Genomic DNA, 63169 nt, shown 5'->3' on the forward strand with positions numbered 1-63169 from the left:
ATCCAATTGAGTGATTAAACAGCTCTTCATTTTCTGGCTTTATTTTTATGCTAACAAATTTGTTCTCTGAAAAGTGTCCACAAAGCCAAGTCTCTGATTAACATCTTTGTAGGGATGGTTTTTCACCTATTACTAAATTAAACTTGCTTCATTGGAAAGGCAGCAAGATGCATCCTCATTTCAATGTCTACTGAAATAATACAGGTTGACACCAGGAAACATTAACGCCACTGCATCCTTGCTGCTTTCGCATGTGGAAGTCTGTTTAATGTGAAAACAAGGTGATATCTAATTAGCACACAGGTAAGGAATTAAGAAAATCTTTATTTAAGGGTGAAGGTGTTTCTCACAAAATCGTTGCCCCAATGCATCATTGAAATTCAAGCTGGAAAGATGATTTTAATATATCACTTGTACATTTTGTATTGCTCTTCTGGTGACAATGTAGTTTGTTTTTGTCAATTACCATTATAATAATAGGGTAAAGAAAATTAAGTGGATTTTTGAAAGAAAACAATACTGTCAATATACTATTAAAACAAATTAAAATGGTAAAAGTTATTGTACTTTAAGTAAAAATAAAAGAGCAAAAATATCAATCCCAGTTTTGGATTACTTTAATTAACAATAAAAAATGCATATAGCAGAGGATAGTTTCAATCTGCCTACCTCTGGGTTATGGGCCCAGCATGTTTCCAATGCAGTACTCTGCTGAACATGTAAGTGCAAGAGATCCTGAAGCACTCACTCATCATGGGAAAGTACCAATGTGTTTCTTCGTTGGTTGATGGAAGAAACATCTTACAAAAACTCTCCAGATTATTGACTTTTTAAAGTTTTTCTAGGAAACGTTCTAGATGAATGCTTATTAGCCTTTGTCAGTATGTAAGTTTGCAAAGTGTCTCTGTGGCGCAATCGGTTAGTGTGTTTGGTTATTAATCAAAGGGTTGGTGGTTCAATACCACCCAGGGATGTAATTGACCTTGTTATCAGATTTTGGTGATCTTTAAGTAGACAAGTCAAAATTTCAAACCCCCTCTTATGGTGTAGGGTACCTGGCCTTCTCTGATGTAATCAGAGTTAGATTTGATTAAGTGATTTTATAAAAAAACAGCTAGGAAGCACAATTTAGCAGTGGGTTGCAGAGAAAAAGAAATATGCTGGCAGAAAAATCCAATTGAGTGATTAAACAGCTCTTCATTTTCTGGCTTTATTTTTATGCTAACTAATTTGTTCTCTGAAAAGTGTCCACAAAGCCAAGTGTCTGATTAACATCTTTGTAGGGATGGTTTTTAACCTATTACTAAATTAAACTTGCTTCATTGGAAAGGCAGCAAGATGCATCCTCATTTCAATATCTACGGAAATAATACAGGTTGACACCAGGAAACATTAACGCCACTGCATCTTTGCTGTTTTCTCATGTGGAAGTCTGTTTAATGTGAAAACAAGGTGATATCTAATTAGCACACAGGTAAGGAATTAAGAAAATCTTTATTTAAGGGTGAAGATGTTTCTCACAAAATCGTTGCCCCAATGCATCATTGAAATTCAAGCTGGAAAGATGATTTTAATATATCACTTGTACATTTTGTATTGCTCTTCTGGTGACAATGTAGTTTGTTTTTGTCAATTACCATTATAATAATAGGGTAAAGAAAATTAAGTGGATTTTTGAAAGAAAACAATACTGTCAATATACTATTAAAACAAATTAAAATGGTAAAAGTTATTGTACTTTAAGTAAAAATAAAAGAGCAAAAATATCAATCCCAGTTTTGGATTACTTTAATTAACAATAAAAAATGCATATAGCAGAGGATAGTTTCATTCTGCCTACCTCTGGGTTATGGGCCCAGCATGTTTCCAATGCAGTACTCTGCTGCACATGTAAGTGCAAGAGATCCTGAAGCACTCACTCATCATGGGAAAGTACCAATGTGTTTCTTCGTTGGTTGATGGAAGAAACATCTTACAAAAACTCTCCAGATTATTGACTTTTTAAAGTTTTTCTAGGAAACATTCTAGATGAATGCTTATTAGCCTTTGTCAGTAAGTACTTTTGCAAAGTGTCGCTGTGGCGCAATCAGTTAGTGTGTACGGCTATTAACCAAAAGGTTGGTGGTTCAATCCCACCCAGGGACGTAATTGACCTTGTTATCAGATTTTGTTGATCTTTAAGTAGACAAGTCAAAATTTCGAAAACCCCTGTTATGGTGTAGGGTACCTGGCCTTCTCTGATGTAATCAGAGTTAGATTTGATTCAGTGATTTTATAAAAACAGCTAGGAAGCACAATTTAGCAGTGGGTTGCAGAGAAAAAGAAATATGCTGGCAAAAAAATCCAATTGAGTGATTAAACAGCTCTTCATTTTCTGGCTTTATTTTTATGCTAACAAATTTGTTCTCTGAAAAGTGTCCACAAAGCCAAGTATCTAATTAACATCTTTGTAGGGATGGTTTTTCACCTATTACTAAATTAAACTTGCTTCATTGGAAAGGCAGCAAGATGCATCCTCATTTCAATATCTACTGAAATAATACAGGTTGACACCAGGAAACATTAACGCCACTGCATCCTTGCTGCTTTCTCATGTGGAAGTCTGTTTAATGTGAAAACAAGGTGATATCTAATTAGCACACAGGTAAGGAATTAAGAAAATCTTTATTTAAGGGTGAAGATGTTTCTCACAAAATCGTTGCCCCAATGCATCATTGAAATTCAAGCTGGAAAGATGATTTTAATATATCACTTGTACATTTTGTATTGCTCTTCTGGTGACAATGTAGTTTGCTTTTGTCAATTACCATTTTAATAATCGGGTAAAGAAAATTAATTGGATTTTTGAAAGAAAACAATACTGTCAATATACTATTAAAACAAATTAAAATGGTAAAAGTTAATGTACTTTAAGTAAAAATAAAAGAGCAAAAATATCAATCCCAGTTTTGGATTACTTTAATTAACAAAAAAAAATGCATATAGCAGAGGATAGTTTCAATCTGCCTACCTCTGGGTTATGGACCCAGCATGCTTCCATTACAGTACTCTGCTGCACATGTAAGTGCAAGAGATCCTGAAGCACTCACTCATCATGGGAAAGTACCAATGTGTTTCTTCATTGGTTGATGGAAGAAACATCTTACAAAAACTCTCCACATTATTGACTTTTTAAAATGTTTCTAGGAATCGTTCTAGATGAATGCTTATTAGCCTTTGTCAGTAAGTACTTTTGCAAAGTGTCACTGTGGCGCAATCAGTTAGTGTGTAAGGCTATTAACCAAAAGGTTGGTGGTTCAATCCCACCCAGGGACTTAATTGACCTTGTTATCAGATTTTGGTGATCTTTAAGTAGACAAGTCAAAATTTCAAACCCCCTGTTATGGTGTAGGGTACCTGGCCTTCTCTGATGTAGTTAGATTTGATTCAGTGATTTTATAAAAACAGCTAGGAAGCACAATTTAGCAGTGGGTTGCAGAGAAAAAGAAATATGCTGGCAGAAAAATCCAATTGAGTGATTAAACAGCTCTTCATTTTCTGGCTTTATTTTTATGCTAACTAATTTGTTCTCTGAAAAGTGTCCACAAAGCCAAGTATCTGATTAACATATTTGTAGGGATGGTTTTTCATCTATTACTAAATTAAACTTGCTTCATTGGAAAGGCAGCAAGATGCATCCTCATTTCAATATCTACTGAAATAGTACAGGTTGACACCAGGAAACATTAACGCCACTGCATCCTTGCTGCTTTCTCATGTGGAAGTCTGTTTAATGTGAAAACAAGGTGATATCTAATTAGCACACAGGTAAGGAATTAAGAAAATCTTTATTTAAGGGTGAAGATGTTTCTCACATAATCGTTGCCCCAATGCATCATTGAAATTCAAGCTGGAAAGATGATTTTAATGTATCACTTGTACATTTTGTATTGCTCTTCTGGTGACAATGTAGTTTGTTTTTGTCAATTACCATTTTAATAATCGGGTAAAGAAAATTAATTGGATTTTTTAAAGAAAACAATACTGTCAATATACTATTAAAACAAATTAAAATGGTAAAAGTTATTGTACTTTAAGTAAAAATAAAAGCTAAAATATCAATCCCAGTTTTGGATTACTTTTATGAACAAAAAAAAATGCATATAGCAAAGGATAGTTTCAATCTGCCTACCTCTGGGTTATGGGCCCAGCATGCTTCCATTGCAGTACTCTGCTGCACATGTAAGTGCAAGAGATCCTGAAGCACTCACTCATCATGCGAAAGTACCAATGTGTTTCTTCGTTGGTTGCTGGAAGAAACATCTTACAAAAACTCTCCAGATTATTGACTTTTTAAAGTTTTTTTAGGAAACGTTCTAGATGAATGCTTATTAGTCTTTGTCAGTATGTACTTTTTGCAAAGTGTCTCTGTGGCGCAATTGGTTAGTGTGTTCAGCTATTAATCAAAAAGTTGGTGGTTCAATCCCACCCAGGGACATAATTGACCTTGTGATCAGATTTTGGTGATATTTAAGTAGACAAGTCAAAATTGCAAACCCCCTCTTATGGTGTAGGGTACCTGGCCTTCTCTGATGTAATCAGAGTTAGATTTGATTAAGTGATTTTATAAAAAAAACAGCTAGGAAGCACAATTTAGCAGTGGGTTGCAGAGAAAAAGAAAAATGCTGGCAGAAAAATCCAATTGAGTGATTAAACAGCTCTTCATTTTCTGGCTTTATTTTTATGATAACAAATTTGTTCTCTGAAAAGTGTCCACAAAGCCAAGTATCTGATTAACATTTTTGTAGGGATGGTTTTTCACCTATTACTAAATTAAACTTGCTTCATTGGAAAGGCAGCAAGATGCATCCTCATTTCAATATCTACGGAAATAATACAGGTTGACACCAGGAAACATTAACGCCACTGCATCTTTGCTGTTTTCTCATGTGGAAGTCTGTTTAATGTGAAAACAAGGTGATATCTAATTAGCACACAGGTAAGGAATTAAGAAAATCTTTATTTAAGGGTGAAGATGTTTCTCACAAAATCGTTGCCCCAATGCATCATTGAAATTCAAGCTGGAAAGATGATTTTAATATATCACTTGTACATTTTGTATTGCTCTTCTGGTGACAATGTAGTTTGTTTTTGTCAATTACCATTTTAAAAATCGGGTAAAGAAAATTAATTGGATTTTTGAAAGAAAACAATACTGTCAATATACTATTAAAACAAATTAAAATGGTAAAAGTTATTGTACTTTAAGTAAAAATAAAAGCTAAAATATCAATCCCAGTTTTGGATTACTTTAATGAACAAAAAAAAAATGCATATAGCAAAGGATAGTTTCAATCTGCCTACCTCTGGGTTATGGGCCCAGCATGCTTCCAGTGCAGTACTCTGCTGCACATGTAAGTGCAAGAGATCCTGAAGCACTCACTCATCATGCGAAAGTACCAATGTGTTTCTTCATTGGTTGCTGGAAGAAACATCTTACAAAAACTCTCCAGATTATTGACTTTTTAAAGTTTTTCTAGGAAACGTTCTAGATGAATGCTTATTAGTCTTTGTCAGTATGTACTTTTTGCAAAGTGTCTCTGTGGCGCAATCGGTTAGTGTGTTCAGCTATTAATCAGAAGGTTGGTGGTTCAATCCCACCCAGGGACGTAATTGACCTTGTGATCAGATTTTGGTAATATTTAAGTAGACAAGTCAAAATTGCAAAACCCCTCTTATGGTGTAGGGTACCTGGCCTTCTCTGATGTAATCAGAGTTAGATTTGATTAAGTGATTTTATAAAAAAAACAGCTTGGAAGCACAATTTAGCAGTGGGTTGCAGAGAAAAAGAAAAATGCTGGCAGAAAAATCCAATTGAGTGATTAAACAGCTCTTCATTTTCTGGCTTTATTTTTATGATAACAAATTTGTTCTCTGAAAAGTGTCCACAAAGCCAAGTATCTGATTAACATCTTTGTAGGGATGGTTTTTCACCTATTACTAAATTAAACTTGCTTCATTGGAAAGGCAGCAAGATGCATCCTCATTTCAATATCTACGGAAATAATACAGGTTGACACCAGGAAACATTAACGCCACTGCATCTTTGCTGTTTTCTCATGTGGAAGTCTGTTTAATGTGAAAACAAAGTGATATCTAATTAGCACACAGGTAAGGAATTAAGAAAATCTTTATTTAAGGGTGAAGATGTTTCTCACAAAATCGTTGCCCCAATGCATCATTGAAATTCAAGCTGGAAAGATGATTTTAATATATCACTTGTACATTTTGTATTGCTCTTCTGGTGACAATGTAGTTTGTTTTTGTCAATTACCATTTTAATAATCGGGTAAAGAAAAGTAATTGGATTTTTGAAAGAAAACAATACTGTCAATATACTATTAAAACAAATTAAAATGGTAAAAGTTATTGTACTTTAAGTAAAAATAAAAGAGCAAAAATATCAATCCCAGTTTTGGATTACTTTAATTAACAAAAAAAAATGCATATAGCAGAGGATAGTTTCAATCTGCCTACCTCTGGGTTATGGACCCAGCATGCTTTCATAACAGTACTCTGCTGCACATGTAAGTGCAAGAGATCCTGAAGCACTCACTCATCATGGGAAAGTACCAATGTGTTTCTTCATTGGTTGATGGAAGAAACATCTTACAAAAACTCTCCAGATTATTGACTATTTAAAGTTTTTATAGGAAACGTTCTAGATGAATGCTTATTAGCCTTTGTCAGTATGCACTTTTGCAAAGTGTCGCTGTGGCGCAATCAGTTAGTGTGTACAGCTATTAACCAAAAGGTTGGTGGTTCAATCCCACCCAGGGACATAATTGACCTTGTTATCAGATTTTGTTGATCTTTAAGTAGACAAGTCAAAATTTCGAAAACCCCTGTTATGGTGTAGGGTACCTGGCCTTCTCTGATGTAATCAGAGTTAGATTTGATTCAGTGATTTTATAAAAACAGCTAGGAAGCACAATTTAGCAGTGGGTTGCAGAGAAAAAGAAATATGCTATCAAAAAAATCCAATTGAGTGATTAAACAGCTCTTCATTTTCTGGCTTTATTTTTATGCTAACAAATTTGTTCTCTGAAAAGTGTCCACAAAGCCAAGTCTCTGATTAACACCTTTGTAGGGATGGTTTTTCACCTATTACTAAATTAAACTTGCTTCATTGGAAAGGCAGCAAGATGCATCCTCATTTCAATATCTACTGAAATAATAAAGGTTGACACCAGGAAACATTAACGCCACTGCATCCTTGCTGCTTTCTCATGTGGAAGTCTGTTTAATGTGAAAACAAGGTGATATCTAATTAGCACACAGGTAAGGAATTAAGAAAATATTTATTTAAGGGTGAAGATGTTTCTCACAAAATCGTTGCCCCAATGCATCATTGAAATTCAAGCTGGAAAGATGATTTTAATATATCACTTGTACATTTTGTATTGCTCTTCTGGTGACAATGTAGTTTGTTTTTGTCAGTTACCATTTTAATAATCGGGTAAAGAAAATTAATTGGATTTTTGAAAGAAAACAATACTGTCAATATACTATTAAAACAAATTAAAATGGTAAAAGTTATTGTACTTTAAGTAAAAATAAAAGCTAAAATATCAATCCCAGTTTTGGATTACTTTAATGAACAAAAAAAAATGCATATAGCAGAGGATAGTTTCAATCTGCCTACCTCTGGGTTATGGACCCAGCATGCTTCCATTACAGTACTCTGCTGCACATGTAAGTGCAAGAGATCCTGAAGCACTCACTCATCATGGGAAAGTACCAATGTGTTTCTTCATTGGTTGATGGAAGAAACATCTTACAAAAACTCTCCACATTATTGACTTTTTAAAATGTTTCTAGGAATCGTTCTAGATGAATGCTTATTAGCCTTTGTCAGTAAGTACTTTTGCAAAGTGTCGCTGTGGCGCAATCAGTTAGTGTGTAAGGCTATTAACCAAAAGGTTGGTGGTTCAATCCCACCCAGGGACTTAATTGACCTTGTTATCAGATTTTGGTGATCTTTAAGCAGACAAGTCAAAATTTCAAACCCCCTGTTATGGTGTAGGGTACCTGGCCTTCTCTGATGTAATCAGAGTTAGATTTGATTCAGTGATTTTATAAAAACAGCTAGGAAGCACAATTTAGCAGTGGGTTGCAGAGAAAAAGAAATATGCTGGCAGAAAAATCCAATTGAGTGATTAAACAGCTCTTCATTTTCTGGCTTTATTTTTATGCTAACTAATTTGTTCTCTGAAAAGTGTCCACAAAGCCAAGTATCTGATTAACATATTTGTAGGGATGGTTTTTCACCTATTACTAAATTAAACTTGCTTCATTGGAAAGGCAGCAAGATGCATCCTCATTTCAATATCTACTGAAATAATACAGGTTGACACCAGGAAACATTAACGCCACTGCATCCTTGCTGCTTTCTCATGTGGAAGTCTGTTTAATGTGAAAACAAGGTGATATCTAATTAGCACACAGGTAAGGAATTAAGAAAATCTTTATTTAAGGGTGAAGATGTTTCTCACAAAATCATTGCCCCAATGCATCATTGAAATTCAAGCTGGAAAGATGATTTTAATATATCACTTGTACATTTTGTATTGCTCTTCTGGTGACAATGTAGTTTGTTTTTGTCAATTACCATTTTAATAATAGGGTAAAGAAAATTAAGTGGATTTTTGAAAGAAAACAATACTGTCAATATACTATTAAAACAAATTAAAATGGTAAAAGTTATTGTACTTTAAGTAAAAATAAAAGCTAAAATATCAATCCCAGTTTTGGATTACTTTAATGAACAAAAAAAAAATGCATATAGCAAAGGATAGTTTCAATCTGCCTACCTCTGGGTTATGGGCCCAGCATGCTTCCATTGCAGTACTCTGCTGCACATGTAAGTGCAAGAGATCCTGAAGCCCTCACTCATCATGCGAAAGTACCAATGTGTTTCTTCATTGGTTGCTAGAAAAAACATCTTACAAAAACTCTCCAGATTATTGACTTTTTAAAGTTTTTCTAGGAAACGTTCTAGATGAATGCTTATTAGTCTTTGTCAGTATATTCTTTTTGCAAAGTGTCTCTGTGGCGCAATCGGTTAGTGTGTTCAGCTATTAATCAAAAGGTTGGTGGTTCAATCCCACCCAGGGACGTAATTGACCTTGTGATCAGATTTTGGTGATATTTAAGTAGACAAGTCAAAATTGCAAACCCCCTCTTATGGTGTAGGGTACCTGGCCTTCTCTGATGTAATCAGAGTTAGATTTGATTAAGTGATTTTATAAAAAAACAGCTAGGAAGCACAATTTAGCAGTGGGTTGCAGAGAAAAAGAAAAATGCTGGCAGAAAAATACAATTGAGTGATTAAACAGCTCTTCATTTTCTGGCTTTATTTTTATGATAACAAATTTGTTCTCTGAAAAGTGTCCACAAAGCCAAGTCTCTGATTAACACCTTTGTAGGGATGGTTTTTCACCTATTACTAAATTAAACTTGCTTCATTGGAAAGGCAGCAAGATGCATCCTCATTTCAATATCTACTGAAATAATACAGGTTGACACCAGGAAACATTAACGCCACTGCATCCTTGCTGCTTTCTCATGTGGAAGTCTGTTTAATGTGAAAACAAGGTGATATCTAATTAGCACACAGGTAAGGAATTAAGAAAATCTTTATTTAAGGGTGAAGATGTTTCTCACAAAATTGTTGCCCCAATGCATCATTGAAATTCAAGCTGGAAAGATGATTTTAATATATCACTTGTACATTTTGTATTGCTCTTCTGGTGACAATGTAGTTTGTTTTTGTCAGTTACCATTTTAATAATCGGGTAAAGAAAATTAATTGGATTTTTGAAAGAAAACAATACTGTCAATATACTATTAAAACAAATTAAAATGGTAAAAGTTATTGTACTTTAAGTAAAAATAAAAGCTAAAATATCAATCCCAGTTTTGGATTACTTTAATGAACAAAAAAAAATGCATATAGCAGAGGATAGTTTCAATCTGCCTACCTCTGGGTTATGGACCCAGCATGCTTCCATTACAGTACTCTGCTGCACATGTAAGTGCAAGAGATCCTGAAGCACTCACTCATCATGGGAAAGTACCAATGTGTTTCTTCATTGGTTGATGGAAGAAACATCTTACAAAAACTCTCCACATTATTGACTTTTTAAAATGTTTCTAGGAATCGTTCTAGATGAATGCTTATTAGCCTTTGTCAGTAAGTACTTTTGCAAAGTGTCGCTGTGGCGCAATCAGTTAGTGTGTAAGGCTATTAACCAAAAGGTTGGTGGTTCAATCCCACCCAGGGACATAATTGACCTTGTTATCAGATTTTGGTGATCTTTAAGCAGACAAGTCAAAATTTCAAACCCCCTGTTATGGTGTAGGGTACCTGGCCTTCTCTGATGTAATCAGAGTTAGATTTGATTCAGTGATTTTATAAAAACAGCTAGGAAGCACAATTTAGCAGTGGGTTGCAGAGAAAAAGAAATATGCTGGCAGAAAAATCCAATTGAGTGATTAAACAGCTCTTCATTTTCTGGCTTTATTTTTATGCTAACTAATTTGTTCTCTGAAAAGTGTCCACAAAGCCAAGTATCTGATTAACATATTTGTAGGGATGGTTTTTCACCTATTACTAAATTAAACTTGCTTCATTGGAAAGGCAGCAAGATGCATCCTCATTTCAATATCTACTGAAATAATACAGGTTGACACCAGGAAACATTAACGCCACTGCATCCTTGCTGCTTTCTCATGTGGAAGTCTGTTTAATGTGAAAACAAGGTGATATCTAATTAGCACACAGGTAAGGAATTAAGAAAATCTTTATTTAAGGGTAAAGATGTTTCTCACAAAATCATTGCCCCAATGCATCATTGAAATTCAAGCTGGAAAGATGATTTTAATATATCACTTGTACATTTTGTATTGCTCTTCTGGTGACAATGTAGTTTGTTTTTGTCAATTACCATTTTAATAATAGGGTAAAGAAAATTAAGTGGATTTTTGAAAGAAAACAATACTGTCAATATACTATTAAAACAAATTAAAATGGTAAAAGTTATTGTACTTTAAGTAAAAATAAAAGCTAAAATATCAATCCCAGTTTTGGATTACTTTAATGAACAAAAAAAAAATGCATATAGCAAAGGATAGTTTCAATCTGCCTACCTCTGGGTTATGGGCCCAGCATGCTTCCATTGCAGTACTCTGCTGCACATGTAAGTGCAAGAGATCCTGAAGCACTCACTCATCATGCGAAAGTACCAATGTGTTTCTTCATTGGTTGCTGGAAGAAACATCTTACAAAAACTCTCCAGATTATTGACTTTTTAAAGTTTTTCTAGGAAACGTTCTAGATGAAAGCTTATTAGTCTTTGTCAGTATATACTTTTTGCAAAGTGTCTCTGTGGCGCAATCGGTTAGTGTGTTCAGCTATTAATCAAAAGGTTGGTGGTTCAATCCCACCCAGGGACGTAATTGACCTTGTGATCAGATTTTGGTGATATTTAAGTAGACAAGTCAAAATTGCAAACCCCCTCTTATAGTGTAGGGTACCTGGCCTTCTCTGATGTAATCAGAGTTAGATTTGATTAAGTGATTTTATAAAAAAACAGCTAGGAAGCACAATTTAGCAGTGGGTTGCAGAGAAAAAGAAAAATGCTGGCAGAAAAATACAATTGAGTGATTAAACAGCTCTTCATTTTCTGGCTTTATTTTTATGATAACAAATTTGTTCTCTGAAAAGTGTCCACAAAGCCAAGTATCTGATTAACATATTTGTAGGGATGGTTTTTCACCTATTACTAAATTAAACTTGCTTCATTGGAAAGGCAGCAAGATGCATCCTCATTTCAATATCTACTAAAATAATACAGGTTGACACCAGGAAACATTAACGCCACTGCATCCTTGCTGCTTTCTCATGTGGAAGTCTGTTTAATGTGAAAACAAGGTGATATCTAATTAGCACACAGGTAAGGAATTAAGAAAATCTTTATTTAAGGGTAAAGATGTTTCTCACAAAATCATTGCCCCAATGCATCATTGAAATTCAAGCTGGAAAGATGATTTTAATATATCACTTGTACATTTTGTATTGCTCTTCTGGTGACAATGTAGTTTGTTTTTGTCAATTACCATTTTAATAATAGGGTAAAGAAAATTAAGTGGATTTTTGAAAGAAAACAATACTGTCAATATACTATTAAAACAAATTAAAATGGTAAAAGTTATTGTACTTTAAGTAAAAATAAAAGCTAAAATATCAATCCCAGTTTTGGATTACTTTAATGAACAAAAAAAAAATGCATATAGCAAAGGATAGTTTCAATCTGCCTACCTCTGGGTTATGGGCCCAGCATGCTTCCATTGCAGTACTCTGCTGCACATGTAAGTGCAAGAGATCCTGAAGCACTCACTCATCATGCGAAAGTACCAATGTGTTTCTTCATTGGTTGCTGGAAGAAACATCTTACAAAAACTCTCCAGATTATTGACTTTTTAAAGTTTTTCTAGGAAACGTTCTAGATGAATGCTTATTAGTCTTTGTCAGTATATTCTTTTTGCAAAGTGTCTCTGTGGCGCAATCGGTTAGTGTGTTCAGCTATTAATCAAAAGGTTGGTGGTTCAATCCCACCCAGGGACGTAATTGACCTTGTGATCAGATTTTGGTGATATTTAAGTAGACAAGTCAAAATTTCAAAAACCCCTGTTATGGTGTAGGGTACCTGGCCTTCTCTGATGTAATCAGAGTTAGATTTGATTCAGTGATTTTATAAAAACAGCTAGGAAGCACAATTTAGCAGTGGTTTGCAAAGAAAAAGAAATATGCTGGCAAAAAAATCCAATTGAGTGATTAAACAGCTCTTCATTTTCTGGCTTTATTTTTATGCTAACAAATTTGTTCTCTGAAAAGTGTCCACAAAGCCAAGTATCTGATTAACATCTTTGTAGGGATGGTTTTTCACCTATTACTAAATTAAACTTGCTTCATTGGAAAGGCAGCAAGATGCATCCTCATTTCAATATCTACTGAAATAATACAGGTTGACACCAGGAAACATTAACGCCACTGCATCCTTGCTGCTTTCTCATGTGGAAGTCTGTTTAATGTGAAAACAAGGTGATATCTAATTAGCACACAGGTAAGGAATTAAGAAAATCTTTATTTAAGGGTGAAGATGTTTCTCACAAAATCGTTGCCCCAATGCATCATTGAAATTCAAGCTGGAAAGATGATTTTAATATATCACTTGTACATTTTGTATTGCTCTTCTGGTGACAATGTAGTTTGTTTTTGTCAATTACCATTTTAATAATAGGGTAAAGAAAATTAAGTGGATTTTTGAAAGAAAACAATACTGTCAATATACTATTAAAACAAATTAAAATGGTAAAAGTTATTGTACTTTAAGTAAAAATAAAAGAGCAAAAATATCAATCCCAGTTTTGGATTACTTTAATTAACAAAAAAAAATGCATATAGCAGAGGATAGTTTCAATCTGCCTACCTCTGGGTTATGGGCCCAGCATGCTTCCATTGCAGTACTCTGCTGCACATGTAAGTGCAAGAGATCCTGAAGCACTCACTCATCATGGGAAAGTACCAATGCGTTTCTTCATTGGTTGATGGAAGAAACATCTTACAAAATCTCTCCAGATTATTGACTTTTTAAAGTTTTCTAGGAATTGTTCTAGATGAATGCTTATTAGCCTTTGTCAGTATGGACGTTTGCAAAGTGTCTCTGTGGTGCAATCGGTTAGTGTGTTTGGTTATTAACCAAAGGGTTGGTGGTTCAATCCCACCCAGGGATGTTATTGACCTTGTCATCAGATTTTGGTGATCTTTAAGTAGACAAGTCAAAATTTCAAACCCCGTCTTATGGTGTAGGGTACCTGGCCTACTCTGATGTAATCAGAGTTAGATTTGATTAAGTGATTTTATCAAAAAACAGCTAGGAAGCACAATTTAGCAGTGGGTTGCAGAGAAAATGAAATATGCTGGCAGAAAAATCCAATTGAGTGATTAAACAGCTCTTCATTTTCTGGCTTTATTTTTATGCTAACAAATTTGTTCTCTGAAAAGTGTCCACAAAGCCAAGTATCGGATTAACATCTTTGTAGGGATGGTTTTTCACCTATTACTAAATTAAACTTGCTTCATTGGAAAGGCAGCAAGATGCATCCTCATTTCAATATCTACTGAAATAATACAGGTTGACACCAGGAAACATTAACGCCACTGCATCCTTGCTGCTTTCTCATGTGGAAGTCTGTTTAATGTGAAAACAAGGTGATATCTAATTAGCACACAGGTAAGGAATTAAGAAAATCTTTATTTAAGGGTGAAGATGTTTCTCACAAAATCGTTGCCCCAATGCATCATTGAAATTCAAGCTGGAAAGATGATTTTAATATATCACTTGTACATTTTGTATTGCTCTTCTGGTGACAATGTAGTTTGTTTTTGTCAATTACCATTTTAATAATCGGGTAAAGAAAATTAAGTGGATTTTTGAAAGAAAACAATACTGTCAATATACTATTAAAACATATTAAAATGGTAAAAGTTATTGTACTTTAAGTAAAAATAAAAGAGAAAAAATATCAATCCCAGTTTTGGATTACTTTAATTAACAAAAAAAAATGCATATAGCAGAGGATAGTTTCAATCTGCCTACCTCTGGGTTATGAACCCAGCATGCTTTCATTACAGTACTCTGCTGCACATGTAAGTGCAAGAGATCTTGAAGCACTCACTCATCATGGGAAAGTAACAATGTGTTTCTTCGTTGGTTGATGGAAGAAACATCTTACAAAAACTCTCCAGATTATTGACTTTTAAAAGTTTTTCTAGGAAACGTTCTAGATGAATGCTTATTAGCCTTTGTCAGTATGGACTTTTGCAAAGTGTCTCTGTGGCGCAATTGGTTAGTGTGATTGGTTATTAACCAAAGGGTTGGTGGTTCAATCCCACCCAGGGATGTAATTGACCTTGTTATCAGATTTTGGTGATCTTTAAGTAGACAAGTCAAAATTTCAAAAACCCCTGTTATGGTGTAGGGTACCTGGCCTTCTCTGATGTAATCAGAGTTAGATTTGATTCAGTGATTTTATAAAAACAGCTAGGAAGCACAATTTAGCAGTGGTTTGCAGAGAAAAAGAAATATGCTGGCAAAAAAATCCAATTGAGTGATTAAACAGCTCTTCATTTTCTGGCTTTATTTTTATGCTAACAAATTTGTTCTCTGAAAAGTGTCCACAAAGCCAAGTATCTGATTAACATCTTTGTAGGGATGGTTTTTCACCTATTACTAAATTAAACTTGCTTCATTGGAAAGGCAGCAAGATGCATCCTCATTTCAATATCTACTGAAATAATACAGGTTGACACCAGGAAACATTAACGCCACTGCATCCTTGCCGATGATAACCTCAAGTTGGGTCATTCGGTGCTGCAGAGTCGTACGCACTCTTCCACCCGTTCAAGAGCTTTGGTATAACCCCATGGTTCTTAATGTGACCCCAGCATCCTCTAGGTCGTATGAGAAAATAGGATTTTAATACCTACCGGTAAATCCTTTTCTCTTAGTCTGTAGAGGATGCTGGGCACCCGTCCCAGTCCATACTGTGTCTGCAGTTATTACTTGTGGTTATACACATGTTGTGTTATGGTTCTGGTCAGCTTTTTGCTGCAATTGTTCATGCCGTTGGCTTGTGTTCTGTTGAATGCCACGTTCTGCGGCATGCTTAAGGTGTGAGCTGGTAAGATGCTCACCTTAGTTTAACAATAAATCCTTTCCTCGAAATGTCCGTCTCCCTGGGCACAGTTCCTATAACTGGAGTCTGGAGGAGGGGCATAGAGGGAGGAGCCAGTTCACACCCTTTGATAGTCTTAAAGTGCCCATGTCTCTTGCGGATCCCGTCTATACCCCATGGTTCTTAATGTGACCCCAGCATCCTCTACGGACTAAGAGAAAAGGATGCCCTTGCGCACTATCCTGACTTCTCCTCCCGTCTGCTTACTTTGTGCCTTCCAACGCACAATGCGAACTACAGGTGGTGCTGCAGGGCCCACACCCTTTTACTTGCCTTACAGAACAGCTCTGGAGCTGTTACAGTGCCCAGCTGCTGCAAGAAATCAGCTTGAATGCTTCAGGGGATGGGGCATGGCCAACATGAGCCCCACACCAAAGGAGGGTGTGGGTGTTTAATGAGAACTAGGGGTCATCCAAGCACTGCAAAAGGCCGCCATGCCCTGCACGCCCCTTTTCTCTTTTCATATGCAGATGAGGGTTCCAGCCAACTTTGGCCCACTGCTTGGATAACATCACTGTATGCAAATCCGTCTGCTGCAGACCTTCCCCCAGGAATGCTTGTACTTGATGTTGCATATGGTTTGATATTTGATGGTGCTTCAGTATTAGGCAGCCTTCCGCCCTCCCATGTTCATCTGAAAAGATGTGGTCTCCCTGCAGTTGTTGTCCCCAGACGAGAGTTCCCTTGTGCTTCCTCAGTTGAATCTCCTTAACTTGACGGGGGAGGGGCTGCCCGAGCAGCCACCCTCCCCAGCCCTATCCCAACTCATACTTATTTTGCATATGAGATCTCTTGATCATGAAGATTGTTCTCACAGGGTGAGGTTCATCCATTATATTTTAAAATAGGAAGGTACAAATTACATATTTGAATTGCATTTATGTGCTTGATTCAAATGTCCCCCCCCCCCTTCCATTCTCAATTGTGCCCGTCAGCAGCTATTCTAAGGTTGCTGCCAATGGGTGTGACACATTAATTTCTTCTGTGGGGTACACTGGACTCCACAAGGATTCACATTGGGGTGTAGAGTAGGATCTTGATCTGAGGCACCAACCGGCTCAAAGCTTTTGACTGTTCCCAAGATGCTCAGTGCATTCTCCTCTATAACCCCGCTTCCATGAACAGGGAGCTCAGTTTGTAGTTGGTGCCTTCAGTAGCAGGCCACTTAACAGGGGCCTGCCTCAGGCAGCCTATTCTTAGCTATAAATTTTGACAAGAAAAGAAGAACTTGTTTTATGAGAATCTACAAGGGCTGCAGCAGGCTAGGTCTAATAGACATCTTTACTGCAGCTTCATCACTCCCAGCGGCGCTGTATACTCCCATGCCCTGGTTGCTGGGTCACTGCAGCGGAGGCTCCGGTTTCATCCTAAGGTCAGTCACACACACACCACCCTTCCGGATCACGAGGCCGCTGATGAAGGGGAGCGTGGCCGTAGGGGGTGGACCGTGTGCGCACTGGCGTGGACACTGATTACTGGGCAGCCGCTCCACTAGCCACCAGGTACAGTTAAGGAGCACAGGTCTGGGGGTTTTTCTCCTATATTAACCCAATTTTGTACTGCCCGCAGCGCATTGTGATAGGTAATAGGGCCTGATTCAGGTTGGATTGCAATCACAATAAGCGATCCAACTGCAAAAATTGCTAAGAGCATACGCATGTGCCTGCATTTTCTGTGGCACCCCGCAGAGAATGCGATCGCCTCTGCCTGTCAATCGGGGCGGGGGGGGGGGATAGGTGGGTCAGCAACACTCCATTTCCAAGTCAGGGATGGAGCGGTGCGGGGGCAAGGCTTCAAAATGGGGTCTGCAACGGAGGAGACACAGGGGGCGTGGTCACAGCGGCTGTATGACATCACATTCAGCCGCTGTGATCACAAAAATGGTGGCGGCTTCCTGCGCGCACATACAGTCTGCACCAGCAGGAGGCTACATCATTTTTTATGATCACGCTGAACTGCAGTGCGACTGCAATTACAGCATGGACAAGAAGGGAGGCGTCATGCTGGGTGGCCATGCCCTTTCACTGTGCAGGAGCCAGCACCGCTCACACACTAGTCCCCGGGTGCAGCCCCCAACCCCCGGGACACCCGGAGCAACAAAATGTAGATTCAGGCCACCAGGCCACGCCCCTACCTATGAAACCATGCCTCCTTTTTACCATTGCGCTGCTTATCTGCGCGCACTGCATTACAATCTCCCTCGCCACCTCTCTGGGTGTCACCAGTGATAGTGACACCTCTGCCATGCTTGTAGCAGCTGGTCCTAAGATCTACGCCTCAAGCCCTGAGTGTTTGCCCTTGTGACTTGTTGATCATCATAGCGAAGCAGATGCTTACAGAAAACTGCAGGGGCTTAGATTGAAAATAAAAAAATTGATAGGTATAAGGTAGAGAGGAGCGGGTTCGGTTCTCCGAGAACCGAATTCCCCACGAACTCCACGTTGTTTACACTGGTCCGAGGCAGGCTCGGTTGTTCCCGCCTGACTCGGAAAACCTGAAAAAGGGAAAATGTCATCATCCCGCTGTCGGATTCTCGCGAGATTCGGATTCCATATAAAGAGCTGCGCGTTGCCGCCATTTTTACTCGTGCATTGAAAATAGAGCGGAATGGACGTGGCTATGTTCTCTCAGTGGAAATCTCAATATCAGTGCTCAGTATCAGTGGTTACTTATTGCTGCTCAGTAATACTAGTAGTGTGTCTCTCCTGCTCAGTGTCAGTTCTCAGTAGTATCCTCATCAGTGCTCAGTATCACTGCTCATTGTCTTGTGCTGCATTGTGGTGCTCAGCATACTACAGTACATTACTAATAGTCCAGTGCTGCATCTTGCTGCTCAGTGTCAGTTCTAGTATCCTCATCAGTGCTCACTATCACTGTTCATTGCATTTTGGTTTTCTGTATACTACAGTAACATAGTAATATAGTAACATATAGTAACATAGTTTTTGAGGTTGAATAGAGGCAAATTGCCCATCGTGTTCAACCTGTTTTAAGTTGTGATGATTCTACATACTTGCTGAATAATGTTTTATGACTAGTTAGCTACTATAACTCATGTTACCCCCGGATTAACCATGTTGATATTTTAAGTATTATAACCTTGGATAGCTTTTTCATTCAGAAATGTATCCATTCCTTTTTTAAATCCAATTACAGAGTCCACCATTACCACCTTCCCTGGCAGGGAATTCCACATCCTGATTGCCCTAACAGTGAAGATCATAGTATCTCACCTGGCAGGTAAGTAGGAGTTGGGCTAGAGCTGTGGAGGATTGCTGCTCGGGCACCCCCTGTCAAGTGAAGGAGATCCAACTGAGGCAGCACAAGGGAACTCTCGAAAGAAGAACAAGGCTAGAGGAAGATCTGAGACAAAGAAATCTGACTTTTACCAGAGCTGACCAGAGGAAAGCACAAACACAGTCCCCCACTACCACAAATAATGCAGTCGAGTTTCCCACATTTGGGGAAATCACAGGGGTCAGCATACCCAGAATGCAATGAATGAACCTCACCCTGGGAGAACAATCTTCATGACCATGGTATCTCCTATGCAAAATAAGTATGATTTGGGATAGGGCTGGGGAGGGCCGCTGCTCAGGCACATCTCTGTCAAGTAAAGGAGATTCAACTGAGGCAGCACAAGGGAACTCTCATCTGGGGACAACAACTGCAGGGAGAACACATATTTTCAGATGAAAATCTTGGTCATGCTCTGGTTTCTCTTCAGAACGAACAAATCTTTCGCCTTTTACTAAAGATTTCCGTGGAGAGGAGCAAAACTGAGTTTTACCTCAATTTTTGCATGCCCCATCTTTTTGGGGTTTCTTTTATCGGTTTAAAGATAGAATGAGTGTGCTTTAATGAAAGCTCATTTGCATAGAAATGACAGTAAATGTTTGTTTCTTTTCAAACAGAACTTTCTTGACCATGCTACTTGCTTGAAAGATCTGGGAGCACATGGAATACAGTACAAACCATGCTTATAGCAAGGAGAAGCCAGGTGAGAAATCTGCTTTCTTTCAAATTGGGCGCTCACTTTGATCTGAATGAGGACTGCTGGCATGGCACTCAGGCGACAGGTGGAATCTTGGTCATGCTCTGGTTTCTCTTCAGAACTAACAAATATTTCGCCTTTTATTAAAGATTTCCGTGGAGAGGAGCAAAACTGAGTTTTATCTCAATTTTTGCATGCCCCATATTATTGGGGTTTCTTTTATCAGTTTAAAGACAGAACGAGTGTGCTTTCTTGTTAGCTTTAATGTAAGTTTATTTGTATAACAATGACAGTAAATGTCTGTTTCTTTTCAAGCAGAACTTTCTTGACCATACTAATTGCTTGAAAGATCTGGGAGCACATGGAAAAGAGTACAAACCATGCTTATAGCAAGGGGAAGCCTGGTGAGAAATCTGCTTTCTTTCTTTCAAATTGGGTGCTCACTTTGAGCTGAATGAGGACTGCTGGCATCAGGGCCGGCTCTAGGCATGTTCGAATAGAGCGGCCGCGCAGGGCGCCACCCTTAATGGGCGCCACACGCTGGCGCCGCCATATTCGATGCTGGAGCCGGCCCTGTGTGTGTGCTGCTGCAGCATTTGGCGGTCGCGCTGTGTATGCGCGCTGCGCGGCGCCGGTATCTAACGTCAGACGCCGGCGCCGCGCATAGCCCGCCTGCACAAGTGGCCGCCCACCTGCCCGCCAGCCCGGACCCAGGCTCAGGCTCACTCGCCCGGCCTCCCGCCCGCCCGCCAGCGCTCCCACACAGGCGGACAGCAGTACTCCTCCCCAGCGCCGCAGGTATTTTTTTTTTTTTGGGGGGGGGGAGATCCGCACTGTGGGGGCATTTCTGGCACACAGGGGGCATTTTTGGTTATGTGGGGGCATTTCTGGCACTGTGGGGGCATTTCTGGCTCTGTGGGGGGCATTTCTGGCACTGTGGGGGCATTTCTGGCACTGTGGGGGCATTGCATATCTGGCTCTGTGGGGGCATATTTGGCACTGTGGGGACATATCAGGCACTGTGGGGACATTTCTGGCACTGTGGGGGCATTTCTGGCACTGTGTGGGCATTTCTGGCACTGTGGGGGCATTTCTGGCACTGTGGGGGCATTTATCTGGCTCTGTGGGGGCATTTATCTGGCTCTGTGGGGGCATTTATCTGGCTCTGTGGGGGCATTTATCTGGCACTGTGGGGGCATTTCTGGCACTGTGGGGGCATTTCTGGCACTGTGGGGACATATCAGGCACTGTGGGGGCATATCTGGCACTGTGGGGGCATATCTGGCACTGTGGGGGCATATCTGGCACTGTGGGGGCATTTCTGGCACTGTGGGGGCATTTCTGGCACTGTGGGGGCATTTATCTGGCTCTGTGGGGGCATTTATCTGGCACTGTGGGGGCATTTATCTGGCACTGGGGGCATTTATCTGGCACTGTGGGGGCATTTCTGGCACCGTGGGGGCATATCTGGCACTGTGGGGGCATATCTGGCACTGTGGGGACATATCTGGCACTGTGGGGGCATTTATCTGGCTCTGTGGGGGCATTTATGTATCAGGCACCGTGGGGGCATTTATGTATCAGGCACCGTGGGGGCATTTATGTATCATGCACCGTGGGGGCATTTATGTATCATGCACCGTGGGGGCATTTATGTATCAGGCACCGTGGGGACATTTATGTATCTGGCACCGTGGGGGCATTTATGTATCTGGCACCGTGGGGGCATTTATGTATCTGGCACCGTGGGGGCATTTATGTATCAGGCACCGTGGGGGCATTTATGTATCTGGCACCGTGGGGGCATTTATGTATCTGGCACCGTGGGGGCATTTATGTATCTGGCACCGTGGGGGCATTTCTTGCACTGTGGGGGCATTTCTTGCACTGTGGGGACATTTCTTGCACTGTGGGGGCATATCTTGCACTGTGAGGGCATTAATGTATGTGGCACTGTGGGGGCATATCTGCGCTGTGGGGGCATTTATCCATCTGGAACTGTGTGGCCATTTATGTAGCTGGCACTGCTGGGGGGCATGTCACGTGTAGCTGGCACTGCTGGGGGGCATGTCATGTGTAGCTGGCACTGCTGGGGGGCATATCATGTAGTGTTCCCGCTAGGCGTCTGTGGCTGGGCAGTGTGTCTCAGTGCTCTACCTGGCGCAATGTGTCTAACGTGCTCTTATAGGAGGTTCTACCTGGTGCAATGTGTATTAGCTGCACTACTGTGTGGTGTAATGTGAATTGCCACTATAATGTGGCTACGCACCTTCCCCACGAAGTAACTCCCCTAAATTTTTGCTGCGCGCCTTCGGCGCGCACTGTCCATGCTTTGGCGTGTGGAAATGGGAACAACAAGCATTACAGTATGTACATCATTTTGCCCACCTAACTTAAAAATGTGCCCTCCCTGTGATCAGCAACCTGCCCTAAAAAGTGAACACTAGCACGTGTAGCTGGCACTGCTGGAGGGCATGTCATGTGTAGCTGGCACTGCTGGGGGACGAGACCACGCCCACTTTTTCAAGAGGCCACACCCACTTTTCCAAGGGCGCGCGCGCCTTCGGCGCGCGCATGGGGGGGGGGCACTTTTACATTTTCTCGCTCAGGGTGCTAGTAGGCCTGGAGCCGGCCCTGGCTGGCATGGCACTCAGGCGACAGGTGGAATCTTGGTCATGCTCTGGTTTCTCTTCAGAACGAACAAATCTTTCGCCTTTTACTAAAGATTTCCATGGAGAGGAGCAAAACTGAGTTTTATCTCAAATTTTGCATGCCCCATCTTATTGGGGTTTTATTTTATCGGTTTAAAGATAGAACGAGTGTGCTTTAATGTAAGCTCATTTGCATAGAAATGACAGTAAATGTTTGTTTCTTTTCAAACAGAACTTTCTTGACTATACTAATTGCTTGAAAGATCTGGGAACACATGGAAAAAAATACAAACCATGTTTATAGCTAGGGGAAGCCTGGTGAGAAATCTGCTTTCTTTCTTTCAAATTGGGTGCTCACTTTGAGCTGAATAAGAACTGCTGGCATGGCACTCAGGCGACAGGTGGAATCTTGGTCATGCTCTGGTTTCTCTTCAGAACGAACAAATCTTTCGCCTTTTACTAAAGATTTCCGTGGAGAGGAGCAAAACTGAGTTTTATCTCATTTTTTCCTTGCCCCATCTTATTGGGGTTTTATTTTATCTGTTTAAAGATAGAACGAGTGTGCTTTAATGTAAGCTCATTTGCATAGAAATTACAGTAAATGTTTGTTTCTTTTCAAACAGAACTTTCTTGACCACACTAATTGCTTGAAAGATCTGGGAGCACATGGAAAAGAGTACAAACCATGTTTATAGCAAGGGTAAGCCTGGTGAGAAATCTGCTTTCTTTCATTCAAATTGGGTGCTCACTTTCAGCTGAATGAGAACTGCTGGCATGGCACTCAGGCGACAGGTGGAATCTTGGTCATGCTCTGGATTCTCTTCAGAACTAACAAATATTTCGCCTTTTATTAAAGATTTCCGTGGAGAGGAGCAAAACTGAGTTTTATCTCAATTTTTGCATGCCCCATATCATACCTCCCAACTGTCCCGATTTTCGCGGGACAGTCCCGTTTTTTGGGGACTGTCCCGCTGTCCCACCTGCGGGCCGCAGTGTCCCGCGGTGGGGAGGACAGTTGGGAGGCTCTGTCTGTCGCTGCCCTGCTTAGCAGAGCAGCGGTGAATAGACGCTGTGCGCATGCGCACAGCGTCTATTCACTGAAGTCAGAGGGAGAGGTGGCATGCCAGCGGCTCACAGAGCGCTGGGCATGCCCCCTCAGTGCCGAAAACGGGGGCGTGACTCGCGATCGCGGGTCCTCCCGCGAAGTCACACCCCCTTTTACTTAGGCCACGCTGCAATTGTTCATGCCGTTGGCTTGTGTTCTGTTGAATGCCACGTTCTGCGGCATGCTTAAGGTGTGAGCTGGTAAGATGCTCACCTTAGTTTAACAATAAATCCTTTCCTCGAAATGTCCGTCTCCCTGGGCACAGTTCCTATAACTGGAGTCTGGAGGAGGGGCATAGAGGGAGGAGCCAGTTCACACCCTTTGATAGTCTTAAAGTGCCCATGTCTCTTGCGGATCCCGTCTATACCCCATGGTTCTTAATGTGACCCCAGCATCCTCTACGGACTAAGAGAAAAGGATGCCCTTGCGCACTATCCTGACTTCTCCTCCCGTCTGCTTACTTTGTGCCTTCCAACGCACAATGCGAACTACAGGTGGTGCTGCAGGGCCCACACCCTTTTACTTGCCTTACAGAACAGCTCTGGAGCTGTTACAGTGCCCAGCTGCTGCAAGAAATCAGCTTGAATGCTTCAGGGGATGGGGCATGGCCAACATGAGCCCCACACCAAAGGAGGGTGGGGGTGTTTAATGAGAACTAGGGGTCATCCAAGCACTGCAAAAGGCCGCCATGCCCTGCACGCCCCTTTTCTCTTTTCATATGCAGATGAGGGTTCCAGCCAACTTTGGCCCACTGCTTGGATAACATCACTGTATGCAAATCCGTCTGCTGCAGACCTTCCCCCAGGAATGCTTGTACTAGATGTTGCATATGGTTTGATATTTGATGGTGCTTCAGTATTAGGCAGCCTTCCGCCCTCCCATGTTCATCTGAAAAGATGTGGTCTCCCTGCAGTTGTTGTCCCCAGACGAGAGTTCCCTTGTGCTTCCTCAGTTGAATCTCCTTAACTTGACGGGGGAGGGGCTGCCAGAGCAGACACCCTCCCCAGCCCTATCCCAACTCATACTTATTTTGCATATGAGATTTCTTGATCATGAAGATTGTTCTCACAGGGTGAGGTTCATCCATTATATTTTAAAATAGGAAGGTACAAATTACATATTTGAATTGCATTTATGTGCTGGATTCAAATGTCCCCCCCCCCCCTTCCATTCTCAATTGTGCCCGTCAGCAGCTATTCTAAGGTTGCTGCCAATGGGTGTGACACATTAATTTCTTCTGTGGGGTACACTGGACTCCACAAGGATTCACATTGGGGTGTAGAGTAGGATCTTGATCTGAGGCACCAACCGGCTCAAAGCTTTTGACTGTTCCCAAGATGCTCAGTGCATTCTCCTCTATAACCCCGCTTCCATGAACAGGGAGCTCAGTTTGTAGTTGGTGCCTTCAGTAGCAGGCCACTTAACAGGGGCCTGCCTCAGGCAGCCTATTCTTAGCTATAAATTTTGACAAGAAAAGAAGAACTTGTTTTATGAGAATCTACAAGGGCTGCAGCAGGCTAGGTCTAATAGACATCTTTACTGCAGCTTCATCACTCCCAGCGACGCTGTATACTCCCGTGCCCTGGTTGCTGGGTCACTGCAGCGGAGGCTCCGGTTTCATCCTAAGGTCAGTCACACACACACCACCCTTCCGGATCACGAGGCCGCTGTTGAAGGGGAGCGTGGCCGTAGGGGGTGGACCGTGTGCGCACTGGCGTGGACACTGATTACTGGGCAGCCGCTCCACTAGCCACCAGGTACAGTTAAGGAGCACAGGTCTGGGGGTTTTTCTCCTATATTAACCCAATTTTGTACTGCCCGCAGCGCATTGTGATAGGTAATAGGGCCTGATTCAGGTTGGATTGCAATCACAATAAGCGATCCAACTGCAAAAATTGCTAAGAGCATACGCATGTGCCTGCATTTTCTGCGGCACCCCGCAGAGAATGCGATCGCCTCTGCCTGTCAATCGGGGCGGGGGGGGGGGGATAGGTGGGTCAGCAACACTCCATTTCCAAGTGAGGGATGGAGCGGTGCGGGTGCAAGGCTTCAAAATGGGGTCTGCAATGGAGGAGACACAGGGGGCGTGGTCACAGCGGCTGTATGACATCACATTCAGCCGCTGTGATCACAAAAATGGTGGCGGCTTCCTGCGCGCACATACAGTCTGCACCAGCAGGAGGCTACACCATTTTTTATGATCACGCTGAACTGCAGTGCGACTGCAATTACAGCATGGTCAAGAAGGGAGGCGTCATGCTGGGTGGCCATGCCTTTTCACTGTGCAGGAGCCAGCACCGCTCACACACTAGTCCCCGGGTGCAGTCCCCAACCCCCGGGACACCCGGAGCAACAAAATGTAGATTCAGGCCACCAGGCCACGTCCCTACCTATGAAACCATGCCTCCTTTTTACCATTGCGCTGCTTATCTGCGCGCACTGCATTACAATCTCCCTCGCCACCTCTCTGGGTGTCACCAGTAATAGTGACACCTCTGCCATGCTTGTAGCAGCTGGTCCTAAGATCTACGCCTCAAGCCCTGAGTGTTTGCCCTTGTGACTTGTTGATCATCATAGCGAAGCAGATGCTTACAGAAAACTGCAGGGGCTTAGATTGAAAATAAAAAAATTGATGGGTATAAGGTAGAGAGGAGCGGGTTCGGTTCTCCGAGAACCGAATTCCCCACGAACTCCACGTGGTTTACACTGGTCCGAGGCAGGCTCGGTTGTTCCCGCCTGACTCGGAAAACCTGAACAAGGGAAAATGTCATCATCCCGCTGTCGGATTCTCGCGAGATTCGGATTCCATATAAAGAGCTGCGCGTTGCCGCCATTTTTACTCGTGCATTGAAGAGAGAGCGGAATGGACGTGGCTATGTTCTCTCAGTGGAAATCTCAATAGCAGTGCTCAGTATCAGTGGTTACTTATTGCTGCTCAGTAATACTAGTAGTGTGTCTCTCCTGCTCAGTGTCAGTTCTCAGTAGTATCCTCATCAGTGCTCAGATCACTGCTCATTGTCTTGTGCTGCATTGTGGTGCTCAGCATACTACAGTACATTACTAATAGTCCAGTGCTGCATCTTGCTGCTCAGTGTCAGTTCTAGTATCCTCATCAGTGCTCACTATCACTGTTCATTGCATTTTGGTTTTCTGTATACTACAGTAACATAGTAATATAGTAACATATAGTAACATAGTTTTTGAGGTTGAATAGAGGCAAATTGCCCATCGTGTTCAACCTGTTTTAAGTTGTGATGATTCTACATACTTGCTGAATAATGTTTTATGACTAGTTAGCTACTATAACTCATGTTACCCCCGGATTAACCATGTTGATATTTTAAGTATTATAACCTTGGATAGCTTTTTCATTCAGAAATGTATCCATTCCTTTTTTAAATCCAATTACAGAGTCCGCCATTACCACCTTCCCTGGCAGGGAATTCCACATCCTGATTGCCCTAACAGTGAAGATCATAGTATCTCACCTGGCAGGTAAGTAGGAGTTGGGCTAGAGCTGTGGAGGATTGCTGCTCGGGCACCCCCTGTCAAGTGAAGGAGATCCAACTGAGGCAGCACAAGGGAACTCTCGAAAGAAGAACAAGGCTAGAGGAAGATCTGAGACAAAGAAATCTGACTTTTACCAGAGCTGACCAGAGGAAAGCACAAACACAGTCCCCCACTACCACAAATAATGCAGTCGAGTTTCCCACATTTGGGGAAATCACAGGGGTCAGCATACCCAGAATGCAATGAATGAACCTCACCCTGGGAGAACAATCTTCATGACCATGGTATCTCCTATGCAAAATAAGTATGATTTGGGATAGGGCTGGGGAGGGCCGCTGCTCAGGCACATCTCTGTCAAGTAAAGGAGATTCAACTGAGGCAGCACAAGGGAACTCTCATCTGGGGACAACAACTGCAGGGAGAACACATATTTTCAGATGAAAATCTTGGTCATGCTCTGGTTTCTCTTCAGAACGAACAAATCTTTCGCCTTTTACTAAAGATTTCCGTGGAGAGGAGCAAAACTGAGTTTTACCTCAATTTTTGCATGCCCCATCTTTTTGGGGTTTCTTTTATCGGTTTAAAGATAGAATGAGTGTGCTTTAATGAAAGCTCATTTTCATAGAAATTACAGTAAATGTTTGTTTCTTTTCAAACAGAACTTTCTTGACCATGCTACTTACTTGAAAGATCTGGGAGCACATGGAATACAGTACAAACCATGCTTATAGCAAGGAGAAGCCAGGTGAGAAATCTGCTTTCTTTCAAATTGGGCGCTCACTTTGATCTGAATGAGGACTGCTGGCATGGCACTCAGGCGACAGGTGGAATCTTGGTCATGCTCTGGTTTCTCTTCAGAATGAACAAATCTTTCGCCTTTTATTAAAGATTATCCGTGGAGAGGAGCAAAACTGAGTTTTATCTCAATTTTTGCATGCCCCATATTATTGGGGTTTCTTTTATCAGTTTAAAGACAGAACGAGTGAGCTTTCTTGTTGGCTTTAATGTAAGTTTATTTGTATAACAATGACAGTAAATGTCTGTTTCTTTTCAAGCAGAACTTTCTTGACCATACTAATTGCTTGAAAGATCTGGGAGCACATGGAAAAGAGTACAAACCATGCTTATAGCAAGGGGAAGCCTGGTGAGAAATCTGCTTTCTTTCTTTCATATTGGGTGCTCACTTTGAGCTGAATGAGGACCGCTGGCATGGCACTCAGGCGACAGGTGGAATCTTGGTCATGCTCTGGTTTCTCTTCAGAACGAACAAATCTTTCGCCTTTTACTAAAGATTTCCGTGGAGAGGAGCAAAACTGAGTTTTATCTAAATTTTTGCATGCCCCATATTATTGGGGTTTCTTTTATCTGTTTAAAGACAGAACGAGTGTGCTTTCTTGTTAGCTTTAATGTAAGTTGCCATAGATGCAGTGAAACACGCGTGTAGGGCACGGCGTGTCCTCGTGTATTTGACTCATGTGAAATGTTATAAAACAAAAATATATGATTATGATGTTAGCTGTTAGTCTCCACTAATAGGGAATAGAAGCTGAGCTATAAGAAAGGAATACACTAGATATGATGTCACTTAGCAATTACAATGTCTAAAGTGCATACAGATAGCTACTAATAACTCTTGATAAGAAAGTATATCAGTGTGGGTATATTTATATGATGGGATATTGGGACTAGTGAATATATATCACTCCTGCTGTCCAGATTGGCAATAACCAGACAATTATGATAAGAGTAGAGATGTCACATGGGCTGCTATAGATATTAATTTAATGCTGTATGTGTCATTTGTTACAAATGGATACATTTTCTATGAGTCAGCCTAGCAGCTGCATGTTCTAACAGAACACTATCCTCACACAGAATCTGCTAACCTTGAGATAACTAAATGACAGTGTGTAACAGTCTCTTTACTATAAGACTGTTACAAAGTAATATATATATTTGAAGTCAGTCTAGCAGCTGTGTGTTCCAGCAGTTTATAAGACAAAGAAAATCTCCTATTGTGGAATCTAGACACATGGGACTGCTGGCCTGTGTCATACTATTTCTATGTAATACCAGTAACATGTATATAACTGTTACATAATTGTTACAAATGGATAAATCTTTGAGTCAGCCTAGCAGCTGCATGTCCTAACAGGACACCATAAATCCTTTACAGTGTAACAAATTGATTGGTAACACTTAAAGGCTGGAGAGCAGTTATATGCCTTACTAGCATACTCAATATACCACATTATTACACCAGTTACCACGATTATTGACAGCGCATTTGATATATTATATTACCCTCACACTGAGTCTGTTTACCTTTAGATAACTAAGTGACCGAATATGTAACAGTTTCTCTATCATAAGACTGTTACAAAGTGAGATAGATATATTTGGAAGTCAGTCAAACAGCTGTGTGTTTCAGCGGTTTATAAGAAAATTCCTCATTGTGGAATCTGGACCACTAAGGGTTATTATATATATAGCACATGGAATTGCCACATCTCCCTATATGATAATTTCATTACACTGTAACATAATAAGAATTAACTCTTTAACAGTGTAAATAGAGAGTAATGAATCTCTGACACATGGAATATATTATTTCTTAGATGAATTGGATAAACCATTATGACAGACACTTTGCTTCCTAATAAGAATTGAGGTGGCTATACCTCTAAGGAAAGCATTATTGCCTACGCCTAGATCAGATTAAATAAGATCTGGCTGAATATATGAAGGAAGGTTGCTATTTATATGAGAATTGGAATTGCTATATTCCTTAAGGCAACCCCACCGATTGATATATGTTGTCAATTAAGTATATCTGAACGGCTATATCTGGACCAGATTTAATAAGATCTGGCTGATTATATGAAGGAGGGCTGCTATTTATATTGGAATTGCCATATTCCTTAAGGCAACCGCACCTGTTGGTATATCTCGCCAATTAACTATATCTAAACAGCTAAATTAAAGCTATTCATCATTTTTTTAGTTTGGATATTAATAAATATGATCTTTCCATGATGCATAGAGATTTCCCTATCAAGTGATTCCTTATCCGATATAGAAAGCTATCCCCCTATGGTATTGAATTTAGGAATATAGTCTTAGGGGACACAGAGAAATAAGTGATCCCCATCTACCTAAGCACCCCACAAATTGGAGGTTAGCTTACCGGTTATACTCAATCACCCCCACAAATTCGCCAATGGGGATGGCTTCCCGGGAGGTAACCCCTATTGAGTGAAGGGAGTATATAGGATACGACCCAGTGGTACCTGATGACATAGATACTAACAGCTATTTAATAACATTACGCTAGAAAGTGATTATTAGCAACATATATATCTATATAAACAACCCCGCCAGGGTTGTGCCTTCAAAAATAATCACACACGGACACGCTTTTTAAACCTTTTTTTCACATCTCTTTATTCTTCTTATGCACATGTATGTTAGTTCTGTGATTTTAACCTTTATGTTTCACTGCAGTTTGGGATAATAATATTAATATTTATCCAATTTTAATACATACTTAATAAAGGTTATATTTTATGATTCATTCATTCTGTCCAGTGCGTCAACAGTGCAGATTTCTTCTTGTTTTTTCTCCCAAATTCTATAACAATGACAGTAAATGTTGTTACTTTTCAAACAGAACTTTCTTGACCATGCTACTTGCTTGAAAGATCTGGGAGCACATGGAAAACAGTACAAACCATGCAGTATCACAAGATCCTTTATTTGATCTTTCATGAAGATAGAGCAGAATTGAGGACACGTCAACAATTTCTGCCGAAGGTGGTTCATCTTTCCACATGGTGCCTTTGGCCACTGACACCTTCGTTGAGTCAAAGTCTCTGGCTGTGGTCAGAACTTTGAAAATTTATGTCACCAGAACGGTTCAGATTAGGAAAACAGAGGCTCTGTTTGTCCTGTATGCTCCCAACAGGATTGGGTGTCCTGCTTCCATGTAGACCATTATGCGCTGGATCTGTGGTAAGATTCAGCATGCTCATTCCACGGCAGGATTGCCGTTACTGAAATAGGTGAAGACCCATTCTACTAGAAAGGTGGGTTCATCCTGGGCAGCTGGTCGGGGAGTCTCGGCATTGCAATTTTGCCGAGCAGCTATTTAGTAAACACTTTTGCTAAGTTTTACAAGTTTGATACCTTGGCTGATGATAACCTCAAGTTGGGTCATTCGGTGCTGCAGAGTCGTACGCACTCTCCCACCCGTTCAAGAGCTTTGGTATAACCCCATGGTTCTTAATGTGACCCCAGCATCCTCTAGGTCGTATGAGAAAATAGGATTTTAATACCTACCGGTAAATCCTTTTCTCTTAGTCCGTAGAGGATGCTGGGCACCCGTCCCAGTCCATACTGTGTCTGCAGTTATTACTTGTGGTTATACACATGTTGTGTTATGGTTCTGGTCAGCTTTTTGCTGCAATTGTTCATGCCGTTGGCTTGTGTTCTGTTGAATGCCACATTCTGCGGCATGCTTAAGGTGTGAGCTGGTAAGATGCTCACCTTAGTTTAACAATAAATCCTTTCCTCGAAATGTCCGTCTCCCTGGGCTCAGTTCCTATAACTGGAGTCTGGAGGAGGGGCATAGAGGGAGGAGCCAGTTCACACCCTTTGAAAGTCTTAAAGTGCCCATGTCTCTTGCGGATCCCGTCTATACCCCATGGTTCTTAATGTGACCCCAGCATCCTCTACGGACTAAGAGAAAAGGATGCCCTTGCGCACTATCCTGACTTCTCCTCCCGTCTGCTTACTTTGTGCCTTCCAACGCACAATGCGAACTACAGGTGGTGCTGCAGGGCCCACACCCTTTTACTTGCCTTACAGAACAGCTCTGGAGCTGTTACAGTGCCCAGCTGCTGCAAGAAATCAGCTTGAATGCTTCAGGGGATGGGGCATGGCCAACATGAGCCCCACACCAAAGGAGGGTGGGGGTGTTTAATGCGAACTAGGGGTCATCCAAGCACCGCAAAAGGCCGCCATGCCCTGCATGCCCCTTTTCTCTTTTCATATGCAGATGAGGGTTCCAGCCAACTTTGGTCCACTGCTTGGATGACATCACCGTATGCAAATCCGTCTTCTGCAGACCTTCCCCCTGGAATGCTTGTACTAGTTGTTGCATATGGTTTGATATTTGATGGTGCTTCAATATTAGGCAGCCTTCCACCCTCCCATGTTCATCTGAACAGATGTGGTCTCCCTGCAGTTGTTGTCCCCAGACGAGAGTTCCCTTGTGCGTCCTCAGTTGAATCTCCTTAACTTGACGGGGGAGGGGCTGCCCGAGCAGCCACCCTCCCCAGCCCTATCCCAACTCATACTTATTTTGCATATGAGATCTCTTGATCATGAAGATTGTTCTCACAGGGTGAGGTTCATCCATTATATTTTAAAATAGGAAGGTACAAATTACATATTTGAATTGCATCTATGTGCTGGATTCAAATGTCCCCCCCCCCCCTTCCTTTCTCAATTGTGCCCGTCAGCAGCTATTCTAAGGTTGCTGCCAATGGGTGTGACACATTAATTTCTTCTGTGGGGTACACTGGACTCCACAAGGATTCACATTGGGGTGTAGAGTAGGATCTTGATCTGAGGCACCAACCGGCTCAAAGCTTTTGACTGTTCCCAAGATGCTCAGTGCATTCTCCTCTATAACCCCGCTTCCATGAACAGGGAGCTCAGTTTGTAGTTGGTGCCTTCAGTAGCAGGCCTCTTAACAGGGGCCTGCCTCAAGCAGCCTATTCTTAGCTATTAATTTTGACAAGAAAAGAAGAACTTGTTTTATGAGAATCTACAAGGGCTGCAGCAGGCTAGGTCTAATAGACATCTTTACTGCAGCTTCATCACTCCCAGCGGCGCTGTATACTCCCGTGCCCTGGTTGCTGGGTCACTGCAGCGGAGGCTCCAGTTTCTTCCTAAGGTCAGTCACACACACACCGCCCTTCCGGATCACGAGGCCGCTGATGAAGGGGAGCGTGGCCGTAGGGGGTGGACCGTGTGCGCACTGGCGTGGACACTGATTACTGGGCAGCCGCTCCACTAGCCACCAGGTACAGTTAAGGAGCACAGGTCTGGGAGTTTTACTCCTATATTAACCCAATTTTGTACTGCCCGCAGCGCATTGTGATAGGTAATAGGGCCTGATTCAGGTTGGATTGCAATCACAATAAGCGATCCAACTGCAAAAATTGCTAAGAGCATACGCATGTGCCTACATTTTCTGCGGCACCCCGCAGAGAATGCGATCGCCTCTGCCTGTCAATCGGGGCGGGGGGGGGGGGAGAGGGGGGTCAGCAACACTCCATTTCCAAGTCAGGGATGGAGCGGTGCGGGGGCAAGGCTTCAAAATGGGGTCTGCAACGGAGGAGACACAGGGGGCGTGGTCACAGCGGCTGTATGACATCACATTCAGCCGCTGTGATCACAAAAATGGTGGCGGCTTCCTGCGCGCACATACAGTCTGCACCAGCAGGAGGCTACACCATTTTATATGATCACGCTGAACTGCAGTGCGACTGCAATTACAGCATGGTCAAGAATGGAGGCGTCATGCTCGGTGGCCATGCACTGTCACTGTGCAGGAGCCAGCACCGCACACACACTAGTCCCCGGGTGCAGCCCCCAACCCCCGGGACACCCGGAGCAACAAAATGTAGATTCAGGCCACCAGGCCACGTCCCTACCTATGAAACCATGCCTCCTTTTTACCATTGCACTGCTTATCTGCGCGCACTGCATTACAATCTCCCTCGCCACCTCTCTGGGTGTCACCAGTGATAGTGACACCTCTGCCATGCTTGTAGCAGCTGGTCCTAAGATCTACGCCTCAAGCCCTGAGTGTTTGCCCTTGTGACTTGTTGATCATCATAGCGAAGCAGATGCTTACAGAAAACTGCAGGGGCTTAGATTGAAAATAAAAAAATTGATGGGTATAAGGTAGAGAGGAGCGGGTTCGGTTCTCCGAGAACCGAATTCCCGACGAACTCCACGTGGTTTACACTGGTCCGAGGCAGGCTCGGTTGTTCCCGCCTGACTCGGAAAACCTGAACAAGGGAAAATGTCATCATCCCGCTGTCGGATTCTCGCGAGATTCGGATTCCATATAAAGAGCTGCGCGTTGCCGCCATTTTTACTCGTGCATTGAAGAGAGAGCGGAGAGGACGTGGCTATGTTCTCTCAGTGGAAATCTCAATATCAGTGCTCAGTATCAGTGGTTACTTATTGCTGCTCAGTAATACTAGTAGTGTGTCTCTCCTGCTCAGTGTCAGTTCTCAGTAGTATCCTCATCAGTGCTCAGTATCACTGCTCATTGTCTTGTGCTGCATTGTGGTGCTCAGCATACTACAGTACATTACTAATAGTCCAGTGCTGCATCTTGCTGCTCAGTGTCAGTTCTAGTATCCTCATCAGTGCTCACTATCACTGCTCATTACATTGTGGTGTTCTGTATACTACAGTAACATAGTAATATAGTAACATATAGTAACATAGTTTTTGAGGTTGAATAGAGGCAAATTGCCCATCGTGTTCAACCTGTTTTAAGTTGTGATGATTCTACATACTTGCTGAATAATGTTTTATGACTAGTTAACTACTATAACTCATGTTACCCCCGGAATAACCATGTTGATATTTTAAGTATTATAACCTTGGATAGCTTTTTCATTCAGAAATGTATCCATTCCTTTTTTAAATCCAATTACAGAGTCCGCCATTACCACCTTCCCTGGCAGGGAATTCCACATCCTGATTGCCCTAACAGTGAAGATCATAGTATCTCACCTGGCAAGTAAGTAGGAGTTGGGCTAGAGCTGTGGAGGATTGCTGCTCGGGCACCCCCTGTCAAGTGAAGGAGATCCAACTGAGGCAGCACAAGGGAACTCTCGAAAGAAGAACAAGGCTAGAGGAAGATCTGAGACAAAGAAATCTGACTTTTACCAGAGCTGACCAGAGGAAAGCACAAACACAGTCCCCCACTACCACAAATAATGCAGTCGAGTTTCCCACATTTGGGGAAATCACAGGGGTCAGCATACCCAGAGTGCAATGAATGAACCTCACCCTGGGAGAACAATCTTCATGACCATGGTATCTCCTATGCAAAATAAGTATGATTTGGGATAGGGCTGGGGAGGGCCGCTGCTCAGGCACATCTCTGTCAAGTAAAGGAGATTCAACTGAGGCAACACAAGGGAACTCTCATCTGGGGACAACAACTGCAGGGAGAACACATATTTTCAGATGAACATGGGAGGGCAGAAGGCTGCCTAATACTGAAGCACCCCCAAACAACAAACCAAATGCAACTACTAGTGCAAGCATTCCTGGGGGAAGGCCTGCAGCAGATGGATTTGCATATGGTGATGTCATCCAAGCAGTGGGTCAAAGTTGGCTTCAACCCTCGTCTGCATATGAAAATAAAAATGGGGTGTGCAGGGCATGGCGGCCTTTTGCGGCGCTTGGATGACCCCTAGTTCGCATTAAACACCTCCACCTTCCTTCGGTGTGGGGCTCATGTTGGCTATGCCCCAGCCCCTGAAGCATTCAAGCTGATTTCTTGCAGCAGCTGGGCACTGTAACAGCTCCAGAGCTGCTCTGTAAAGCAAGTAAAAGGGTGTGGGCCCTGCAGCACTACCTGTAGTTTGCATTGTGCTTTGGAAGGCACAAAGTAAGCAGACGGGAGAAGTCAGGATAGTGCACAAGGGCATAGAAGGGAGCGGCTCAAGAAAAGAGAAGTGGAAACAGACAGCAAACTAGGCTGGAGAGAGACCTGAGACAAAGAGATCTGAATTATACGAGAGCCGACCAGAGGAAACACAAATTATGTAATCAAGTGTCCCACATTTGGGGAAATCGTAGGAGCAGCACACCCAGAGTGCATTGGGTGAGCCTTGCCCTGGGAGAAGCACCTTCCTGATCATAGTATCTCACCTGGCAGGTAAGTAGGAGTTGGGCTAGAGCTGGGGAGGGTCGCTGTTCGGGCACCCCCCTGTCAAGTGAAGGAGCTCCAACTGAGGCAGCACAAGGAAACTCTCGAAAAAAGAACAAGGCTAGAGGAAGATCTGAGACAAAGAAATCTGACTTTTACCAGAGCTGACCAGAGGAAAGCACAAACACAGTCCCCCACTACCACAAATAATGCAGTCGAGTTTCCCACATTTGGGGAAATCACAGGGGTCAGCATACCCAGAATGCAATGAATGAACCTCACCCTGGGAGAACAATCTTCATGACAATGGTATCTCCTATGCAAAATAAGTATGATTTGGGATAGGGCTGGGGAGGGCCGCTGCTCAGGCACATCTCTGTCAAGTAAAGGAGATTCAACTGAGGCAGCACAAGGGAACTCTCATCTGGGGACAACAACTGCAGGGAGAACACATATTTTCAGATGAACATGGGAGAGCAGAAGGCTGCCTAATACTGAAGCACCCCCAAACAACAAACCAAATGCAACAACTAGTACAAGCATTCCTGGGAAAAGGTCTGCAGAAGACGGATTTGCATACGGTGATGTCATCCAAGCAGTGGGCCAAAGTTGGCTGGAACCCTCATCTGCATATGAAAAGAGAAAAGGGGTATGCAGGGCATGGCGGCCTTTTGCGGCGCTTGGATGACCCTTAGTTCGCATTAAACACCTCCACCCTCCGTCGGTGTGGGGCTCATGTTGGCTATGCCCCAGCCCCTGAAGCATTCAAGCTGATTTCTTGCAGCAGCTGGGCACTGTAACAGCTCCAGAGCTGCTCTGAAAGGCAAGTAAAAGGGTGTGGGCCCTGCAGCACTACCTGTAGTATGCATTGTGCGTTGGAAGGCACAAAGTAAGCAGACAGGAGAAGTCAGGAGAGTGCACAAGGGCATAGAAGGCAGCGGCTCAAGAAAAGAGAAGTGGAAACAGACAGCAAACTAGGCTGGAGAGAGACCTGAGACAAAGAGATCTGAATTATACGAGAGCCGACCAGGGGAAACACAAATTATGCAGTCAAGTTTCCCACATTTGGGGAAATCGCAGGAGCAGCACACCCAGAGTGCAATGGGTGAGCCTTGCCCTGGGAGAAGCACCTTCATGATCATAGTATCTCACCTGGCAGGTATGTAGGAGTTGGGCTAGAGCTGGGGAGGGTCGCTGCTTGGGTACCCCCCTGTCAAGTGAAGGAGATCAAACTGAGGCAGCACAATGGAACTCTCGAAAGAAGAACAAGGCTAGAGGAAGATCTGAGACAAAGAAATCTGACTTTTACCAGAGCTGACCAGAGGAAAACACAAACACAGTCCCCCACTACCACAAATAATGCAGTTGAGTTTCCCACATTTGGGGAAATCACAGGGGTCAGCATACCCAGAATGCAATGAATGAACCTCACCCTGGGAGAACAATCTTTATGACCATGGTATCTCCTATGCAAAATAAGTATGATTTGGGAAAGGGCTGGGGAGGGCCGCTGCTCAGGCACATCTCTGTCAAGTAAAGGAGATTCAACTGAGGCAGCACAAAGGAACTCTCATCTGGGGACAACAACTGCCGGGAGAACACATATTTTCAGATGAACATGGGAGGGCAGAAGGCTGCCTAATACTGAAGCACCCCCAAACAACAAACCAAATGCAACAACTAGTTCAAGCATTCCTGGGGGAAGGTCTGCAGAAGACGGATTTGCATACAGTGATGTCATCCAAGCAGTGGGCCAAAGTTGGCTGGAACCCTCATCTGCATATGAAAAGAGAAAAGGGGTATGCAGGGCAGGGCGGCCTTTTGCGGCGCTTGGATGACCCTTAGTTCGCATTAAACACCCCCACCCTCCTTCGGTGTGGGGCTCATGTTGGCCATGCCCCAGCCCCTGAAGCATTCAAGCTGATTTCTTTCAGCAGCTTGGCACTGTAACAGCTCCAGAGCTGCTCTGTAAGGCAAGTAAAAGGGTGTGGGCCCTGCAGCACTACCTGTAGTTTGCATTGTGCATCGGAAGGCACAAAGTAAGCAGACAGGAGGAGAAGTCAGGATAGTGCACAAGGGTGTAGAAGGGAGGGGCTCAAGAAAAAAGAAGTGGAAACAGACAGCAAACTAGGCTGGAGAGAGACCTGAGACAAATAGATCTGAATTATATGAGAGCCGACTAGGGGAAACACAAATTATGCAGTCAAGTTTCCCACATTTGGGGAAATCGCAGGGGCAGCACACCCAGAGTGCAATGGGTGAGCCTTGCCCTGGGAGAAGCAACTTCATGATCATAGTATCTAACCTGGCAGGTAAGTAGGAGTTGGGCTAGAGCTGGGGAGGGTCGCTGCTCGGGCACCCCCCTGTCAAGTGAAGGAGATCCAACTGAGGCAGCACAAGGGAACTCTTGAAAGAAGAACAAGGCTAGAGGAAGATCTGAGACAAAGAAATCTGACTTTTACCAGAGCTGACCAGAGGAAAGCACAAACACAGTCCCCCACTACCACAAATAATGCAGTTGAGTTTCCCACATTTGGGGAAATCACAGAGGTCAGCATACCCAGAATGCAATGAATGAACCTAACCCTGGGAGAACAATCTTCATGACCATGTTATCTCCTATGCAAAATAAGTATGATTTGGGATAGGGCTGGGGAGGGCCGCTGCTCAGGCACATCTCTGTCAAGTAAAGGAGATTCAACTGAGGCAGCACAAGGGAACTCTCATCTGGGGACAACAACTGCAGGGAGAACACATATTTTCAGATGAACATGGGAGGGCAGAAGGCTGCCTAATACTGAAGCACCCCCAAACAACAAACCAAATGCAACAACTAGTGCAAGCATTCCTGGGGGAAGGCCTGCCGCAGATGGATTTGCATATGGTGATGTCATCCAAGCAGTGGGTCAAAGTTGGCTTCAACCCTCGTCTGCATATGAAAAGAGAAAAGGGGCATGCAGGGCATGGCGGCCTTTTGCGGCGCTTGGCTGACCCCTAGTTTGCATTAAACACCTCCACCCTCCGTCGGTGTGGGGCTCTTGTTGGCTATGCCCCAGCACCTGAAGCATTCAAGCTGATTTCTTGCTGCAGCTGGGCACTGTAACAGCTCCAGAGCTGCTCTGTAAGGCAAGGTAAAAGGGTGTGGGCCCTGCAGCACTACCTGTAGTTTGCATTGTGCGTTGGAAGGCACAAAGTAAGCAGACAGGAGAAGTCAGGAGAGTGCACAAGGGCATAGAAGGCAGCGGCTCAAGAAAAGAGAAGTGGAAACAGACAGCAAACTAGGCTGGAGAGAGACCTGAGACAAAGAGATCTGAATTACACCAGGTCCGTCATTATATTATATATACCAACAGTAGTTATATATATTTTTTTTTATATCATTAATTATCATCTCTATACTAGCAGACGCAGTACGGTAGTCCACGGCTGTGGCTATCTCTGTGTCGTCAGTGCTCGTCCATAATTGTATACCTACCTACCTGTGGTGGAAGTTTTTTTCTATCTTCTTCATACTAGTAGTTTAGCAGTCTGCTGACAGTGTCCACCAGGTCCGTCATTATATTATATATACCTACAGTAGTTATATATATTTTTTTTTTATATCATTAATTATCATCTCTATACTAGCAGACGCAGTACGGTAGTCCACGGCTGTAGCTACCTCTGTGTCGTCAGTCACTCGTCATCCATAAGTATACTAGTATCCATCCATCTCCATTGTTTACCTGAGGTGCCTTTTAGTTGTGCCTATTAAAATATGGAGAACAAAAATGTTGAGGTTCCAAAAATAGGGAAAGATCAAGATCCACTTCCACCTCGTGCTGAAGCTGCTGCCACTAGTCATGGCCGAGACGATGAAATTCCATCAACGTCGTCTGCCAAGGCCGATGCCCAATGTCATAGTACAGAGCATGTAAAATCCAAAACACAAAAGATCAGTAAAAAAAGGACTCAAAAATCTAAATAAAAATCGTCAGAGGAGAAGCGTAAACTTGCCAATATGCCATTTACCACACGGAGTGGCAAGGAACGGCTGAGGCCCTGGCCTATGTTCATGGCTAGTGGTTCAGCTTCACATGAGGATGGAAGCACTCAGCCTCTCGCTAGAAAAATGAAAAGACTTAAGCTGGCAAAAGCACAGCAAAGAACTGTGCGTTCTTCAAAATCACAAATCCACAAGGAGAGTCCAATTGTGTCGGTTGCGATGCCTGACCTTCCCAACACTGGACGTGAAGAGCATGCACCTTCCACCATTTGCACGCCCCCTGCAAGTGCTGGAAGGAGCACCCGCAGTCCAGTTCCTGATAGTCAGATTGAAGATGTCAGTGTTGAAGTACACCAGGATGAGGAGGATATGGGTGTTGCTGGCGCTGGGGAGGAAATTGACAAGGAGGATTCTGATGGTGAGGTGGTTTGTTTAAGTCAGGCACCCGGCGAGACACCTGTTGTCCGTGGGAGGAATATGGCCATTGACATGCCTGGTGAAAATACCAAAAAAATCAGCTCTTCGGTGTGGAAGTATTTCAACAGAAATGCGGACAACAGGTGTCAAGCCGTGTGTTGCCTTTGTCAAGCTGTAATAAGTAGGGGTAAGGACGTTAACCACCTCGGAACATCCTCCCTTATACGTCACCTGCAGCGCATTCATCATAAGTCAGTGACAAGTTCAAAAACTTTGGGCGACAGCGGAAGCAGTCCACTGACCAGTAAATCCCTTCCTCTTGTAACCAAGCTCACGCAAACCACCCCACCAACTCCCTCAGTGTCAATTTCCTCCTTCCCCAGGAATGCCAATAGTCCTGCAGGCCATGTCACTGACAATTCTGACGAGTTCTCTCCTGCCTGGGATTCCTCCGATGCATCCTTGAGTGTAACGCCTACTGCTGCTGGCGCTGCTGTTGTTGCTGCTGGGAGTCGATGGTCATCCCAGAGGGGAAGTCGTAAGACCACTTTTACTACTTCCACCAAGCAATTGACTGTCCAACAGTCTTTTGCAAGGAAGATGAAATATCACAGCAGTCATCCTGCTGCAAAGCGGATAACTGAGGCCTTGGCATCCTGGGCAGTGAGAAACGTGGTTCCGGTATCCATCATTACTTCAGAGCCAACTATAGACTTGATTGAGGTACTGTGTCCCCGGTACCAAATACCATCTAGGTTCCATTTCTCTAGGCAGGCGATACCGAAAATGTACACAGACCTCAGAAAAAGACTCACCAGTGTCCTAAAAAATGCAGTTGTACCCAATGTCCACTTAACCACGGACATGTGGACAAGTGGAGCAGGGCAGACTCAGGACTATATGACTGTGACAGCCCACTGGGTAGATGTATTGACTCCCGCCGCAAGAACAGCAGCGGCGGCACCAGTAGCAGCATCTCGCAAACGCCAACTCTTTCCTAGGCAGGCTACGCTTTGTATCACCGCTTTCCAGAATACGCACACAGCTGAAAACCTCTTACGGCAACTAAGGAAGATCATCACAGAATGGCTTACCCCAATTGGACTCTCCTGTGGATTTGTGGCATCGGACAACGCCAGCAATATTGTGCGTGCATTATATCTGGGCAAATTCCAGCACGTCCCATGTTTTGCACATACCTTGAATTTGGTGGTGCAGAATTATTTAAAAAACGACAGGGGCGTGCAAGAGATGCTGTCGGTGGCCACAAGAATTGCGGGACACTTTCGGCGTACAGGCACCACGTACAGAAGACTGGAGCAACACCAAAAACGCCTGAACCTGCCCTGCCATCATCTGAAGCAAGAAGTGGTAACGAGGTGGAATTCAACCCTCTATATGCTTCAGAGGATGGAGGAGCAGCAAAAGGCCATTCAAGCCTATACATCTGACCACGATATAGGAGGTGGAATGCACCTGTCTCAAGCGCAGTGGAGAATGATTTCAACGTTGTGCAAGGTTCTGCAACCTTTTGAACTTGCCACACGTGAAGTCAGTTCAGACACTGCCAGCCTGAGTCAGGTCATTCCCGTCATCAGGCTTTTGCAGAAGAAGCTGGAGACATTGAAGGAGGAGCTAAGACAGAGCGATTCCGCTAGGCATGTGGGACTTGTGGATGGAGCCCTTCATTCGCTTAACCAGGATTCACGGGTGGTCAATCTGTTGAAATCAGAGCACTACATTTTGGCCACCGTGCTCGATCCTAGATTTAAAACCTACGTTGTATCTCTCTTTCCGGCAGACACAAGTCTGCAGGGGTTCAAAGACCTGCTGGTGAGAAAATTATCAAGTCAAGCGGAACTTGATCGGTCAACAGCTCCTCCTTCACATTCTCCCGCAATTGGGGGTGCGAGGAAAAGGCTCAGAATTCCGAGCCCACCCGCTGGCGGTGATGCAGGGCAGTCTGGAGCGACTGCTGATGCTGACATCTGGTCCGGACTGAAGGACCTGCCAACGATTACGGACATGTCGTCTACTGTCACTGCATATGATTCTCTCACCATTGAAAGAATGGTGGAGGATTATATGAGTGACCGCATCCAAGTAGGCACGTCAGACAGTCCGTACGTATACTGGCAGGAAAAAGAGGCAATTTGGAGGCCCTTGCACAAACTGGCTTTATTCTACCTAAGTTGCCCTCCCACAAGTGTGTACTCCGAAAGAGTGTTTAGTGCCGCCGCTCACCTTGTCAGCAATCGGCGTACGAGGTTACTTCCAGAAAATGTGGAGAAGATGATGTTCATTAAAATGAATTATAATCAATTTCTCCGTGGAGACATTGACCAGCAGCAATTGCCTCCACAAAGTATACAGGGAGCTGAGATGGTGGATTCCAGTGGGGACGAATTGATAATCTGTAAGGAGGGGGATGTACACGGTGATGAATCGGAGGATGATGAGGTGGACATCTTGCCTCTATAGAGCCAGTTTGTGCAAGGAGAGATTAATTGCTTCTTTTTTGGTGGGGGTCCAAACCAACCCGTCATTTCAGTCACAGTCGTGTGGCAGACCCTGTCACTGAAATGATGGGTTGGTTAAAGTGTGCATGTCCTGTTTATACAACATAAGGGTGGGTGGGAGGGCCCAAGGCAATTCCACCTTGCACCTCTTTTTTCTTTTATTTTTCTTTGCGTCATGTGCTGTTTGGGGAGTGTTTTTTGGAAGGGCCATCCTGCGTGACACTGCAGTGCCACTCCTAGATGGGCCAGGTGTTTGTGTCGGCCACTTGGGTCGCTGAGCTTAGTCACACAGCTACCTCATTGCGCCTCTTTTTTTCTTTGCGTCATGTGCTGTTTGGGGAGTGTTTTTTGGAAGGGCCATCCTGCGTGACACTGCAGTGACACTCCTAGATGGGCCAGGTGTTTGTGTCGTCCACTTGGGTCGCTGAGCTTAGTCACACAGCTACCTCATTGCGCCTCTTTTTTTCTTTGCGTCATGTGCTGTTTGGGGAGTGTTTTTTGGAAGGGCCATCCTGCGTGACACTGCAGTGCCACTCCTAGATGGGCCAGGTGTTTGTGTCGGCCACTTGGGTCGCTGAGCTTAGTCACACAGCTACCTCATTGCGCCTCTTTTTTTCTTTGCGTCATGTGCTGTTTGGGGAGTGTTTTTTGGAAGGGCCATCATGCGTGACACTGCAGTGCCACTCCTAGATGGGCCAGGTGTTTGTGTCGGCCACTTGGGTCACTGAGCTTAGTCATCCAGCGACCTCGGTGCAAATTTTAGGACTAAAAATAATATTGTGAGGTGTGAGGTGTTAAGAATAGACTGAAAATGAGTGGAAATTATGGTTATTGAGGTTAATAATACTTTGGGATCAAAATGACTCCCAAATTCTATGATTTAAGCTGTTTTTTAGGGTTTTTTGAAAAAAACACCCGAATCCAAAACACACCCGAATCCGACAAAAAAAATTCGGTGAGGTTTAGCCAAAACGCGTTCGAACCCAAAACACGGCCGCGGAACCGAACCCAAAACCAAAACACAAAACCCGAAAAATTTCCGGTGCACATCTCTAGTGGCCATGCCATGTCACTGTGCAGGAGCCAGCACCGCTCACACACTAGTCCCCGGTGCAGCCCCCAACCCCCGGGACACCCGGAGCAACAAAATGTAGATTCAGGCCACCAGGCCACGCCCCTACCTATGAAACCATGCCTCCTTTTTACCATTGCGCTGCTTATCTGCGCGTACTGCATTACAATCTCCCTCGCCACCTCTCTGGGTGTCACCAGTGATAGTGACACCTCTGCCATGCTTGTAGCAGCTGGTCCTAAGATCTACGCCTCAAGCCCTGAGTGTTTGCCCTTGTGACTTGTTGATCATCATAGCAAAGCAGATGCTTACAGAAAACTGCAGGGGCTTAGATTGAAAATAAAAAAAATTGATGGGTATAAGGTAGAGAGGAGCGGGTTCGGTTCTCCGAGAACCGAATTCCCCACGAACTCCACGTGGTTTACACTGGTACGAGGCAGGCTCGGTTGTTCCCGCCTGACTCGGAAAACCTGAACAAGGGAAAATGTCATCATCCCGCTGTCGGATTCTCGCGAGATTCGGATTCCATATAAAGAGCTGCGCGTTGCCGCCATTTTTACTCGTGCATTGAAGAGAGAGCGGAGAGGACGTGGCTATGTTCTCTCAGTGGAAATCTCAATATCAGTGCTCAGTATCAGTGGATACTTATTGCTGCTCAGTAATACTAGTAGTGTGTCTCTCCTGCTCAGTGTCAGTTCTCAGTAGTATCCTCATCAGTGCTCAGTATCACTGCTCATTGTCTTGTGCTGCATTGTTGTGCTCAGCATACTACAGTACATTACTAATAGTCCAGTGCTGCATCTTGCTGCTCAGTGTCAGTTCTAGTATCCTCATCAGTGCTCACTATCACTGCTCATTGCATTGTGGTGTTCTGTATACTACAGTAACATAGTAATATAGTAACATATAGTAACATAGTTTTTGAGGTTGAATAGAGGCAAATTGCCCATCGTGTTCAACCTGTTTTAAGTTGTGATGATTCTACATACTTGCTGAATAATGTTTTATGACTAGTTAGCTACTACAACTCATGTTACCCCCGGATTAACCATGTTGATATTTTAAGTATTATAACCTTGGATAGCTTTTTCATTCAGAAATGTATCCATTCCTTTTTTAAATCCAATTACAGAGTCCGCCATTACCACCTTCCCTGGCAGGGAATTCCACATCCTGATTGCCCTAACAGTGAAGATCATAGTATCTCTCCTGGCAGGTAAGTAGGAGTTGGGCCAGAGCTGTGGAGGATTGCTGCTCGGGCACCCCCTGTCAAGTGAAGGAGATCCAACTGAGGCAGCACAAGGGAACTCTCGAAAGAAGAACAAGGCTAGAGGAAGATCTGAGACAAAGAAATCTGACTTTTACCAGAGCTGACCAGAGGAAAGCACAAACACAGTCCCCCACTACCACAAATAATGCAGTCGAGTTTCCCACATTTGGGGAAATCACAGGGGTCAGCATACCCAGAATGCAATGAATGAACCTCACCCTGGGAGAACAATCTTCATGACCATGGTATCGCCTATGCAAAATAAGTATGATTTGGGATAGGGCTGGGGAGGGCCGCTGCTCAGGCACATCTCTGTCAAGTAAAGGAGATTCAACTGAGGCAGCACAAGGGAACTCTCATCTGGAGACAACAACTGCAGGGAGAACACATATTTTCAGATGAACATGGGAGGGCAGAAGGCTGCCTAATACTGAAGCACCCCCAAACAACAAACCAAATGCAACAACTAGTACAAGCATTCCTGGGGGAAGTTCTGCAGAAGATGGATTTGCATACGGTGATGTCATCCAAGCAGTGGGCCAAAGTTGGCTGGAACCCTCATCTGCATATGAAAAGAGAAAAGGGGTATGCAGGGCATGGCGGCCTTTTGCGGCGCTTGGATGACCCTTAGTTCGCATTAAACACCCCCACCCTCCTTCGGTGTGGGGCTCATGTTGACAATGCCCCAGCCCCTGAAGCATTCAAGCTGATTTCTTACAGCAGCTTGGCACTGTAACAGCTCCAGAGCTGCTCTGTAAGGCAAGTAAAAGGGTGTGTAGTTTGCATTGTGCATTGGAAGGCACAAAGTAAGCAGACAGGAGGAGAAGTCAGGATAGTGCACAAGGGTATAAAAGGGAGGGGCTCAAGAAAAAAGAAGTGGAAACAGACAGCAAACTAGGCTGGAGAGAGACCTGAGACAAAGAGATCTGAATTATACGAGAGCCGACCAGGGGAAACACAAATTATGCAGTCAAGTTTCCCACATTTGGGGAAATCGCAGGGGCAGCACACCCAGAGTGCAATGGGTGAGCCTTGCCCTGGGAGAAGCACCTTCATGATCATAGTATCTCACCTGGCAGGTAAGTAGGAGTTGGGCTTGAGCTGGGGAGGGTCGCTGCTCGGGCACCCCCCTGTCAAGTGAAGGAGATCCAACTGAGGCAGCACAAGGGAACTCTCGAAAGAAGAACAAGGCTAGAGGAAGATCTGAAACAAAGAAATCTGACTTTTACCAGAGCTGACCAGAGGAAAACACAAACACAGTCCCCCACTACCACAAATAATGCAGTCGAGTTACCCACATTTGGGGAAATCACAGGGGTCAGCATACCCAGAATGCAATGAATGAACCTCACCCTGGGAGAATAATCTTCATGACCATGGTATCTCCTATGCAAAATAAGTATGATTTGGGATAGGGCTGGGGAGGGCCGCTGCTCAGGCACATCTCTGTCAAGTAAAGGAGATTCAACTGAGGCAGCACAAGGGAACTCCAGCATCCTCTACAGACTAAGAGAAAAGGATTTACCGGTAGGTATTAAAATCCTATTTTCTCATACGACCTAGAGGATGCTGGGGTCACATTAAGAACCATGGGGTTATACCAAAGCTCTTGAACGGGTGGAAGAGTGCGTACGACTCTGCAGCACCGAATGACCCAACTTGAGGTTATCATCGGCAAGGATGCAGTGGCGTTAATGTTTCCTGGTGTCAACCTGTATTATTTCAGTAGATATTGAAATGAGGATGCATCTTGCTGCCTTTCCAATGAAGCAAGTTTAATTTAGTAATAGGTGAAAAACCATCCCTACAAAGATGTTAATCAGATACTTGGCTTTGTGGACACTTTTCAGAGAACAAATTTGTTAGCATAAAAATAAAGCCAGAAAATGAAGAGCTGTTTAATCACTCAATTGGATTTTTTTGCCAGCATATTTCTTTTTCTCTGCAAACCACTGCTAAATTGTGCTTCCTAGCTGTTTTTATAAAATCACTGAATCAAATCTAACTCTGATTACATCAGAGAAGGCCAGGTACCCTACACCATAACAGGGGTTTTTGAAATTTTGACTTGTCTACTTAAAGATCACCAAAATCTGATAACAAGGTCAATTACATCCCTGGGTGGGATTAAACCACCAACCCTTTGGTTAATAACCAATCACACTAACCAATTGCGCCACAGAGACACTTTGCAAAAGTCCATACTGACAAAGGCTAATAAGCATTCATCTAGAACGTTTCCTAGAAAAACTTTAAAAAGTCAATAATCTGGAGAGTTTTTGTAAGATGTTTCTTCCATCAACCAACGAAGAAACACATTGTTACTTTCCCATGATGAGTGAGTGCTTCAAGATCTCTTGCACTTACATGTGCAGCAGAGTACTGTAATGAAAGCATGCTGGGTTCATAACCCAGAGGTAGGCAGATTGAAACTATCCTCTGCTATATGCATTTTTTTTTTGTTAATTAAAGTAATCCAAAACTGGGATTGATATTTTTTCTCTTTTATTTTTACTTAAAGTACAATAACTTTTACCATTTTAATATGTTTTAATAGTATATTGACAGTATTGTTTTCTTTCAAAAATCCACTTAATTTTCTTTACCCGATTATTAAAATGGTAATTGACAAAAACAAACTACATTGTCACCAGAAGAGCAATACAAAATGTACAAGTGATATATTAAAATCATCTTTCCAGCTTGAATTTCAATGATGCATTGGGGCAACGATTTTGTGAGAAACATCTTCACCCTTAAATAAAGATTTTCTTAATTCCTTACCTGTGTGCTAATTAGATATCACCTTGTTTTCACATTAAACAGACTTCCACATGAGAAAGCAGCAAGGATGCAGTGGCGTTAATGTTTCCTGGTGTCAACCTGTATTATTTCAGTAGATATTGAAATGAGGATGCATCTTGCTGCCTTTCCAATGAAGCAAGTTTAATTTAGTAATAGGTGAAAAACCATCCCTACAAAGATGTTAATCCGATACTTGGCTTTGTGGACACTTTTCAGAGAACAAATTTGTTAGCATAAAAATAAAGCCAGAAAATGAAGAGCTGTTTAATCACTCAATTGGATTTTTCTGCCAGCATATTTCATTTTCTCTGCAACCCACTGCTAAATTGTGCTTCCTAGCTGTTTTTTGATAAAATCACTTAATCAAATCTAACTCTGATTACATCAGAGTAGGCCAGGTACCCTACACCATAAGAGGGGGTTTGAAATTTTGACTTGTCTACTTAAAGATCACCAAAATCTGATGACAAGGTCAATAACATCCCTGGGTGGGATTGAACCACCAACCCTTTGGTTAATAACCAAACACACTAACCGATTGCACCACAGAGACACTTTGCAAAAGTACATACTGACAAAGGCTAATAAGCATTCATCTAGAACGTTTCCTAGAAAACTTTAAAAAGTCAATAATCTGGAGAGATTTTGTAAGATGTTTCTTCCATCAACCAATGAAGAAACGCATTGGTACTTTCCCATGATGAGTGAGTGCTTCAGGATCTCTTGCACTTACATGTGCAGCAGAGTACTGCAATGGAAGCATGCTGGGCCCATAACCCAGAGGTAGGCAGATTGAAACTATCCTCTGCTATATGCATTTTTTTTTGTTAATTAAAGTAATCCAAAACTGGGATTGATATTTTTGCTCTTTTATTTTTACTTAAAGTACAATAACTTTTACCATTTTAATTTGTTTTAATAGTATATTGACAGTATTGTTTTCTTTCAAAAATCCACTTAATTTTCTTTACCCTATTATTAAAATGGTAATTGACAAAAACAAACTACATTGTCACCAGAAGAGCAATACAAAATGTACAAGTGATATATTAAAATCATCTTTCCAGCTTGAATTTCAATGATGCATTGGGGCAACGATTTTGTGAGAAACATCTTCACCCTTAAATAAAGATTTTCTTAATTCCTTACCTGTGTGCTAATTAGATATCACCTTGTTTTCACATTAAACAGACTTCCACATGAGAAAGCAGCAAGGATGCAGTGGCGTTAATGTTTCCTGGTGTCAACCTGTATTATTTCAGTAGATATTGAAATGAGGATGCATCTTGCTGCCTTTCCAATGAAGCAAGTTTAATTTAGTAATAGGTGAAAAACCATCCCTACAAAGATGTTAATCAGATACTTGGCTTTGTGGACACTTTTCAGAGAACAAATTTGTTAGCATAAAAATAAAGCCAGAAAATGAAGAGCTGTTTAATCACTCAATTGGATTTTTTTGCCAGCATATTTCTTTTTCTCTGCAAACCACTGCTAAATTGTGCTTCCTAGCTGTTTTTATAAAATCACTGAATCAAATCTAACTCTGATTACATCAGAGAAGGCCAGGTACCCTACACCATAACAGGGGTTTTTGAAATTTTTACTTGTCTACTTAAAGATCACCAAAATCTGATAACAAGGTCAATTACGTCCCTGGGTGGGATTGAACCACCAACCTTTTGGTTAATAGCCGTACACACTAACTGATTGCGCCACAGCGACACTTTGCGAAAGTACATACTGACAAAGGCTAATAAGCATTCATCTAGAACGTTTCCTAGAAAAACTTTAAATAGTCAATAATCTGGAGAGTTTTTGTAAGATGTTTCTTCCATCAACCAATGAAGAAACACATTGGTACTTTCCCATGATGAGTGAGTGCTTCAGGATCTCTTGCAATTACATGTGCAGCAGAGTACTGTAATGGAAGCTCGCTGGGTCCATAACCCAGAGGTAGGCAGATTGAAACTATCCTCTGCTATATGCATTTTTTTTTGTTAATTAAAGTAAACCAAAACTGGGATTGATATTTTTGCTCTTTTATTTTTACTTAAAGTACAATAACTTTTACCATTTTAATTTGTTTTAATAGTATATTGACAGTATTGTTTTCTTTCAAAAATCCACTTAATTTTCTTTACCCGATTATTAAAATGGTAATTGACAAAAACAAACTACATTGTCACCAGAAGAGCAATACAAAATGTACAAGTGATATATTAAAATCATCTTTCCAGCTTGGATTTCAATGATGCATTGGGGCAACGATTTTGTGAGAAACATCTTCACCCTTAAATAAAGATTTTCTTAATTCCTTACATGTGTGCTAATTAGATATCACCTTGTTTTCACATTAAACAGACTTCCACATGAGAAAACAGCAAAGATGCAGTGGCGTTAATGTTTCATGGTGTCAACCTGTATTATTTCCGTAGATATTGAAATGAGGATGCATCTTGCTGCCTTTCCAATGAAGCAAGTTTAATTTAGTAATAGGTGAAAAACCATCCCTACAAAGATGTTAATCAGATACTTGGCTTTGTGGACACTTTTCAGAGAACAAATTTGTTATCATAAAAATAAAGCCAGAAAATGAAGAGCTGTTTAATCACTCAATTGTATTTTTCTGCCAGCATTTTTCTTTTTCTCTGCAACCCACTGCTAAATTGTGCTTCCTAGCTGTTTTTTTATAAAATCACTTAATCAAATCTAACTCTGATTACATCAGAGAAGGCCAGGTACCCTACACCATAAGAGGGGGTTTGCAATTTTGACTTGTCTACTTAAATATCACCAAAATCTGATCACAAGGTCAATTACGTCCCTGGGTGGGATTGAACCACCAACCTTTTGATTAATAGCTGAACACACTAACCGATTGCGCCACAGAGACACTTTGCAAAAAGAATATACTGACAAAGACTAATAAGCATTCATCTAGAACGTTTCCTAGAAAAACTTTAAAAAGTCAATAATCTGGAGAGTTTTTGTAAGATGTTTCTTCCAGCAACCAATGAAGAAACACATTGGTACTTCCGCATGATGAGTGAGTGCTTCAGGATCTCTTGCACTTACATGTGCAGCAGAGTACTGCAATGGAAGCATGCTGGGCCCATAACCCAGAGGTAGGCAGATTGAAACTATCCTTTGCTATATGCATTTTTTTTTGTTCATTAAAGTAATCCAAAACTGGGATTGATATTTTAGCTTTTATTTTTACTTAAAGTACAATAACTTTTACCATTTTAATTTGTTTTAATAGTATATTGACAGTATTGTTTTCTTTCAAAAATCCACTTAATTTTCTTTACCCTATTATTAAAATGGTAATTGACAAAAATAAACTACATTGTCACCAGAAGAGCAATACAAAATGTACAAGTGATATAATAAAATCATCTTTCCAGCTTGAATTTCAATGATGCATTGGGGCAATGATTTTGTGAGAAACATCTTTACCCTTAAATAAAGATTTTCTTAATTCCTTACCTGTGTGCTAATTAGATATCACCTTGTTTTCACATTAAACAGACTTCCACATGAGAAAGCAGCAAGGATGCAGTGGCGTTAATGTTTCCTGGTGTCAACCTGTATTATTTCAGTAGATATTGAAATGAGGATGCATCTTGCTGCCTTTCCAATGAAGCAAGTTTAATTTAGTAATAGGTGAAAAACCATCCCTACAAATATGTTAATCAGATACTTGGCTTTGTGGACACTTTTCAGAGAACAAATTTGTTATCATAAAAATAAAGCCAGAAAATGAAGAGCTGTTTAATCACTCAATTGTATTTTTCTGCCAGCATTTTTCTTTTTCTCTGCAACCCACTGCTAAATTGTGCTTCCTAGCTGTTTTTTTATAAAATCACTTAATCAAATCTAACTCTGATTACATCAGAGAAGGCCAGGTACCCTACACCATAAGAGGGGGTTTGCAATTTTGACTTGTCTACTTAAATATCACCAAAATCTGATCACAAGGTCAATTACATCCCTGGGTGGGATTGAACCACCAACCTTTTGATTAATAGCTGAACACACTAACCGATTGCGCCACAGAGACACTTTGCAAAAAGAATATACTGACAAAGACTAATAAGCATTCATCTAGAACGTTTCCTAGAAAAACTTTAAAAAGTCAATAATCTGGAGAGTTTTTGTAAGATGTTTCTTCCAGCAACCAATGAAGAAACACATTGGTACTTTCGCATGATGAGTGAGTGCTTCAGGATCTCTTGCACTTACATGTGCAGCAGAGTACTGCAATGGAAGCATGCTGGGCCCATAACCCAGAGGTAGGCAGATTGAAACTATCCTTTGCTATATGCATTTTTTTTTTGTTCATTAAAGTAATCCAAAACTGGGATTGATATTTTAGCTTTTATTTTTACTTAAAGTACAATAACTTTTACCATTTTAATTTGTTTTAATAGTATATTGACAGTATTGTTTTCTTTCAAAAATCCACTTAATTTTCTTTACCCTATTATTAAAATGGTAATTGACAAAAATAAACTACATTGTCACCAGAAGAGCAATACAAAATGTACAAGTGATATATTAAAATCATCTTTCCAGCTTGAATTTCAATGATGCATTGGGGCAATGATTTTGTGAGAAACATCTTTACCCTTAAATAAAGATTTTCTTAATTCCTTACCTGTGTGCTAATTAGATATCACCTTGTTTTCACATTAAACAGACTTCCACATGAGAAAGCAGCAAGGATGCAGTGGCGTTAATGTTTCCTGGTGTCAACCTGTATTATTTCAGTAGATATTGAAATGAGGATGCATCTTGCTGCCTTTCCAATGAAGCAAGTTTAATTTAGTAATAGGTGAAAAACCATCCCTACAAATATGTTAATCAGATACTTGGCTTTGTGGACACTTTTCAGAGAACAAATTTGTTATCATAAAAATAAAGCCAGAAAATGAAGAGCTGTTTAATCACTCAATTGTATTTTTCTGCCAGCATTTTTCTTTTTCTCTGCAACCCACTGCTAAATTGTGCTTCCTAGCTGTTTTTTTATAAAATCACTTAATCAAATCTAACTCTGATTACATCAGAGAAGGCCAGGTACCCTACACCATAAGAGGGGGTTTGCAATTTTGACTTGTCTACTTAAATATCACCAAAATCTGATCACAAGGTCAATTACGTCCCTGGGTGGGATTGAACCACCAACCTTTTGATTAATAGCTGAACACACTAACCGATTGCGCCACAGAGACACTTTGCAAAAAGAATATACTGACAAAGACTAATAAGCATTCATCTAGAACGTTTCCTAGAAAAACTTTAAAAAGTCAATAATCTGGAGAGTTTTTGTAAGATGTTTCTTCCAGCAACCAATGAAGAAACACATTGGTACTTTCGCATGATGAGTGAGTGCTTCAGGATCTCTTGCACTTACATGTGCAGCAGAGTACTGCAATGGAAGCATGCTGGGCCCATAACCCAGAGGTAGGCAGATTGAAACTATCCTTTGCTATATGCATTTTTTTTTTGTTCATTAAAGTAATCCAAAACTGGGATTGATATTTTAGCTTTTATTTTTACTTAAAGTACAATAACTTTTACCATTTTAATTTGTTTTAATAGTATATTGACAGTATTGTTTTCTTTCAAAAATCCACTTAATTTTCTTTACCCTATTATTAAAATGGTAATTGACAAAAACAAACTACATTGTCACCAGAAGAGCAATACAAAATGTACAAGTGATATATTAAAATCATCTTTCCAGCTTGAATTTCAATGATGCATTGGGGCAATGATTTTGTGAGAAACATCTTTACCCTTAAATAAAGATTTTCTTAATTCCTTACCTGTGTGCTAATTAGATATCACCTTGTTTTCACATTAAACAGACTTCCACATGAGAAAGCAGCAAGGATGCAGTGGCGTTAATGTTTCCTGGTGTCAACCTGTATTATTTCAGTAGATATTGAAATGAGGATGCATCTTGCTGCCTTTCCAATGAAGCAAGTTTAATTTAGTAATAGGTGAAAAACCATCCCTACAAATATGTTAATCAGATACTTGGCTTTGTGGACACTTTTCAGAGAACAAATTAGTTAGCATAAAAATAAAGCCAGAAAATGAAGAGCTGTTTAATCACTCAATTGGATTTTTCTGCCAGCATATTTCTTTTTCTCTGCAACCCACTGCTAAATTGTGCTTCCTAGCTGTTTTTATAAAATCACTGAATCAAATCTAACTCTGATTACATCAGAGAAGGCCAGGTACCCTACACCATAACAGGGGGTTTGAAATTTTGACTTGTCTGCTTAAAGATCACCAAAATCTGATAACAAGGTCAATTAAGTCCCTGGGTGGGATTGAACCACCAACCTTTTGGTTAATAGCCTTACACACTAACTGATTGCGCCACAGCGACACTTTGCAAAAGTACTTACTGACAAAGGCTAATAAGCATTCATCTAGAACGATTCCTAGAAACATTTTAAAAAGTCAATAATGTGGAGAGTTTTTGTAAGATGTTTCTTCCATCAACCAATGAAGAAACACATTGGTACTTTCCCATGATGAGTGAGTGCTTCAGGATCTCTTGCACTTACATGTGCAGCAGAGTACTGTAATGGAAGCATGCTGGGTCCATAACCCAGAGGTAGGCAGATTGAAACTATCCTCTGCTATATGCATTTTTTTTTGTTCATTAAAGTAATCCAAAACTGGGATTGATATTTTAGCTTTTATTTTTACTTAAAGTACAATAACTTTTACCATTTTAATTTGTTTTAATAGTATATTGACAGTATTGTTTTCTTTCAAAAATCCAATTAATTTTCTTTACCCGATTATTAAAATGGTAACTGACAAAAACAAACTACATTGTCACCAGAAGAGCAATACAAAATGTACAAGTGATATATTAAAATCATCTTTCCAGCTTGAATTTCAATGATGCATTGGGGCAACGATTTTGTGAGAAACATCTTCACCCTTAAATAAAGATTTTCTTAATTCCTTACCTGTTTGCTAATTAGATATCACCTTGTTTTCACATTAAACAGACTTCCACATGAGAAAGCAGCAAGGATGCAGTGGCGTTAATGTTTCCTGGTGTCAACCTGTATTATTTCAGTAGATATTGAAATGAGGATGCATCTTGCTGCCTTTCCAATGAAGCAAGTTTAATTTAGTAATAGGTGAAAAACCATCCCTACAAAGGTGTTAATCAGAGACTTGGCTTTGTGGACACTTTTCAGAGAACAAATTTGTTAGCATAAAAATAAAGCCAGAAAATGAAGAGCTGTTTAATCACTCAATTGGATTTTTTTGATAGCATATTTCTTTTTCTCTGCAACCCACTGCTAAATTGTGCTTCCTAGCTGTTTTTATAAAATCACTGAATCAAATCTAACTCTGATTACATCAGAGAAGGCCAGGTACCCTACACCATAACAGGGGTTTTCGAAATTTTGACTTGTCTACTTAAAGATCAACAAAATCTGATAACAAGGTCAATAATGTCCCTGGGTGGGATTGAACCACCAACCTTTTGGTTAATAGCTGTACACACTAACTGATTGCGCCACAGCGACACTTTGCAAAAGTACATACTGACAAAGGCTAATAAGCATTCATCTAGAACGTTTCCTATAAAAACTTTAAATAGTCAATAATCTGGAGAGTTTTTGTAAGATGTTTCTTCCATCAACCAATGAAGAAACACATTGGTACTTTCCCATGATGAGTGAGTGCTTCAGGATCTCTTGCATTTACATGTGCAGCAGAGTACTGTTATGAAAGCATGCTGGGTCCATAACCCAGAGGTAGGCAGATTGAAACTATCCTCTGCTATATGCATTTTTTTTTTGTTAATTAAAGTAATCCAAAACTGGGATTGATATTTTTGCTCTTTTATTTTTACTTAAAGTACAATAACTTTTACCATTTTAATTTGTTTTAATAGTATATTGACAGTATTGTTTTCTTTCAAAAATCCAATTAATTTTCTTTACCCGATTATTAAAATGGTAATTGACAAAAACAAACTACATTGTCACCAGAAGAGCAATACAAAATGTACAAGTGATATATTAAAATCATCTTTCCAGCTTGAATTTCAATGATGCATTGGGGCAACGATTTTGTGAGAAACATCTTCACCCTTAAATAAAGATTTTCTTAATTCCTTACCTGTGTGCTAATTAGATATCACTTTGTTTTCACATTAAACAGACTTCCACATGAGAAAACAGCAAAGATGCAGTGGCGTTAATGTTTCCTGGTGTCAACCTGTATTATTTCCGTAGATATTGAAATGAGGATGCATCTTGCTGCCTTTCCAATGAAGCAAGTTTAATTTAGTAATAGGTGAAAAACCATCCCTACAAAGATGTTAATCAGATACTTGGCTTTGTGGACACTTTTCAGAGAACAAATTTGTTATCATAAAAATAAAGCCAGAAAATGAAGAGCTGTTTAATCACTCAATTGGATTTTTCTGCCAGCATTTTTCTTTTTCTCTGCAACCCACTGCTAAATTGTGCTTCCTAGCTGTTTTTTTTATAAAATCACTTAATCAAATCTAACTCTGATTACATCAGAGAAGGCCAGGTACCCTACACCATAAGAGGGGTTTTGCAATTTTGACTTGTCTACTTAAATATTACCAAAATCTGATCACAATGTCAATTACGTCCCTGGGTGGGATTGAACCACCAACCTTCTGATTAATAGCTGAACACACTAACCGATTGCGCCACAGAGACACTTTGCAAAAAGTACATACTGACAAAGACTAATAAGCATTCATCTAGAACGTTTCCTAGAAAAACTTTAAAAAGTCAATAATCTGGAGAGTTTTTGTAAGATGTTTCTTCCAGCAACCAATGAAGAAACACATTGGTACTTTCGCATGATGAGTGAGTGCTTCAGGATCTCTTGCACTTACATGTGCAGCAGAGTACTGCACTGGAAGCATGCTGGGCCCATAACCCAGAGGTAGGCAGATTGAAACTATCCTTTGCTATATGCATTTTTTTTTGTTCATTAAAGTAATCCAAAACTGGGATTGATATTTTAGCTTTTATTTTTACTTAAAGTACAATAACTTTTACCATTTTAATTTGTTTTAATAGTATATTGACAGTATTGTTTTCTTTCAAAAATCCAATTAATTTTCTTTACCCGATTTTTAAAATGGTAATTGACAAAAACAAACTACATTGTCACCAGAAGAGCAATACAAAATGTACAAGTGATATATTAAAATCATCTTTCCAGCTTGAATTTCAATGATGCATTGGGGCAACGATTTTGTGAGAAACATCTTCACCCTTAAATAAAGATTTTCTTAATTCCTTACCTGTGTGCTAATTAGATATCACCTTGTTTTCACATTAAACAGACTTCCACATGAGAAAACAGCAAAGATGCAGTGGCGTTAATGTTTCCTGGTGTCAACCTGTATTATTTCCGTAGATATTGAAATGAGGATGCATCTTGCTGCCTTTCCAATGAAGCAAGTTTAATTTAGTAATAGGTGAAAAACCATCCCTACAAAGATGTTAATCAGATACTTGGCTTTGTGGACACTTTTCAGAGAACAAATTTGTTATCATAAAAATAAAGCCAGAAAATGAAGAGCTGTTTAATCACTCAATTGGATTTTTCTGCCAGCATTTTTCTTTTTCTCTGCAACCCACTGCTAAATTGTGCTTCCTAGCTGTTTTTTTTATAAAATCACTTAATCAAATCTAACTCTGATTACATCAGAGAAGGCCAGGTACCCTACACCATAAGAGAGGGTTTGCAATTTTGACTTGTCTACTTAAATATCACCAAAATCTGATCACAAGGTCAATTACGTCCCTGGGTGGGATTGAACCACCAACCTTTTGATTAATAGCTGAACACACTAACAGATTGCGCCACAGAGACACTTTGCAAAAAGTCCATACTGACAAAGACTAATAAGCATTCATCTAGAACGTTTCCTAGAAAAACTTTAAAAAGTCAATAATCTGGAGAGTTTTTGTAAGATGTTTCTTCCAGCAACCAATGAAGAAACACATTGGTACTTTCGCATGATGAGTGAGTGCTTCAGGATCTCTTGCACTTAAATGTGCAGCAGAGTACTGCAATGGAAGCATGCTGGGCCCATAACCCAGAGGTAGGCAGATTGAAACTATCCTTTGCTATATGCATTTTTTTTTGTTCATTAAAGTAATCCAAAACTGGGATTGATATTTTAGCTTTTATTTTTACTTAAAGTACAATAACTTTTACCATTTTAATTTGTTTTAATAGTATATTGACAGTATTGTTTTCTTTCAAAAATCCACTTAATTTTCTTTACCCTATTATTAAAATGGTAATTGACAAAAACAAACTACATTGTCACCAGAAGAGCAATACAAAATGTACAAGTGATACATTAAAATCATCTTTCCAGCTTGAATTTCAATGATGCATTGGGGCAACGATTATGTGAGAAACATCTTCACCCTTAAATAAAGATTTTCTTAATTCCTTACCTGTGTGCTAATTAGATATCACCTTGTTTTCACATTAAACAGACTTCCACATGAGAAAGCAGCAAGGATGCAGTGGCGTTAATGTTTCCTGGTGTCAACCTGTATTATTTCAGTAGATATTGAAATGAGGATGCATCTTGCTGCCTTTCCAATGAAGCAAGTTTAATTTAGTAATAGGTGAAAAACCATCCCTACAAATATGTTAATCAGATACTTGGCTTTGTGGACACTTTTCAGAGAACAAATTAGTTAGCATAAAAATAAAGCCAGAAAATGAAGAGCTGTTTAATCACTCAATTGGATTTTTCTGCCAGCATATTTCTTTTTCTCTGCAACCCACTGCTAAATTGTGCTTCCTAGCTGTTTTTATAAAATCACTGAATCAAATCTAACTCTGATTACATCAGAGAAGGCCAGGTACCCTACACCATAACAGGGGGTTTGAAATTTTGACTTGTCTGCTTAAAGATCACCAAAATCTGATAACAAGGTCAATTAAGTCCCTGGGTGGGATTGAACCACCAACCTTTTGGTTAATAGCCTTACACACTAACTGATTGCGCCACAGCGACACTTTGCAAAAGTACTTACTGACAAAGGCTAATAAGCATTCATCTAGAACGATTCCTAGAAACATTTTAAAAAGTCAATAATGTGGAGAGTTTTTGTAAGATGTTTCTTCCATCAACCAATGAAGAAACACATTGGTACTTTCCCATGATGAGTGAGTGCTTCAGGATCTCTTGCACTTACATGTGCAGCAGAGTACTGTAATGGAAGCATGCTGGGTCCATAACCCAGAGGTAGGCAGATTGAAACTATCCTCTGCTATATGCATTTTTTTTTGTTCATTAAAGTAATCCAAAACTGGGATTGATATTTTAGCTTTTATTTTTACTTAAAGTACAATAACTTTTACCATTTTAATTTGTTTTAATAGTATATTGACAGTATTGTTTTCTTTCAAAAATCCAATTAATTTTCTTTACCCGATTATTAAAATGGTAACTGACAAAAACAAACTACATTGTCACCAGAAGAGCAATACAAAATGTACAAGTGATATATTAAAATCATCTTTCCAGCTTGAATTTCAATGATGCATTGGGGCAACGATTTTGTGAGAAACATCTTCACCCTTAAATAAAGATTTTCTTAATTCCTTACCTGTTTGCTAATTAGATATCACCTTGTTTTCACATTAAACAGACTTCCACATGAGAAAGCAGCAAGGATGCAGTGGCGTTAATGTTTCCTGGTGTCAACCTGTATTATTTCAGTAGATATTGAAATGAGGATGCATCTTGCTGCCTTTCCAATGAAGCAAGTTTAATTTAGTAATAGGTGAAAAACCATCCCTACAAAGGTGTTAATCAGAGACTTGGCTTTGTGGACACTTTTCAGAGAACAAATTTGTTAGCATAAAAATAAAGCCAGAAAATGAAGAGCTGTTTAATCACTCAATTGGATTTTTTTGATAGCATATTTCTTTTTCTCTGCAACCCACTGCTAAATTGTGCTTCCTAGCTGTTTTTATAAAATCACTGAATCAAATCTAACTCTGATTACATCAGAGAAGGCCAGGTACCCTACACCATAACAGGGGTTTTCGAAATTTTGACTTGTCTACTTAAAGATCAACAAAATCTGATAACAAGGTCAATAATGTCCCTGGGTGGGATTGAACCACCAACCTTTTGGTTAATAGCTGTACACACTAACTGATTGCGCCACAGCGACACTTTGCAAAAGTACATACTGACAAAGGCTAATAAGCATTCATCTAGAACGTTTCCTATAAAAACTTTAAATAGTCAATAATCTGGAGAGTTTTTGTAAGATGTTTCTTCCATCAACCAATGAAGAAACACATTGGTACTTTCCCATGATGAGTGAGTGCTTCAGGATCTCTTGCATTTACATGTGCAGCAGAGTACTGTTATGAAAGCATGCTGGGTCCATAACCCAGAGGTAGGCAGATTGAAACTATCCTCTGCTATATGCATTTTTTTTTTGTTAATTAAAGTAATCCAAAACTGGGATTGATATTTTTGCTCTTTTATTTTTACTTAAAGTACAATAACTTTTACCATTTTAATTTGTTTTAATAGTATATTGACAGTATTGTTTTCTTTCAAAAATCCAATTAATTTTCTTTACCCGATTATTAAAATGGTAATTGACAAAAACAAACTACATTGTCACCAGAAGAGCAATACAAAATGTACAAGTGATATATTAAAATCATCTTTCCAGCTTGAATTTCAATGATGCATTGGGGCAACGATTTTGTGAGAAACATCTTCACCCTTAAATAAAGATTTTCTTAATTCCTTACCTGTGTGCTAATTAGATATCACTTTGTTTTCACATTAAACAGACTTCCACATGAGAAAACAGCAAAGATGCAGTGGCGTTAATGTTTCCTGGTGTCAACCTGTATTATTTCCGTAGATATTGAAATGAGGATGCATCTTGCTGCCTTTCCAATGAAGCAAGTTTAATTTAGTAATAGGTGAAAAACCATCCCTACAAAGATGTTAATCAGATACTTGGCTTTGTGGACACTTTTCAGAGAACAAATTTGTTATCATAAAAATAAAGCCAGAAAATGAAGAGCTGTTTAATCACTCAATTGGATTTTTCTGCCAGCATTTTTCTTTTTCTCTGCAACCCACTGCTAAATTGTGCTTCCTAGCTGTTTTTTTTATAAAATCACTTAATCAAATCTAACTCTGATTACATCAGAGAAGGCCAGGTACCCTACACCATAAGAGGGGTTTTGCAATTTTGACTTGTCTACTTAAATATTACCAAAATCTGATCACAATGTCAATTACGTCCCTGGGTGGGATTGAACCACCAACCTTCTGATTAATAGCTGAACACACTAACCGATTGCGCCACAGAGACACTTTGCAAAAAGTACATACTGACAAAGACTAATAAGCATTCATCTAGAACGTTTCCTAGAAAAACTTTAAAAAGTCAATAATCTGGAGAGTTTTTGTAAGATGTTTCTTCCAGCAACCAATGAAGAAACACATTGGTACTTTCGCATGATGAGTGAGTGCTTCAGGATCTCTTGCACTTACATGTGCAGCAGAGTACTGCACTGGAAGCATGCTGGGCCCATAACCCAGAGGTAGGCAGATTGAAACTATCCTTTGCTATATGCATTTTTTTTTTGTTCATTAAAGTAATCCAAAACTGGGATTGATATTTTAGCTTTTATTTTTACTTAAAGTACAATAACTTTTACCATTTTAATTTGTTTTAATAGTATATTGACAGTATTGTTTTCTTTCAAAAATCCAATTAATTTTCTTTACCCGATTTTTAAAATGGTAATTGACAAAAACAAACTACATTGTCACCAGAAGAGCAATACAAAATGTACAAGTGATATATTAAAATCATCTTTCCAGCTTGAATTTCAATGATGCATTGGGGCAACGATTTTGTGAGAAACATCTTCACCCTTAAATAAAGATTTTCTTAATTCCTTACCTGTGTGCTAATTAGATATCACCTTGTTTTCACATTAAACAGACTTCCACATGAGAAAACAGCAAAGATGCAGTGGCGTTAATGTTTCCTGGTGTCAACCTGTATTATTTCCGTAGATATTGAAATGAGGATGCATCTTGCTGCCTTTCCAATGAAGCAAGTTTAATTTAGTAATAGGTGAAAAACCATCCCTACAAAGATGTTAATCAGATACTTGGCTTTGTGGACACTTTTCAGAGAACAAATTTGTTATCATAAAAATAAAGCCAGAAAATGAAGAGCTGTTTAATCACTCAATTGGATTTTTCTGCCAGCATTTTTCTTTTTCTCTGCAACCCACTGCTAAATTGTGCTTCCTAGCTGTTTTTTTTATAAAATCACTTAATCAAATCTAACTCTGATTACATCAGAGAAGGCCAGGTACCCTACACCATAAGAGAGGGTTTGCAATTTTGACTTGTCTACTTAAATATCACCAAAATCTGATCACAAGGTCAATTACGTCCCTGGGTGGGATTGAACCACCAACCTTTTGATTAATAGCTGAACACACTAACAGATTGCGCCACAGAGACACTTTGCAAAAAGTCCATACTGACAAAGACTAATAAGCATTCATCTAGAACGTTTCCTAGAAAAACTTTAAAAAGTCAATAATCTGGAGAGTTTTTGTAAGATGTTTCTTCCAGCAACCAATGAAGAAACACATTGGTACTTTCGCATGATGAGTGAGTGCTTCAGGATCTCTTGCACTTAAATGTGCAGCAGAGTACTGCAATGGAAGCATGCTGGGCCCATAACCCAGAGGTAGGCAGATTGAAACTATCCTTTGCTATATGCATTTTTTTTTGTTCATTAAAGTAATCCAAAACTGGGATTGATATTTTAGCTTTTATTTTTACTTAAAGTACAATAACTTTTACCATTTTAATTTGTTTTAATAGTATATTGACAGTATTGTTTTCTTTCAAAAATCCAATTAATTTTCTTTACCCGATTTTTAAAATGGTAA

The 63169-nt window shown here is 41.0% G+C and overlaps 19 non-coding genes and 1 pseudogene across 19 annotated transcripts; 8 read left to right on the forward strand and 12 right to left on the reverse strand.

Annotated features, from left to right (window-relative positions):
• Positions 1–19239: 19239 nt before the first annotated feature.
• Positions 19240–19403, reverse strand: LOC135032147 (U1 spliceosomal RNA). Its single transcript, XR_010227701.1, has one exon. It is a non-coding gene; the product is annotated as a U1 spliceosomal RNA (small nuclear RNA).
• A 144-nt stretch (positions 19404–19547) lies between these two features.
• Positions 19548–19663, forward strand: LOC135032262 (U5 spliceosomal RNA). Its single transcript, XR_010227805.1, has one exon. It is a non-coding gene; the product is annotated as a U5 spliceosomal RNA (small nuclear RNA).
• A 270-nt stretch (positions 19664–19933) lies between these two features.
• On the forward strand, positions 19934–20049 carry LOC135032298 (U5 spliceosomal RNA). Its single transcript, XR_010227840.1, has one exon. It is a non-coding gene; the product is annotated as a U5 spliceosomal RNA (small nuclear RNA).
• Positions 20050–22509: 2460 nt separating this feature from the next.
• On the forward strand, positions 22510–22625 carry LOC135032288 (U5 spliceosomal RNA). Its single transcript, XR_010227830.1, has one exon. It is a non-coding gene; the product is annotated as a U5 spliceosomal RNA (small nuclear RNA).
• A 275-nt stretch (positions 22626–22900) lies between these two features.
• LOC135032283 (U5 spliceosomal RNA) lies at positions 22901–23016 on the forward strand. The gene has a single exon (XR_010227825.1). It is a non-coding gene; the product is annotated as a U5 spliceosomal RNA (small nuclear RNA).
• Positions 23017–23291: 275 nt separating this feature from the next.
• Positions 23292–23404, forward strand: LOC135032314 (U5 spliceosomal RNA). Its single transcript, XR_010227856.1, has one exon. It is a non-coding gene; the product is annotated as a U5 spliceosomal RNA (small nuclear RNA).
• Positions 23405–27244: 3840 nt separating this feature from the next.
• On the reverse strand, positions 27245–27408 carry LOC135032158 (U1 spliceosomal RNA). Its single transcript, XR_010227712.1, has one exon. It is a non-coding gene; the product is annotated as a U1 spliceosomal RNA (small nuclear RNA).
• A 144-nt stretch (positions 27409–27552) lies between these two features.
• Positions 27553–27668, forward strand: LOC135032264 (U5 spliceosomal RNA). The gene has a single exon (XR_010227807.1). It is a non-coding gene; the product is annotated as a U5 spliceosomal RNA (small nuclear RNA).
• A 270-nt stretch (positions 27669–27938) lies between these two features.
• LOC135032307 (U5 spliceosomal RNA) lies at positions 27939–28055 on the forward strand. The gene has a single exon (XR_010227849.1). It is a non-coding gene; the product is annotated as a U5 spliceosomal RNA (small nuclear RNA).
• Positions 28056–28341: 286 nt separating this feature from the next.
• On the forward strand, positions 28342–28457 carry LOC135032265 (U5 spliceosomal RNA). The gene has a single exon (XR_010227808.1). It is a non-coding gene; the product is annotated as a U5 spliceosomal RNA (small nuclear RNA).
• Positions 28458–35087: 6630 nt separating this feature from the next.
• On the reverse strand, positions 35088–35251 carry LOC135032319 (U1 spliceosomal RNA). Its single transcript, XR_010227861.1, has one exon. It is a non-coding gene; the product is annotated as a U1 spliceosomal RNA (small nuclear RNA).
• A 671-nt stretch (positions 35252–35922) lies between these two features.
• On the reverse strand, positions 35923–36085 carry LOC135032248 (U1 spliceosomal RNA). Its single transcript, XR_010227794.1, has one exon. It is a non-coding gene; the product is annotated as a U1 spliceosomal RNA (small nuclear RNA).
• A 152-nt stretch (positions 36086–36237) lies between these two features.
• On the reverse strand, positions 36238–36401 carry LOC135032337 (U1 spliceosomal RNA). The gene has a single exon (XR_010227879.1). It is a non-coding gene; the product is annotated as a U1 spliceosomal RNA (small nuclear RNA).
• Positions 36402–37072: 671 nt separating this feature from the next.
• On the reverse strand, positions 37073–37235 carry LOC135032206 (U1 spliceosomal RNA). The gene has a single exon (XR_010227756.1). It is a non-coding gene; the product is annotated as a U1 spliceosomal RNA (small nuclear RNA).
• A 152-nt stretch (positions 37236–37387) lies between these two features.
• LOC135032328 (U1 spliceosomal RNA) lies at positions 37388–37551 on the reverse strand. Its single transcript, XR_010227870.1, has one exon. It is a non-coding gene; the product is annotated as a U1 spliceosomal RNA (small nuclear RNA).
• Positions 37552–38253: 702 nt separating this feature from the next.
• LOC135032246 (U1 spliceosomal RNA) lies at positions 38254–38388 on the reverse strand (annotated as a pseudogene).
• Positions 38389–38540: 152 nt separating this feature from the next.
• LOC135032137 (U1 spliceosomal RNA) lies at positions 38541–38704 on the reverse strand. The gene has a single exon (XR_010227692.1). It is a non-coding gene; the product is annotated as a U1 spliceosomal RNA (small nuclear RNA).
• Positions 38705–45436: 6732 nt separating this feature from the next.
• On the reverse strand, positions 45437–45600 carry LOC135032345 (U1 spliceosomal RNA). The gene has a single exon (XR_010227887.1). It is a non-coding gene; the product is annotated as a U1 spliceosomal RNA (small nuclear RNA).
• Positions 45601–46255: 655 nt separating this feature from the next.
• On the reverse strand, positions 46256–46418 carry LOC135032176 (U1 spliceosomal RNA). Its single transcript, XR_010227729.1, has one exon. It is a non-coding gene; the product is annotated as a U1 spliceosomal RNA (small nuclear RNA).
• Positions 46419–46570: 152 nt separating this feature from the next.
• On the reverse strand, positions 46571–46734 carry LOC135032150 (U1 spliceosomal RNA). Its single transcript, XR_010227704.1, has one exon. It is a non-coding gene; the product is annotated as a U1 spliceosomal RNA (small nuclear RNA).
• Between the last annotated feature and the right edge of the window lie 16435 nt (positions 46735–63169).

Source organism: Pseudophryne corroboree, unplaced genomic scaffold (genome assembly GCF_028390025.1).
Source record: "Pseudophryne corroboree isolate aPseCor3 unplaced genomic scaffold, aPseCor3.hap2 scaffold_541, whole genome shotgun sequence".
NCBI classification, from domain to species: domain Eukaryota; kingdom Metazoa; phylum Chordata; class Amphibia; order Anura; family Myobatrachidae; genus Pseudophryne; species Pseudophryne corroboree.